Source organism: Nuphar pumila, chromosome 6 (assembly GCF_984573655.1).
Source record: "Nuphar pumila chromosome 6, dmNupPumi1.hap1.1, whole genome shotgun sequence".
NCBI classification, from domain to species: Eukaryota; Viridiplantae; Streptophyta; class Magnoliopsida; order Nymphaeales; family Nymphaeaceae; genus Nuphar; species Nuphar pumila.
Window position 1 is genome coordinate 53,045,128 of NC_143254.1, and position 72,089 is coordinate 53,117,216.

Below are 72,089 nucleotides of genomic sequence, written 5' to 3' on the forward strand. Positions count from 1 at the left end.
TTGATCTATTTAGATGTCCAGAAAGACCTTGACTTTTAATGAATGAAAGAATTTATCCTTTCCAGATCAAGAAATTGGAATTGGTAAGTTTTTTTAGAAATGAGTTGACCAAGAAAGTTGGATGAGAGAAAAGATTGAGAAGAAGAATCCAAGACTTAGAACAAGAAAAATATTATTGGCGTGTGCAATTAGTATATAAATTTTACAGATCAGGATGCAACAAATTTTCACAGATCACAATGCAACAAATAATATTTTTTTTTAAAACTAGTAAAGGGATGAGTATTCATTGTGAACGTGAAGAGTCAGATCTGATACTCAGATTATCAGATCTAATCTGATTTCATCAAAGAAACTAAGATTCCTTCCTTTATATATATTGCACACATCTGATGTACAGATATGGGGCAACCGATAAAAACTCAAATGGGAATATCGTTGGAAATAGGGAAATCATGAAAACTAATTTGGCACAAATCCAAATCAGCAAATCCAAATCAGTTCCAGAGATCAACTGATTTGATGAACAAGAATATCGTGAAAACTGATTTGGCCCAGACCCAAATCAGTTTCAGCAATCAAATTTGGCGCAAAAGCAAGAACCAGTTGCAGAAAGGAGATTTGAGAGGAAGAAAGATCTTTCAGAAACGATGAGTAATGATGAACAGAGGAAGACAAGGCACATTTGAGTAAGAACCAGTTGCAAAAAGGAGATTTGAGAGAAAATACGAAAAGAAAAGAACTAATATGGATGTACCTGTGTAGAAAAAAAATTCAGCCCTCGGATCAGACGTGCTCTGATACCATATTAGTTTTCTCCAAAACCTACAATAAAAAAACTAAAAAGAGGAAGAGAGAGTGAGGCTGCAACGAGTCACGGTTTTTCATAAAGAAAAACTGTGACCTCTTCCTTTAATATATAGGCAAAACCTAATACATGGTCTTTACAATGACCCTGATAAGTTACGGGTATTTACAAGTCCATTATATGCTGGACATGATACACACAAATAGTTTGGATCCGGATCCAAACTTAAATACAAAACAAGAATATTATATTTGCCCTGTCTAATATAATATACATTATATGATGTTTTTATAATGTATTTAACATATAATTTTATTAATATATGTATAATCATATATTTATATATGATATATATATATATAATATATATATATAATATTTATATTATATTTCATATAATATATGTTATTATATATATAATATATTATATATGAATATATATATGCATGACTTGCCCATGACTCGACTGACTCACCCCATGACTTGGTTGACTCGTCCATGACTCGACATGATTTTGTTCAAAATGATTTTGTACTCGTTTTTTACTTAGTCACTGGGCAATCTGAGTCGAGTCAACCGAGTCACCGGGTTGACCCGACGAATCTTTAAACAATCTTTGGATCATATTTTTTGGAGATAAAATAGGATTTTTAAGCCATTAAATTTTGATAGATTGTGAGCCATTGAATTTTAAAGGTCTTAAAAAACCTACATGTATTATATAATTACATGATCCAATATTTGTTTTATACTAAATAATAATTATAGATCATATCTATAATATCTATAGGGTCTGATCAATAAAAAAAAATCAAGAAATTTAAAAATCTAATGCTTCTATTAGGTGAGAGTAGGTGCTCCGAGAGCACCCTATCATATATATATATATATATGTGTGTGTGTGTGTGTGTGTGAAAACATGTTCACAACAAAACATGTCAAAGCTACTCACCCACCTGTGATAAAATGCATCATTTCACATGGGTTTGTCGTAGTGTCTGCAGGTTGATTGGAATAGCACCCAAAGGTTCTGGGATCATGGTGAGGTAGGGATGCTGATGATAGTTGATGTGTCACTATAGGTTACTTGAGCATGATAAAACAAATCGCGTCATGAGGTATCTCTAATACAAGACCACCATTGGAAAGATCTTGCCGTGTAGTATGTCCAAAAGCACTTGACTCGTTGGAATCTTTGCCGAAAGTTGTGAAAACGTTGTCCTGGGTAGGCACATCATGAAGTATCTCCGACCGTTGACCTGAGATCATAGTTGTAAAGATCTTGACGAGTAATATGCCCAAAGTACTTGGCTTGCCTGGATTCCATGGGAATTAGCCGGAAGTTGCAAAAACTTTCTGGTGAGTTAAGCATGTTTTTTGGTGGATAGGTTTTCATCTCTCTCTCTCTCTCTCTCTCTCTCTCTCTCTATATATATATATATATATATATATATATATATATATATATATATATCCATCTTGTCTGACCCAAAATTCGGCTTACACGTGATCAGCGGTGAAAAACAATTTGTGCAAAATAACGTTTTTAGGGGTGATTCAAAATCGTCACTAAAGCTCAAGAAAAAAAAGATGTCCGACTATAGTCCGACGAAAGGGGATATATATATATATATATATATATATATATATATATATATATATATATATATATATAAACCTGAAAAAAGGCGCTCCCTTCCATCTTTGAATCGGGTGGGGGCGTTTGTTATGCTCCCACTCACGGGAGGCCACTTTCCCGCTAAAGGGCCGCTCAGGCAAAAAAGTGCTTCTCCATATGGGGAGGTGTGACCCCACTTTGATGGAAAAAAGCTCTTTTGCGTTCATTGTGGGCCTCTCCACATACTTCTCATAGGGCCGTTTGTTTCAGCTCCTCAAAAAAGAGGCCCTCTTTCCTACAAAAACTAGCGTCTTTCATACATAGGAAAGGGCATGAAACGAATGCCTGATCATGAAACTCGTTTCGACGCCTTGGCGCCTCTGCCTTTTCCCGGGTGGCGATGGCGGAAGCCCATGATCAGAAGAGGCTTCCGCTGCAAGCCAACTTTCCAGATTAGGGATTAGGAGGAGGGGCCCCAATCTCGTTGTCTACAACTAGTTCAAAATAGACTAGCTTGTTTCTTTCGGATATCCAACAGAATCAACCGCTCAAAATTGAATTGGACGAATCAAACAATGAATTACCTGAATTTGTAGCGAAAGAGAATAGGAATCCCTAGGTTTGTGTAGACAGATGGAAAAAACAGAGGTATAAGCATTAATTTAGTAATCCTTGGCCTTCAATGGATGATGCACCTCTAGGTATAGTTTTGAAATATGTTAGGTGTTTCTTTTTATAGGGATGCAGTATGGACTCTTGCAATGGTGCATACTGAATTCACCTTTATGTTGTAATGTCTATTTATGTACTGACTCTCTCAGGGTTGAACAGTTTTAAGTTAACACTACGTGTATTTGTATGCATCTATTCATCTATATATATAATATAGATAAAAATAAACTTAATTAGGGTTAACTGAATCTACTTTTGGATAGAAATGGAACTCAGTGTGGTTGACTTCACCTAACACAAAGGAAGCTGTGTCCAAGTGTCGCACCCGCCTGGGTGCAAGTGTGATGCGGGTGCGGTGCCCTATTAGAGGAGTCTGTGTGACATAGCATAGGGTCGGAATTTACATGAATTTGAGTATTCCTTTTTAACAGTCATGGTGGGGAATAGCCCCAATAGGATTCGAACCTGAGACCCCTTGGTTAAGATGAAATGTAGGTGCGGGAACTATATGTATATATATATAGAGAGAGAGAGAGAGATAAATTTTAATAGTTTTAAGTTAACACTACGTGTATCTGTGTGCATATATATATATATATATATATATATATATATATATATATATATATATATATATATATATATATATAAATGAACTTGATTAGGGTTAACTGAATCTACTTTTGGATAGAAATGGACCTGTGTGGTTGACTTCACCTAACACAAAAGAAGTTGTGTCCAAGTGTCGCACCTGCCTGGGTGCAGGTGCGATGCGGGTGTGGTGCCCTATTAGAAGAGTCTGTGTGACATAGCATAAGGCCATAATTTCATCTCAGGGAGAACGAACATCACATGAATTTGAGTATTCCTTTTTAACAGTCATGGTGGGAAATAGCCCCAATAGGATTCGAACCGGAGACTGGTTAAGATGGCACAGCTTAAGCAGCCATCTTATTCAACCATGCATGTTTGGTAACTTAAAACCTTATTTTAAAGAAATAACTCAAAAACTTCACAATATGCATATGCAACAACAACGATGAAAAACAAGATGCACCAGAAGAAAACCAAGATTTAATATATATCTAAATCAAAGAAATGAATTCTTATGACAAACCATATAAACATGTGCAATGAAACAAAGTAGTTCCCATATACTTTGTAGTAGCTAACAAGATTAAGAAAAAAAAAGATAGAGTTTCTTATGCTATAACCCAACAAAAAAAATGGAGATTCTCAATGAACAATCATATGAACCTGTTTGAGGGCAACTGCTATGCCAGCAATAGTATGATTATGTGGACCACCTTGAAGTCCAGGAAAGACTGATGCATTGATTTTCTGTTCAAAATCATACAACACCTTCATGAAAAGAATTACATGAAAACAAAAAATGAGCTCTACAAGACATGATTAAACCATTATGGTCACTTATCAAAAGGTATAAGGTTAAAATACAATTAGGGATGAACACCTGGAGCCGAGTTTTGAAAATTGTTTCAAAAGCCTTTTTGAAAGAAGGGGCTACAGTGGGATTTGAACTCACACCACTTCCAGGAAAGACCAACAACCTATCGATTAAGGTAAGACCTTTCTTTATAACTATATTATGAACAAAATAATACATATATAAAATCTAATTTCTTTATATACCTATGTGAGCCGAGCTTAATTGGGCTTACCGAGCTTATTCATGCTAGACTGGCTGTTCAAGCACGGCTCGTTTATGTGTACCGAGCCTGGTGAGCCCGAGCTAACTCGACTCGTTGTGCATCCCTAAATACAATTGTAGAAACTACATAAAGGCAAAAAACAAGCAAAGCCAGATGTATCGTTCACCTCCTGTCCTTGTTTATTAACCTCTTTAACTCCCTTCCTGAAAAAAATCATGGCACCACGTGGCCCACGAAGTCACTTGTGTGTTGTTGTGGTCACTATATCTGCATAGTCAAAGGGAGATGGGATAACACTGTAATGAAATAAGCGGAAGAAACCAAGAATGCTAAAGCATTCACTATGTCCCACACCGACAAGTGCAACAAGCACAAGAGAGAAAATCCACTAAGGGATATACAAAGGGCCTTATAAAAAGGCTACACACATGAAAAATAATATCACTATTATTGAAGAGGAGCTCTCAAGAGCAATACACCATACATGGGGGGTTCTCCCTATTTATAAGAAAAGGAGACCAAAGGGGCTCCCAATAGAGTTGTTGGGAGCCCCCAATGACTCCATTGTGGGGCCCCTTTTCGGTATCCAAAAAATACAAAAATAAAAATAAAAATAAAAATAAAAATAAAAAATGGTGAAATAAAAGAAACAAAATAAGTACCCCTATGGGGTACTTTGTGAAATGACCATAATACCCCTATCGGGTATTATGGTATTATTACATATGTTTTAACACCCCCCCTCAAACTTTACGGGGGAATGACCGAAAGTTTGCCAAGGAGGAACAAGAAGCGAGGAGCAGGCAGGGCTTTGGTGAAGAAATCAGCAAGTTGATATTCTGAAGTGACATATGGCAGTGTTACTGTCCCACGAAGATATTCATCACGTACATAATGACAGTCCATTTCAATATGTTTCGTCCTCTCATGGAAAGTGTGGTTGCTGGCAATGTAGATGGCACTTTTGTTATCGCAACAAAGCTTTGAAGCCCCGGTAATTTCGACTCCCATATCTTGAAGAAGACTTCGAAGCCACACCAGCTCCATTGTAGTAGTTGCCATAGCCCTGTATTCTGCTTCAGTAGAAGACAATGAGACTTTCTGCTGTTTCTTGCACCTCCAAGCAATTAGCGAATCTCCTAGGAACACACAAAAACCAGTAGTTGAGATTCGATCATTTGGGTTTCCTCCCCAGTCAGCATCAGTATAAGCTAGTAAATCTAAGGAAGAGAGTGAGGATAGGAATAGCCCTTTAGTCAAAGTATTTTTAATATATCGAATGATCCAGAGCACAACACTCATATGCACAGATGTAGGAGCATGCTGAAATTGGCTTGCAGAGTGCACAGCATGAGCAATATCGGGCCTGGTGATAGTCAGATAGGTGAGGGAGCCTATGAGTTGCCTGTAGGGCGTAGGATCATCCAGCAGAACTCCATCCTCCAGTCGTAGTTTAGCATTGATAACCTCGGGAGTTTCCACCTTTTTATCATCTGAAATCCCAGATTTGGAACATATGTCTGCAGCAAGCTTCATCTGTGACAATATATACCCTCGAGGAGAGTATGCAACTTCTATACCAAGAAAGTACCTGAGAAAACCCAGATCAGACATATCAAAATTATGTTTTAACATATTTTTAACTTTAAGAATACCGCTTTCATCATTGCCAGTGATGATCATATCATCAACATAAAGCAGAAGGATGATGATACTATTACCTGCATGTTTAACAAAAAGAGTAGTGTCAGTATAACAGGAGCGAAATCCCAATTGTAACATGATAGCACTAAATCTATCATACCAAGCCTTAGGGGCTTGTTTAAGACCATATAAGGCTTTTAATAACCGAAGGGTTTGACCTTGGTTAACACTGATTCCCGGCGGAGGGTCCATATATACTTCTTCATTCAACTGACCATTAAGAAAGGCATTTTTAACATCTAATTGGAATATAGGTCATTTCTTAGATGATGCTACCGCAATTAAAGTTCTAACGCTTGTCATGCGAGCCATGAGAGCAAAAGTTTCCTCATAATCGATGCCATATTCTTGTGAGTATCCCTTAGCAACTAATCTAGCTTTATAACGCTCTAGGGAACCATCACTTTTTGTTTTGACTTTGTAGACCCATCGACATCCTATAGCTTTCTTATTTGGAGGAAGGTGAACTATTTCCCAAGTTTTAGCTTTATTTAAAGCATCTAGTTCAACTTTCATTGCTTCAACCCAATGAGGTATACTTTTTGCTTGATTATAATGGGAGGGTTCATAGAAAGAATGCAAGGCTATTAGACAAGCTCTATATTTAGGTGAAAGAGTTTCATATGAGACAAACCTATTAGGTGGAATTGATTCTCTAGAAGAACGCCTAAGGGAGGTTTCTTCTAGGGGTTCATTAAGCCGCAAGAATTTCTCTAAAGCACTAATAGGTTGGGCTTCCTCACGCCGAGTGTATACTTGAAGATTGTCACCATTAGTTGGTGATACATCATTATCATGAGAATCATGAGTATTTTCTAAAATTTCCGGATGACTAAAAGAGTCATCATTTGAATCTTCTAAAAGATCATTGATAAACATATAATCAATTTCATTTGATTTTTCCAATATGTCAAATCCATTTTCATCTTCTAAAAAGGTTACATCTTTGGAGACAAATAACTTATTGTTTTTATGATCAAAGCATCTATAGCCTTTTTGATTTTCACCATATCCTAAAAAAACACATTCTATTGCTTTAGGTGACAATTTATCTCTTTTATGTAAAAGAACAAAGCATTTACACCCAAAAATCCGAAGACGATTGTAGTCGGGTGTCATATTAAAAAGTTTTTCATAAGGAGAGATATTATTCAATTTTGAAGATGGCATCCTATTGATTAAATAGGTGGAGGTTAACACGGATTCGGCCCAAAAATTTTTAGGAATATTTTTAGAAATGAGTAAGGATCTAGTGGTTTCCAAAATATGCCTATGTTTTCTTTCCGCTAGACCGTTTTGTTGAGGAGTTCTTGGGCAAGATTTTTGATGACAAATGCCATGTTGTTTTAGATATGATTGAAAATCATTTGATAAGTACTCTCCACCCGAATCAGATCTAAGAATGGATATTTGACTTTGAAATTGATTTTGAATTTTTGCATGGAATTCTTTAAAGAAGTTAAAAACTTCCGATTTAAAGTTAAGAAAATAAATCCATACATATCTAGTATAATCATCAATAAAAGTAACATAATATGAATAACCACCTTTAGATAGAACCGGAGATGGCCCCCAAACATCGGAATGCACCAATTCAAAAGGTCTTGTTGTCATAAAGGATCTAATAGGAAAAGGAGTAGACTTCATTTTGCCAAAAATGCAATCTTTGCAATTGATATCTTTTTCTTTACAAAACTTGTGTCCAAAAGGAAAAGGATACATTTTAGAGTAACTTGGATGTCCAAGCCTTTTATGCCAAGTTTCAATATTTTTGTCTTGGACATAAGTACAAAATGAGGTATTTGGAAGCATTAAATTATCCATAAAATAAAGGTCTCTCTTCCTATGGCCTTGCCCAATCCACTTCCCGGACCGGAGATCCTGCACAAAGCACCCTTGGGATGAGAAAGATATTTCACATCCATGGTCGGCTATTTGAGAAATGGAAAAGAGGTTAAGATTTAATTTTGGAACTATTCTAACTTTTGGAACAAGGAAATTTTGAACATTTTTAGAATCAAGAGTTCCAACACCATTTATTTTGAGAAAAGTTCCATCGGCCGTAGAGACACAAGACATTTTTGAATTGGTGTGCACATTGGTTAATGCATTTTCATGAGGGGTCATGTGAAAAGAAGCTCTGGAATCTAAAATCCAAGAGTACGTACCGGGAGGTGATGATGAGGCAATGGCGGCACCGGAGGTGGAAGAAGTGACCTTTAAAATTTGTTGAAGAGCCAAGAAGATTTGTCCAAGAGTATCTTTGAGATCCCCGTTCTTGCCGTCATCTTCTTTGGTGGTGGATTCTTCAACGGAAGCCACCTTTGGCTTGAATGCTCCATTAAGCTTTGGGCAAACGGGTTTAATATGTCCCGGCTCATAACAATGGTGACATATAATCATTTTTCTTCCACCACTCCCTTGCTTACCAAAATGAGGTGGTTTGTATGTTTTAACATGATTGCCGGGTTTAGATACGGCAAGAACTTCCTCTATGCTTTTACCCATGCTATGCCTAGTCTCTTCTTGAGTAATCTCGGCAATAGCTTCTTCTAAGGGAGGAAACGTGGATCTATGGAGAAGTGAGGATCTCACTTGTTCAAATTCGGGACGAAGTCCAAATAAAAATTGAAACAATCTATCTTGTTCCATTTGTTTTTATCTTAGAACCACATCCTCCATAGATACCCATTTAGGCTCTAAAAGAGCCAATTCATCCCACAAAGGATTTAAAGCACTATAGTAATCTTGTATGCTCATGTCTCCTTGTTTTGTGGTTCTTACTTTTTCTTGCAAGAAATAAGCTCTTGCAAGATCCTTTTGGGTAAACATACCCTTCATAAAAAACCAAGCTTCATTTGCCCGGCGGAATTTTGCAATATTTGCACATACCTTAAGTTCGACATTATTCATAAACCATGCTAGGATTTTTGCATGGTTGCTCTCCCAATCTTCCATTTGATGATTATAATCTTCAATGGCCTTGAGACGAGCATCGCCTTCAAGTGCTTTCTCTTGATCTCCTTCCATCTTTGTGAGCTTAAGTTGGGGTTCCGGAACGGTTCCTATTACATAACCCCAAAGCTTCTTGCCTTTGAGATTATTCTCCATTGCGGATGCCCACATCATGTAATTTTTTCCATTGAGTTTGAATGATAGATCGATCTTGACTTCCATAGCTACACAATGAAGATGTGAGAAAGAAAAGAAGTAGAGAGAGACAAAGATTTTACCTTTAGTAGATCTTATGGCTCTGATACCATGTAATGAAATAAGCGGAAGAAACCAAGAATGCTAAAGCATTCACTATGTCCCACACGGACAAGTGCAACAAGCACAAGAGAGAAAATCCACTAAGGGATATACAAAGGGCCTTATAAAAAGGCTACACACATGAAAAATAATATCACTATTATTGAAGAGGAGCTCTCAAGAGCAATACACCATACATGGGGGGTTCCCCCTATTTATAAGAAAAGGAGACCAAAGGGGCTCCCAATAGAGTCGTTGGGAGCCCCCAACGGTCACATATGTGACCGTTGGGGGCCCCAACGACTCCATTGTGGGGCCCCTTTTCGGTATCCAAAAAATACAAAAATAAAAATAAAAAGAAAAATAAAAAATGGTGAAATAAAAGAAACAAAATAAGTACCCCTATGGGGTACTTTGTGAAATGACCATAATACCCCTATCGGGTATTATGGTATTATTACATATGTTTTAACAAACACCTCCAGTGACCAGACCACTGATGTGTGCCATGTCAGCCAGTAGAATAGCCTTTTGCTTGTCGCAGACCTGAAGATTTAATGTGGATAAATTTTTACAAACTTAAAATTATGTACTTGAAAAAATTTGATATTAATAATGGCTGCATTGATGAGGTTTAAGATACAGAAAAAAGTATCTTTACCTTTCGAATGCGTTCATAATCATAAAGGCGTGTATAGGCACTTGCACCAACAACTATAAGTTTTGGCCTGAAAAGCACTGCACTTTTTTCAATCTGAGAAAAAAAAAGAATATTCAGGTATTCAATAATGCATATTTTCTTCAGTGAAACTTCCAATGAAGTGACTAATCAATATAGAATTCAAAAAATATTCAATCCACAATGAGATTAGATATACATAATCACTCTGATTCAAATGTCACAGGGAATAGCCGTGAGCCAACTGCCAAAACATGGATATGAAGTGGCACTATCACTCATTAGAACTTCTAAAAGAGAGAACCATAATCAGGTACCTGGTCATAATCAATGAGGCCAGTAGCCTCGTTCAGACGATAGGGTATTGTTTCAAAAAATATGAAGACAGCAGATATCTTCTTTGTATCGGTCTGGAAAGGTAACAAATGTATCATGATGTGCAACATAAATGGAAATCAAATTTATAAGTAGTTCAACATGAATATATGCCAAAATTTATTATAAATATTCAAAGAAAAAGTCATTTAAAAAACTTAAAACATTCTATGTCATAGTAATTCATCTTCCAGATAACCTTATCCACCTGCCATATGGAAAGCATACAAATAACGAAGAGTAAAATCCATTTCTTACTACTTTCATGCAGAACACGCACAATATGTTGTACCAGTAGCTCCTCCATGCTGGAACTTCAGAAAAATTGAAAGAAAAATTGATAGGATTGAACAATCATGGATCCAGATGAATTAGACATTCAATGCCTTGAATATATTAAATGTAAAATTCTTTCCCAGATAGTAATAAGGGACATAGCTTAGACATCCACTGCTTAATCAAATGTGAAAATATTGAAGAACAAGACTAACTGATTGTGGAAGTAAAAAAGAAAAGGAGAGCTTGCACAACAACCGTATGAAAAGAACAAACTTATGGTGAACTGGCCACCACTAAAAACAGGAGAGTAGGTTCTGCACGGCCCTGCAGCAATGTTCATAACCTCATGTCGGTGACACACATCAAACATCAATTACCACAGCCCATCGCAGACCAAAGCCAAGCAGAAGCTAATAGCTAAATTGACTTTTAAGCACAAGAAAGTTGAAACCGTAAACCATTGCTAAGCAAGAAATTATGCAAAGCCCTGTAACTTGCTCACACTTCTAATTAATAGTTTAACCACATCATCATTGTCAATGGACTTTGGGAATTGATATAGGAAGCATGGAAATCATTAAGAAAAGTTTAAATCAGGAATCATAAATCATTATTGTTTATGAAAAAATTAAAGCAGGAATAATAAATTATTGTTGTAACGTTGTTTATGTGAAGAAGGTAAACTAATCATCCAAATCATGAAGTATTATCTTCAGAAAGTGAGGAAGTGATTTCTACTGGAGACATCAGTTTTTTAAACTACTACAGAAACTTCCAGGAACTATGGGGTGCTTATAAACATAACTTTTTCTCTTACTCATTAGTTATCATTGGTTCACCTTATAACTAGTTTTTGCTCTATTGACCAGATATTTGATATGGAAGAATCTAAATATTGCATATCGCTTGAGCACCACATACACTGAGAGATGCAATAAATATGATTAAGGGGAAATTCAACACTTCACGGTGCATACAAATCGTATACACTCTGAATTATAAAGAAGAATGCTTTAAATCTAACCATCTTACACTCTCAAAGGATAAGTACGTAGTCTGCACTATATAGTGTTGAGGAATAATAATGCAAAACAACATGAACATTTTACTAATAACAAGACAAAATAATTGCAAAAGAATGGAAAAGAAAAGGCCTATAAGCTAAGCACCTGATAACCATGTAAAAGGTGTCCACCATGAGGAAGATCGAGTGCCATAACTCTTTCATGGGGTTTAAGTAATGCAGTGTAAACTTGAAAGTTGGCAGGAGATCTGGATAATGGTTGTACCAAGGTTGCCAAACTAGGAAGCGGAAGCGAGAAGTGAGGCATTTTAAAATTTATAGGAAGCGGAAGCGAAGCATCAATTTAAAAGCGAAATATTGAAAAAATGAAGCAATATGGTAATTGAATAAGAATCGAACAAGAAACAAATAAAAACTAAAATAAAATTGATCATTCTTATATTTCGTGATTTTTCAGTAAAAGAGTTAAATTTTTGTTAAAATCTAACAATGATGGTTACTAATTTAAAGAAAGTACATGGAAAGTGAGTGAAAGCGTGAGAAAAAATACATGAAAACATGAAAAGAAATATGAGAAAAGCATATAGGAAGCATAGACCATGTGTGTGGGAAGAATAGAAGAAGCGTGGGGGAATCGAGATTCCCATGAAGCGAGTTTCCGGGAAGCAAGCTTCCCACCTACCTAAGAAGCTTCCAGTAACTCTGGGTTGTACATTTACTGCATAAGAAAAAATACTATTAGATGGCAGACGTCACTGACCCAATCTGAGGTTAGACACTGGCTAATAAAGAAGACAGGAAACAGGAAATATTTTCTCAAGATAATGGAAACTAATTTGCTTCTTCCAACAGAAAATTTGCACAAAATCCTTCAACAGGACTCCGTAGTGCCAAGGAAAGAAAGAATTTTCTTATTGCATAAGTTGCATTCATAGAATGGAAGAACACTCATGTACTTGGTCCTAAAATATATGACTTGTACTCCAAATAGCTGCAGAAAAAAAAACATATTCTTTGGGCCTAAAGAAGAAAACAAGCTTAAATGATCCTTTATTCCTTCCATATGAAAACTCTAGAGCACAAGTGAAGGAAATGCGTCCTATACTTGCAAGAAACAATCCTCTGCAGGTAGAGCTTGCATGACTTGATATGTTAAGTGAAAATTCAGATCATCCCAACTGAACTAACTTGCAAATACAGTGACAAAGGCCTATTCAGCAATAAAGTGAAATAGAAGATGAACTAACCTCCCCATTTTTTTGGATCCAATCTAAATGCTTCCAAAGCACGCTTTTGACATAATGACTCTGCCATGCCGATATACCTACAAGAAGAAAAGTAATGTAAAACATCCAGACCAAACCAAAGGTGTCATATTCACATATTTAACAGAATGTTTCACTAGATATGGTCAGGGCACAAGTCATAGAGAAAAAAAAAAGAGAAGTATGATATCCCTTGATACATATCTCATTTCAAAGCAACATAAAAAGGAAAGAAAATTTTCAGGCTTCCTACTCAGTGCCACCATAATAACGTGCACCAGGATAACCTTCACTGTACTTGTTGGTCATAATAGACCCTACTGCTTGCATGACTGACACCGAAGTGAAATTCTCAGATGGAATAAGTTCAAACCCCTGAAGAGACGCCAACATAAAAGGACATCAATCATCAAGGAAAAAATATTAAATCTTGAACCCTTTCTATTTTCAGTTAGTGAAACAAATATAAACTCAAAAGTCAAAACACAGTTAAATTCTGACTAAGAAGAGAAAGAAAATAATAGAAAAAAAAGTAAGAACTCTTTCTCCAACCAAAGTGGAACTTTTTTCTCACATCAACTGCACGAGCAGCAAGATCATGAAATTGAGTTCCAAACAGAATGCCTATGACGCATTGTCATAATGGCATATGCAAAAACATTTCTCAGCCACGAATGCATGAATATATGATGAAGCATATTCTCTAGTGTAATTAAACAGGTTCTTATATTAAGGGTTTGCTTCCCAATATTCTGTTCTGTTTTATTCGAATTTGCAATTAATAAATGCATTTTTCATGTTTTATTGAATTCCTAGATAACAAAAACACATCAAATATCCTAGTTGGAAATGCAAAAAATTGTCAACAGCAACAGTGGTAAAGGAAATCTTTAGATCTTTAAATTACGAATGCATCAAGACCATCAGCAATTTCCAATAACCAGCATCAAGATATCCACCACAAGCAGTGGGCATCTTTTTTCGATGAATTATGTAGATGAAGGATTAACAATCAAAACAGTTAGCAAACTCATAGCGAGTAAAACAGAGTTAAATCAGAGACACATGGCAAATCGATGAACTCAAACAACAAATACCACAAATCAAATTGATTGGACTGTTCTTATCACAATACCCTGTAATCTCAAATATCAGGACTCAAAGGATTGGAGTGCTTACAACACACCATCATCACAACAACAAGAAACAACAAAATTGGAATCAAATAACAAGCAGCATAATGGGAAAATGACAGGCCTAGCCCACCTTCCACTGCCGTGTTTTCTCGAGCTCAATAATATCCTCAATCTCCGGATCCACCACCTCAAGCGGAGCATTGAGCTGCTTGGGCCACTGCCATGGAATTCGCACAAGAAAACCTTTAAAACAGAAAAAAAACAAATTTTCTTTTCATGGTGCAATCAACTTTCATGAAGCAATGAAGGTATGAGAAAACAACAAAAAAAAATGGAAATTAAGTCATTTCCGATCGAAATAATCAGAAAAAAGAAGCACCCACTCACCGTGACACGAGATTTTTCCTTCTCATACACTGCCTCATTGGGAAGAGACGACTGGAACAGCAACAACAAAAAATAATGTTCAACCAAACAAATATTTACGTGTTTGGTATAAACAAACAGGAAAAATGGCAAACCAGAACAAGGAAAAAAATTAAACAGAGATCTTTATAACACGAACGGATGGAGTATATGTACAAGTTTCGGACCTCTCGTTTCGAAGGAAAATTACAATAAAAAAATGGCGGGAATGAAGCAAACGATATTTGTTATGGGGAGAAAAGAGAAAAGCAATGAAGATATAACCACCATCATTGAGTTCTCTTGCGATTGTGAAATGGAGAGTTGAGACCACCAAATTGAGAAGTGTCGTATAATGGGCATGGTGGTGGTGGTGGTGGTGGTGGCGGTGGTTAGTAAGGAGGGATACCAGAGAGTAAACGAAGCCTCCATTAAAGGGTGACCGACAGTGCTTAACCGACGTAGATAGCCTACTAAGCGCGGCCATCGCCACACACTCTCTCTCTCTCTCTCTCTCTCTCTCTCTCTCTCTCTCTCTCTCTCTATATATATATATATATATATATATATATATATATATATATATATATATATATATATAAAAGCCTCCATTAAAGGGTGACCGACAGTGCTTAACCGACGTAGATAGCCTACTAAGCGCGGCCATCGCCAATCACTCAGACACTCTCTCTCTCTCTCTCTCTCTCTATATATATATATATATATATATATATATATATATATATATATATATATATTTATTTATTGGGGATGTTTCCTAATTAGCACGTTAATTAGGCAATTTCGCTATATTTTAAGAATTTATATTCTACTTCGTTAACTGCGGAGGGTGTCTTTGGCAATGTCTTAATTGGATCAATTCAGCCAGAGCAAGCAAGATCTATGCAAAGGAGGTTCTGTGAAGATGTTAAATTAGACGTGGTGAGAATATTTTATGAGTTCTATCATAACTCCAGACTGCCTTATCATTTTCATGTTGTTATTATTTTGCTTATTCTGAAAGAGGATGAGGCCACTGATATTTCACGATTCCGCCCTATTTCAGTTATGAGTGCTCTCTATCGGATGTTTGCCAAGGTTTTGGCGAATAGGCTGAAATCGGTGGCTAATCAGATTTTTTCAGATTCTCAGTTTGCCTTTATCCGTAATAAGAGGGTCCAATACTCATTCATCATGACGTCTGATATTGTTCATTCCTTGCAGCATAGCGGTTAACCTTACTTTGTCTTTAAATTAGACTTTCATAAAACTTTTGACTTTGTGCATTGGCCATTCTCATTTCAAATGTTAGCAAATTTTGGTATTGATCATCGTTTTTCTGGTTGGGTACGGGAGCTGGTCTCAAATGCCCAGGCCATATTAAATATCAATGGTGTTAGAGGGGACCGGTTCAAGCTAGGACAGGGTTTGCGACAAGGGTGCTCCCTCTCGCCTTTATTGTTCAATGTTGTTGTTGAGGGTCTTGTGGTATTGCTTAAGCGGGCTGCGGTATCGTGTTTCATTGATCTTTTGCAGGTTTTACACTTCTCGGGTCATATTCTTACTCATGCTGATGATATGATCATTTTTTGTCTTGCAAATGTTCAGCATATGCTTAGGTTCAAGTTTATCATTCAGTTCTTTCTCCCCCCTATCTGGGTTTTCTCTAAATGAGACCAAATGCTCTATTACCATGTTCAATGTTCATGCCAATATGCTTGCAGTTGAAAAAAGAATTTTTAATTGCACTATTTCTGACATGCCTATTATGTACCTGGGCTTGTCGTTACAAGTGAAGCACCTCTCTTATGTTGCTTGGGCTCCGACGCTTCAAAAAGTGAAGCACAAATTGCTTTCGTGGCAGTCGTCTTATCTCTCCATCGCTGGCTGTCTAACCTTAGTTAGACATGTTCTTTCATCTATTTTAGAATTTTTCATGTCTATGTTTGTGATGTCTGTGGGAGTAGAGAAGTAGTTGATGCGCTTGTCGATAGGTTTTCTATGGTCTGGGTGTCAACTCAAGGGTAAGCGTCACTTGATTGGTTGGGGTTCGGTGGTCTTACCTTGACGTATGGTTGGTTTAAGCATTCATGCGCCCAGACTGTGGAGCATTGTTCTTGTCGCCAAACAATGTTGGTTGGCCCACCAACAGGATAACCCTTGTGCTCGTTTGCTTCTTGCTAAATATGGGGCTCCTACTCTTATCTTGGTTCGTTTGGGAACTTGGGGTTTGGCGCTCTCGCACTTGCGTAAATCATAGTTGAGGGCTTTAGCCTGCTTTAGAGACTATTTTGAGGACTCTGAAAATTTTGGTCAGTGGTTGCAGTGGGCGCTGGCGCCAAGCAGAGAGTTCCTCACAAAAAAAAGTCTATAGATCGTTGCTCCCCCCGGAGGCTGATTAGTTGCCCGAGGATGTGCTTTGGGTGAAGGGTCCTTCTCCCCGTTCTTGAGTTCTGGCTTGGTTAATTTTGCACGATAGGATCCAGACCCGTAGTAATTTAAAGAAGTGGGGCATTCAGCTCCCGAGTTGGTGCGTGCTTTGTCAAGCTGCAGAAGAATCTACGTTTCATTTGTTTTGGTCTTGCCCAATATTTGTGGAACTCTTTAGCAGGACCTGGAGGCATCCGGAAGTGTTTGTTAAGGAGGAGTCTTTTGCGCTAAATTTGATCTTGGGCCCGATTTGTATTAGGCGCAACACGAGGTGGAGGTTCATCTAGCGAACGCGATTGGTTACTTCTTGGTGGTTTGTTTAGATGGCACGAAATGATGCTCATTTTTGTCAATTTCCGGTTAACATTCAAAACTTGGTGCATAAAATCTTGGTAGATGTTTATGCTATCTTTGTTAGGAAAACCACGAGCAAGAGACAACCAAAAGGAAACAAAGAACAAAAATGATCAAACAAAACACAAGAACACAGATTTATGTGGAAAAACCTCTCCTCAAATCCGAGAGAGAGTAAAAAACCACGGCCGCCCAGAGAGAAATATTATTACTCTTAACTGGCAGTTACTAGCTGGGGAAAGAAAAGCGAGAATATAAACAAGGCAAGGGCGACAACCCTAACCAAATCGGGTCGGATCCACTAAAAACCGGGTCCCAAACATAAGTCCAAAAAAAAATTCTTCGGGGGGGGGGGGGGGGGGGGCGCTGCCCCCTATAACCCCCCGCACAGCGGGACCCGTGCCAGGGGGAGCCCCCGGACCTCCCTTCCTGCAGGGCAAAAAGCAGTGAATCAGGCTCCACAACTCATCAATCTTGCGTATGCATCTTAGTGATCTTTCGCTCCCTCCTGCTGACGCTACCACTCTTTTGCCGCAATCTGGGCAAGCTGCTCCGATGTGAGCCCATTTTATCTGTTTCTTTATTTGTTTTGACTTTGCTCTTGTTCAGTTCATGGGTGCAACATTTTGTTGATCTCGATCTTCATGAGTGGTAATGTTGAATTTCTTTGGTCTCTCTCTCTCTGGGTGTTTGTTTCTACTATGGCGGGTGTTGGTGGGGAAAAAAAGAGCAAAATAAACAAAATAAGAGGAAATTGTATGGTTGGTCCTCAAGGCTTTGAATACCACCAAAAGGATTGGTATTCGTTTGTTTGCAAACTACAAAATTTTCATGTGAATTTCGGAGGAAATTGTCCACAATGCCTTCCACCTCCCAACACGCTATCGGAAACGTCCATTTTTTTTATAATCCAAGGAAAAAAACGACTTCACCATCCATTGTTTCATCCCACAAGGACTTCATGGTCCTTGTGTACATTGTTGAGGGTGAGGATGCCAAATCACTCTTCTAAAAGTGATTTGGCAGATCACTTGATCTGCTCTCCCAGATGATCGGAGTCCATGTGGGCAAGGTTCTTTGTATTTGCTCATGATTAAAGCTTGAAGTTTAAAAATGATAAAGGTCATGATCTCATGGATTCTAATAAGCTGAATAAAATCAACAAGTTCTGATCTCATGATCTCATGGCTTGAAGGAAACTGTATGTCATTTATTTACACTTTTTGCATTATTATCATTTTAAAATTCATTTTTTGCAAAGCTGAATGACTATGTGATTTGAAATAAATATGGTGGAAATGTTAATAAATTTTGTCATTTCTCACTTGGCAGCAGTAAGATCTGAAATTAATAACTGTGAGGATTTTCATTTGCTTATTTCCTTCTTCACTCTAGTGAGTACATTATAATTGTGTAGCCTATCTTCTTACATAGGAAATTATCAATGGTTGCAAGAGTTATCTGCTCATTAGACTAGAGGGTACACTTTTTTAGTTTAAGTTAAATGTTTAATTTTTTTACCCTCTCACATTTGTGCTTAAAATGGGATTTTTTATTTTTTTAAAAGTCTTATTTCAAGTGAAAGCTATCTTTGAAAGAAATTAGATTTCGCCCTAATTCTAAATAAAAAGTTCATCTTTGATATGCTTAAGCCTTTGTTGCAAGTAGATCCATGAGGCATTAAAGATAACCTTTTAAAACCGTGATCAGTTTTACTTTTTACAGGAGATGTGGGTTCTTGCTCTTTAACAGGCTTTTGGATCGCCCAGGATTCAGATTTCAAAAAAGAGAGCTTCATGCCAAGTGGTGTTTGAATTGACTCAATATATGCAACACGCTTTTATAGTATTCTGATAATTGCTAAAAATTGAAGTTTTAAAGTCTCAATCAGGTGAGAATTGAAAATCCTCTGCTTTGTAAGATGATGGTTGGATCAGCCATCTAAGGTTAAGAATTCAGCCGCTTAGGAAATTTCAACTCCAGTGGTTCAAATAAATTTCAAGCCAATATTCAGACATACCATCAGTGTTGTGAAAAACATTGAGGCGTAGCAAGGTGCTCCACCAAAAACCGAGGCGAGGCGTAAGCCTCAAATATTTTTTTTAAAACTTAAAAGAAATATAAAAAATATTTAAAAATACAAATAAATAAAGAAATGCTTTATTGATGAAAAAACAACCAATAAGAAATAGAAAATCTCAAATAAGTACTAAAAAATATGAGATTAACATATAAAAGTAACTAAAAATTGATTACATAACTGAAAAATATATGAGATTAACCTATAAAAGTTAAAATATATGAGATTACTCTAAAAAATATGAGATCAACATATAAAAGTAACTAAAAAATTGATTACATAACTGAAAAATATATGAGATTAACGAACCAAAGATAAAATATACTAAGAAACCAAATACATAACTGAAAAATATGAGATTAACCAACAAAAGTTAAAATATATGAGATTATTCTAAAAAATGTGAGATTAACATATAAAAGTAACTAAAAAATTGATTACATAAATGAAAAATATATGAGATTAACCAACAAAAGTTAAAATATACTAAGAAACTGATTACATGACTGAAATAATTGAAAAATATATGGGATTAACCTACAAAAGTTAAAATATATGAGATTATTCTAAAAAATATGAGATTAACATATAAAAGTAACTAAAAACTAATTACATAACTAAAAAATATATGAGATTAACCAACAAAAGTTAAAATATACTAAGAAACTTATTACATAACTGAAATAACTGGAAAATATATAAGATTAATAAACAAAAGTTCACTACAACAAACCAGCGGATTAGCGACGACCTAAATCCATCGCTAATCCGACGCTAATCCATCACAAACCTGATTAGCGACGGATATCATCCATCGCAAATTTTTTGACGCTATTAAGCGACGACATATATCTGTCGCCAATTCCGTCGCTAAGTAGCGGTAGACTGTATCTGTCGCCCGTTCCGTCGCTAAATTTTGACGGAATAACGAATGACAAAATCCATCGCAAGTCCGTCTTCACTAAATGGCGGCTTCGATTTGGCGATGAATTTATCGCCATCGCTAATCCATCGTTGAATTCAACGCCCATACTAATTAGCGACGGATATATCCGTCGCTAATCCGTCGCAAAAAAAAGAAAAAAATTTAAAAAAATATTTGAAAATTAAATATTAAGAAAAAAATTCTCGTGATATCCTGTACAATTTATATTTCCTGTGAATAAAAAACAAAGTACACATCAAAATACATATAAAAGGAAACTAAAGCAATTAATCGATCCACTTTAAAATTCGCAAGTTCTAATTATTTACAATTCAACATTTATATTTTTGAAACAAAAAGAAGGTAGAACAAATTCAACACATAAATCTAATCATCGCCAAGATTTTGTGCGTCCTCTTGTTCAGTGTCTCTATCTGTCCCTTCAGCTCTACTACGCTGATTATCGCCATCAACCTACATGAGAAAAGAAATGTCAGTATTGATAAACAAAATATACTGAAACATAGCCTACTCTATATGTGATTCTATCATGCGCATATGTGTTCTAAGGTAGTAAAAAAACTGTATACATGATTCTATCATGCTCATATGTGTTATAAAGCAATAAAAAAACTCCATATGTAATTTTATCATGCTTATATGTGTTCTAAGGCAGTAAAAAAACTGTATATGTGATTCTACCATGCTCATATGTGCATTAAGATAGTCAAAAAGATGTATATGTGATTCTACCATGCTCATTGTGTTCTAAGGCAAGCAAAAAATTATATATGTGATTTTATCATGCTCTTGTGTACTGTAAGGCAATAAAAAAACTTTATATGTGATTCTACTATGCTCATATGTGCTTTAAGGCAGTAAAAAAATTGTATATGTGATTCTACCATGCTCATATGTGTTCTAAGGCAGACAAAAAACTTTATATGTGATTTTATCATGCTCATATGTACTCTAAAGCAGTAAAAAATTTGTATATGTTATTCTACTATGCTCATATGTGCTCTAAGGCAGTAAAAAAACTGTATATGTGATTTTATCATGCTCATATATACTCTAAGGCAGTAAAAAAATTGTATATGTGATTCTACTATGCTCATATGTGCTCTAAGGCAGTAAAAAAACTGTATATGTGATTCTATCATGCTTATATGTGTTATAAAGTAGTAAAAAAACTTTATATGTGATTTTATCATGCTCATATGTGCTCTAAGGCAGTAAAAAAACTGTATATATGATTATATCATGCTAATATGTGTTCTAAGGCAGTAAAATAACTTTATACATGATTCTATCATGCTCATATGTGTTATAAAGTAGTAAAAAAACTTTATATGTGATTCTGTCATGCTCAAATGTGCTCTAAGGCAGTAAAAAAATAGTATATGTGATTCTATCATGCTTATATGTGCTCTAAGGTAATAAAAAAACTTTATATGTGATTTTATCATGCTCATATGTGCTCTAAGGCAGTAAAAAAACTGTATATGTGATTCTATCATGCTAATATGTGTTCTAAGGCAGAAAAATAACTTTATACATGATTCTATCATGCTCATATGTGTTATAAAGCACTAAAAAAACTTCATATGTGATTCTATCATGCTCATATGTGTTCTAAGGCAGTAAAAAAACTGTATACCTGTCGGGCACCGAAGCTCATGTTGAATGCAGACGAAATTCCTCTGTCCTGAAAAAAGTTGCACAACTCATTACAGACAATGTTGAGAATGACTTCATCTAAAAAGTACTGCATTTTGTCCTCAAGACGCTGACAGACACCATCTCAAGACATAGCAGGGTCATTTGGACGTTGAGAGTTGATGCTGGCGGGAGAACTTTGTGGGCCCGGGCTGCAGGAGACAACGACTGGTGTGGTGTTCATGTGACTCCCAAACCCAAACACACGACCCTTTTTGGGTTCACCGGTTGCAGTCACCCATGCTACAGGATTAAAAGGCGGATGCTGAGTGGAGTCATCACCATATCGTTGTATCATTTGCTACTCGTATGACTCCTACAATGTAATGATTAGAATATGAATTAATAATTAAGAATTGCAATATTTGTGATAACGTAATTTATAGTAACTTGTCTATTACAATGTTTATTAATAAAATAAATACATACCGCTATCGCTCTCGCCTTCTCTGATATGAACTCTCCCGTGGTCTTACGTTTATGTGTTTCAACAAACACATCCTTGTATGACACAATGCCTCCTTTTTCTACTTCTTGCAAAGTGAAATGATAAAAAATTTAGTTAACAGGTTTGCAACAATACTTATAAAACTGACAATATATATATATATATATATATATATATATATATATATATATATATATTGATGAGTTACTATTTTCTTCTGGTGGCTCCCAAAAGTCCTAGATTCACCTGTGTGTAGATGGGCCTCGGGCATTTTTGCTCGATTTTGTGCAGCCTTCACTGAGCGGTTTCGAAATGCATCCTCTGCCCACTTGTCGCACATTCCCTCCCAATAATCTCTCCTGATACTAATAGGGCCATGGCCCTTCCACTGTAATGGATCATCTATTCCACCAGATGTTTTTTTGGCTGCAGTCTTCATATTGTGCAGCATGTCTGCAAATTGATTGTGAGCTACCTTCTGTCACACCTTCCTTGCATCATGTTCTTCCACCGTAGTCACGAAGCGATTCGAAACCTATATATATTTTCAGAAAGTTAGTAGACATGACTATAACAAAAAATTAAATATGAAACACATTATCTATGATAAACAACTATATACCATGAATGAGGACCACAATCTGTCTATTACCTCTTTTGGATACTCTTTCTATTGAGCGACCGGTCCTGGTAGATGTTGAAGTAGTGAATTCATAATATCGCGTACTACTTCTTGTGGCTCAAACCTCGTGCTGCACATGAATTGGTACACAGTAAATATCAATATACAATATTTATAAGATATGCAATAAGTGAAAACAAAATACTTACGGTCGATTATCGATATACACTATTCGAATGAGTCTTCTTGTGCCAGACTAAGAAGACTCTGCATCCTGTGGCTCAAACCTCGTGCTGCACATGAATTGGTACACAGTAAATATCAATATACAATATTTATAAGATATGCAATAAGTGAAAACAAAATACTTACGGTCGATTATCGATATACACTATTCGAATGAGTCTTCTTGTGCCAGACTGAGAAGACTCTGCATCCTGTGTTGACTCCTGACTTGTATGATCAACTGGTGTAGGTGGGTCATGTACAGGCGCAACATCATCTGTAAAAAAATATGTTAGAAATTCTCAGAATGCATATTTCAACTAATCAAGTATTCAATTAGTTAAATGATATACCTATCAAAGGAGCCCGTAAAGATGAAGGCTGAGACTGACTACCACTGGGTGATCGACCACTGTAACCTCCACGAACTATATTCTAACAAATAAAAAATGTTAAAATATACATTCAAATTGTTTCAAATCAATCACATCAAGTATTTCAATACATCCAAATAATTCAAATCAAGTATTTCAATACATTCAAATTATTCACATCAAGTATTGCAATAATATATTCAAAACATTCAAATCATTCACATCATGTATTGTAATAATACATTCAAATCATTTAAATCTAGTATTGCAATAATACATTCAAATATAGGTTTGTATTACAAGATTTTGCTCACTAGTTAGATAATTCTTCCTCATCACTTGTTTGACTTTCATATTCTTCTTCTTCATCATCTTCTTCATGATCTTCTTCTTCTTCATCTTCTTCTTCATTGTTTGCCCATTCACTTGGTATATCATTTGGATCACATTCTTCTATGAATGTTTCATCGACCAATGGCGATATGACATGCATATCATGCGCAACATCGTGACCATAAGAGAAGTCATAGATATCATCTGATTGATAGTAATCACTATCTTCAGTTAACTTGTCTTCTTGTAACTGATCATACTCAGGGTATAGTTTGGACTTAACCTTGCAAACTGCCCACCATTCATTTCTATCTGACTTTTTTGTACTCGGATATGAAGTATAATAAATATGTTGAGCTTGTGAGGCTAATATGAATGATTCATATGTTCCAAACCTTGATTTGTGATTCACTTCCACAATGCCTGAGGCTTTGTCGACTCTTGTTGCAGTTGGATCAAACCAATGATACTTGAATAAAGTTATCCTATTATTTATGCCTAAGTAAGTCAACTCCATTATTTCCTCTATAACACCGTAGTAATCATGTTCATTTTCATTGTAGTTGCTACCCTTGACACACATGCCACTATTCATCATTGATTTGTTTATACCATAGTCTTTTGTATGAAATCGATAACCATTTACGATGTACCCGTTGTAACATTGCACAACTTTGGTTGGACCATTTTGTAAATCACATATTCCTTGATCTTTAACATCACCATGGCGGACCTACACACAAACATAAACAATGATTGTGATCACGACCAATTAAGTAACTTAGTGTTGTTTACAAGTACACAATTTATGTGAGCGTCCTTACCAACTCTTTCAACCACTCCACAAACTTAGTTTCACGTTCTTTTTATACTTCTGCATAAGTGAGATGTGAAACTTCTCTTCGCAACTCTATATCAAATCGTCTGCAAACCACAAATACTTATATTACCGAACCATGTATGCATGTATAGCACATAAAAGGATTTAGAATTGTGTTGCGTCTACATATACTTCCTTGATGTATGGGTCATTCACTGAGCAATTAAAAAGAATATAGACAAGTGTTGCGTCTTGCTCTCAATCTGTCAAGAGTCTTGATCGACAACTACCAAATACATGCCCAAGTGGTTGAAATATCGATAGTTTGTCAGCTATAGTTACTTGTTCTCCATCATCGTTACGAGACGGACATGTGTAACGTGTTGGAATGTGAGGTTCAAAGTACATATATGAGAAATTTGAAATCTCTTCTAAAGTGTATGCCTCATAAATAGAGCCTTCTACTCTTGCTTTATTACGAACCTTTTTTTTTTTAGGTCAAACATACATCTGTAAAAAATATACATTTCAAATTTGAAATATCTGTCATTGAAGACACAAATATAAGAAAACATATACCTTTCAAATAGGTACATTCACCGATATTGCACAGGACCACCAACCCTTAGTTCATATGGCAAATGTATGATCAAATGTTCTATAACATCGAAAAATGCTGGCGAAAAAATCTTTTCTAGCAGACAAACAATAGTGATGACAGAGTCCTCGAGATTCTTTACATCAGATACTACGACTTCCGATGCGCACAATATTCTAAAAAATCCGCTTAATATAGGTTTGTCTAACATATCATGGAATGCTAGGGGTATCAATCGTTGCATAAAGATATGACAATCATGGCTCTTCAACCCATATAACTGTCCATCGTCAATCTTCACAGCACGAGCAATGTTAGAGACATATCCATCTGGAAATCTCAATTGCCTCAACCATTGACATACCTGCTTTATTTGATCAGGTCCATGCACGTACCTTGTCTTTGGTTTCAGTACTTTGCCATTATACTCTTTGAGTTCCAATTCTGGTCTTTTACATATTACTTTTAAATCCATACGGGCCTTCAGATTATCCTATATTTTCCCTTTAACATTCATTAATGTATTGAACACATTATCAAACACATTTTCTCCATATGCATCACATCCAAATTATGTCGTATCAATAGGGTCGGCCAATATGGTAGTTCCCAAAAAATAGATTTCTTTGTTCAATTGTGATCTTTCCCAAATCCAAGAAAGGGCTTTGAACTACGGGCATCTGTTAATACATCTGAAAAGTACTGCAATCTTCTTAAAATCTCTATGCTAGACAATCTTGTGGTTGGACCTTCTATTTTAGTTGTGTCTGCTCAAAACACATTCCTTTGTTGTCGTAACGGATGGTCGCTGGATAGAAATCAACAATGACACTCAAACCAGCAAGGCTTCCTTCCATGTGTCAATCTAAAAGTTTTTTTATCCTCCATGTAGTACGAACATGCCAACCTCCCATGTGTGCTCCAACCAGATAACATACCATATGCAGGGAAGTCACTGATTGTCCATAGAACAACGACCTTCATATTGAAATTTTGTTTTTTTTTGGCATCATACGTGGTAACACCGTCATCCCATAGTACTTTTAGTTCATCAATCAATGACCTTAAATATACATCAAGATTTTGGCCAGGTGAGGTCGGACCAGGGATCAATAGAGACAAGAAAAGATTTGTACGCTTCATACACAAGCTTGGTGGAAGGTTGTATGGAGTTACAAATACTAGCCATCATGAGTGTGGAGTTGATCTACCCCCAAATGGATTAAATTCATCTGTATATAGACCGGGTCTAACATTTCTCACCTTCATTGTGAAGTTCTGATGAGTACGATCAAAGTGCTTCCAAGCTTCGGCGTCAACAGGATGCATGATCTTGTCTTCATCATGTCGAACTTTATTTGCATGCCATATCATGTGTTTAGCTGTCCTTAAAGACATATACAATCATTGCAATTTAGAAGTGATAGGAAAGTAGCGGAGCAACTTGTATGCGACTTCTTTTGATCTCATGCTACCATTGCCTCTTGTCTTTAGCTTAAACCGAGGATGCCCACATGACGGGCATGATATGCTATTTTCCTGATCCTTGAAATACAACATGCAGTGATTTGGACAAGCATCTATCTTTTTATACCCCATACCTAGAGCGTTGACCATAACTTTCACATGATAGAAATTTTGTGGCAATTTCTCATCTTTGGACAACATACTCTTCACAATCATGCACAAACGGTCAAAACATGATTGCCTCAAATTATACTCGGACTTCAAATTCATTAGTTGAAGAACTGCAAACAAGATAGTGTGACTCTTGCAACCGTTTCAAAGTGGTTCATCAGCATTTCTAAGTAAATCATAAAATCTGCTAGTTGCATCGTTTGGTGATTCTTCATCTACTGTACTTCTTATATCACTAGAACCCATAGCAGAACCGAGTTCTGTTCCTGCGGCATCAAATATCAAATCCATATATGGATTATTGTGCACCACATTCACCCGTGCATTAAAATTGTTTCTAAATTCTTCTCCATGAAACGTCCAATTCTGATAATCACTCACAAAACACTTCCTGTATAGGTGATGTCTAACGCCATGAGGTTCTACAAATCGATTATTCTTACAAATCTTGCAGGGACACCTAATCCAACCTGTGGGATCCACTGTACCGACACTTGCAGTTGTAAATTCAATAAAACTTTCAACACCGTCCATATATTCATGCGATAACTCATTGTCAACTACCCTACGTTACATCCATTCACGGTTTGCAGTCATTTTGTCGTATGATGTTACAAAATGTATCCTAACCAGTTAAAAGAGAACCATCAAAATGCTATGATGAAGAAAATATCAAATTTGTCATGCAATATATGATGTCATATAATCACAAGAATTATGATGCATGCATTGATAACTTAATATTTTCATGTGCAAAACTATTCATAACACGATGCATTAATTTGAAGCATACTATCATTATACAATTTCACATGGAAGTCATAATTAAATTGAAATTAACTACATCCAAGCATGGATATAATCACATCAAATATTGCAATACATGGAAATCATTCATATAAAAAAAATATCAAACATGTACCTGCAACAAACACACTTCAATATCTCGCTAACCACTACCATGTCTAGCATGAAATCCGTACTCAAAAAATAAGAACACTTCTATTCTCGTACATTAAAATCATGCTCAGCATGATCTCCAAACTCTAATAAAGCAGTCCTAGATATCAACAACTAAGTGAGTGTGTGAACAGTAAAGTGTTGCATCCAATAAATTAAATAACATGTGAAGCGCTTGCATCACTTACTCACCACGGGTATTTACCTGATTTGCATTGTTTTTGTCAATTACTTACCACGGGTGGCAGAGCACAAGCGAGATACGTTGATAAATCTGCAAGAGATATTGTGTTAAAATGAAATCACATTATGTTAAAATGAAGACACTTTAGAGGCAATGATCGTCTCCCGAAGCGGCAGGCACAGGGTGATGACATGATTTAGGAACCCGACGAGCGTCGAGTTCCTGAACCACGACCCGTCGCCCCCTGCCAGAAAAAAAACAGAGGTCGGAGGGGCGACCACCTGCCGCAAAAAAAAAAGAGGCAGGGTCGCCCCCCCTCCCCCTACCAGAGGATCACAAGGGCGACCCCCTACCCGAATAAAAAAATGAGGCAGGTGGCGACCCCTTGCCCGAATAAAAAAATGAGGCAGAGGGCGACCCCCTACCCGAAAAAAAAAAGACAAGGGGTCGCCCCCCAGTCGAAAAAAAGGGGCAGGGGGCGACCCCCTGCCAGAAAAAAAATAGGTAGGGGGTCGCCCCACATGCCGAAAAAAAGGGGCAAGGGGCGACCCTCTGCCGGAAAAAAAAAATAAACAACAAAAAAAAGGGGCAAGAGGGCGACCCCCTACCCCTTTTTACAACGAGGCAAGGGGGTTGCCCTTCTGCCGGAAAACAGAAAACGCGGCAGGGGGTCGCCCCCTGCCTCGATTATTTTTTTCGGCAAAGGGGCGCCCTCTTGTCGGAAAACAAAATATGTGGCAGGGAGGCACCCCCCTGCCGGAAAACAAAAAATGCGGCAGGGGGGACGCCCCCCTGCCGGAAAACACAACACGTGGGAGGGGGTCGACCCCCCTGCCGGAAAACACAACACGCAATAGGGGGTCGGCCCCCCTACCGAAAAATACTAACGAGGCAGGGGCGACCCCCTGTCGGAAAACAAAAAATGCGGCAGGGGGGTCGCCCCCCTGCCGAAAAACACAACACGCGGCAGGGGCTCAGCTCCCCTGCCGGAAAACAGAACACGCGACAGGGGGTCGGCCCCCCTGCCAGAAAATACTAACGAGGCAGAGGGGGCGACCCCCTGCCAGAAAAACTAAAAGGGGCATCCGCCCCTTTTATCAGAAAAAAAATGTGTCTTTTATCGAAAAAACCTGGGAGATGCTAGTTGGGGGCCGACGCACCAGGGTCAATGGGTAGGGCGGCAGGCCGACAGGCTGGGGAGAGACGGGCGAGATATGGGGCGGCAGGAGGGAGAGGGCGGCCGACGGGAACAACGGAACAGAAAAGAGAAAGAGGGCTCTGATTAGGGATTTACGCGACATTTAGCGACAGATTTTGCGACGGCCTAAATCCGTCGTAAATTAATATAACTACGTAGCGACAAAACTATTCCGTCGCTAAATCCGTCATGAGATAGCGATGACACACTTTTCCTTGCCAAATCCGCCGCTAAAATACGTGGTTATTACGACCAAACATTCTGTTGCTAAGTCGTCGCTAATTGGCAACAGATTGTGCGACAGAAGCTATTCTGTCGATATTTTTGTAAATATTACGGTTCTTAGCGACGGATTTGTTTCTCTTGTTAATTCATCAATAATTAGCGATGGAAAAATTCCATCGCTAATATTTGTCGCTAATCCCCTATTTTTTTGTAGTGGTTAAAATATATGAGATTATTCTAAAAAATATGAGATTAACATATAAAAGTAACTAAAAAATTGATTACATAACTAAAAAATATATGAGATTAACCAACAAAAATTAAAATATATTAATAAACTAATTGCATAACTGAAATAATTGAAAAATATACAAGATTAACCAACAAAAGTTAAAATATAGTAATATACTAAGAAATTGATTACATAACTGAAATAACTGAAAAATATATGAGATTAACCAACAAAAATCTTGTTGATCATGTCTCAGAAATCTTGTTGTAATTTTTTTTTTGCGCCTCAGGCTTGCGCCTTGAGGCACAGAAGGCCGCACCTCAAGGCGAGGCATGCCTTTTGTGCCTCAAGGCGCATTTTTCATAACATTGTATACCATTATTGACAAGGTAGTGGATAGGCATCCCGGGTTGCAAATAAGAAAGGCCCTGCTTGGAAACTAGGAGCTGGGATAGGAGTTAATGCATTTGGCAAAAACTTGGTCAAACTTTGGAAACTAGTAGCTGGGATGAATGTTTATGCATTTGGGATGGGAAGTGAAGTCCTCTCACATTTGTATTTACACGAATGGAATCCACAACTACCACCTCCATGAGGTGATAGCTGCCAAATCCAGGATTTGGCATTTCTCACTTCCTCAAATGGCACTTCCTATCCCAGCTACCAGTTTCCAAACAGGGCTCTAGGCATGGTGTTGCTTTTCTATTCCCCCTATCACATCCTATGGCAACCACATGTATTACCTTGAAAGAGGGAGGGGCAAGCCATCTGATCTCTGTTTGGGAACTATGTGTTGGCGAGAACAAGGAACTTGGAAATTTCAAAATATCCAAATTCTTGAAGCAGGTATTTTGCCTACTCTGTTTTGCAAAAGAGTATGAAGGTTTACCACTTCCACAACTTCCTAAATGTTCTCAACACCTTTATGGAAGGAATTTGATCAACTTTAGCTCATCTTCAAATCACACCATCACAATCCTAAAAATAGAAGCTTTAAATAGAAAATTCATGGTTAAGCAAACATGAAAAATGTTTCTCCACAGAAAATCAATTCTAAGATGAATTGCTCTTCTCAACTTTCCTATGAAAGTAGTTAACAACATGATATGGAAGAGGATGCTCACTCCCCATCCTTTCCCTTTATCCAAACACCAACAAGAAATGTCTTCTTTCAATCTGGCCAAGTTGTAGAAGTGCAAATAAGGAAATGTGAAAGGTATGAAATGGAAGGGTATTATTGAAAATTGTGGAACTTTGGATAGGTGGATTTCATTTGTCACATTGCACCCCATATCTCTAAAAACCAAATTGCATTTGTGCCTTTGAGGAGTGGCTCTTGGTTGGTTGATTTAGGGTGAACCAGTCACTCTCCGAGCCCCACTCACTCATCTTGGATGTTAGCATAGCTCACCGGTACAATGCATGAACTCAATCGGCTAACTTGGGCCACTGAACTTAATTCGGGCCCCCACCTGAATCCCACCCAAGAAACAGGCATCCAGTTGGTAGATGTCAATCCAACCATTACATGAGAGAGTGTCATTTCTTGGTTTAATGGTAAAGTTCTCAAACTTAAATGGTTTGGATTTAGATGGACGTGGTCAATACCATATTCAAGACTAATCCAATGTTGGCTAAATAGATTCAAATTTAGAGGCCGCGTAGACTCAGAAACATAAGGAAGATAATAATGGGCTTAAGAAGGACACCCACATCATTTCATTCGACCAGTGATCATGTGGTAGTTTGGAATCAGACCAGCGAGTCTAGACCAGCATCGCAACTGAGAGGTTGCGAGTTCGAATCTCATAGGGTTACCACCAGCTTGCCTATCAAAATAAATAAATGTGAGAGGCATTTATTTGAATCCCTGCCTCTGTTCCCTTGTGACTTACATTATAAAGTTGTGTTTAGTGTTTGTTTTGCTTTCGTTGAATCCGATGTAAGTTGCTCAGTTCAGGTTAATCAATACCCCAAAAGAGCAACTCGTATACTTGAATTGTAAGAGGCCTACAAGCTAAATTGTGAATGAATTAAATACGTTGAGCTTTCTTTTGTTCACCCTTGTTGTGATTGATTTTTGTGATTGCAATTCTTCTCCCTCCATTCTCTTTTGCTCTCTTGCACTCTAATTACAAGTTTTCGCGACTAGCAAGAGAGTGATAAGTAGGCTTGCAATGGTAAGGAAGGACCGTCGCGCTGCGCTGGCCTATTGAAAGAAATATGCCTGTGATAAGTGGTACTAGAGCCCATTTTTATGTTGGAGAAAGGACTCTGGAGTCGATGTCAATAGATACCGACAAGCTACGATTTGTGAACAAGACATTGTGCCGCTCTATCAAAACTTGCGTAACACCAAAGGCAAGAAAGTTGTTGAAGCTGAGGAGATGGGTTCACCTCAGGGCTAAAAAAAGATAGTTGCAACTGTCAACAGGCTGGTGGAAGATGTGACTTCGCACGAAAAAGCAATTTCACGCGCAGTTGAATCATTCAGTGGACTGAATGATGTGGTGGTGAGCCTGCAAGAGTAAGTGATCTTATTGGTGAAACAGGTCACTTCGTTGACGATAACAGTGGCTGACTTGCAAACTTAAGTAGGGGAGCTTCAGTTGAAGAACCGCACATTGCAACAGACAATGACCCTAAATGGGAGAAATGGTGCTAGGCCATCAAGGATTGATGTGCCAAGACCAACAAAGTTCAATGGTTCTCGCGATAGTAAGGTCATTGAGAACTACTTGTTCCAAGTAGAAGACTACTTAAATATTCAGAATGTGATGCTTAAAGATCTCAGAATCAAGGTTGCAACTGTCGTATTGGATGAAGATGCTATCGCTTGGTGGAGGCAGAAGCGCAATGACATGGATAGGGGTTAATGCGTGATAGACACCTTTGATAACTTCAAAATAGAACTGCGCAACTACTTCATGTCGAGGAATGCGCAAAGACAGGCTAACAGAATGGTGTCAAATCTTAAACATATTGGTTCATTGCAAGACTATGTCAGAACGTTCTAGAAGCTTATGCTTGAGGTGCCTAACATGCCAGATGAGAACAAGCTCAACTGATTTATTGTGGGACTTCAACCATGTGCACAGTTTGAAGTGAAAAGGAGCAACCCCAGTACTTTGGAAGATGCATATGTGATGACCGAGTGCTTAGTTGACACTCAGCGTAAGCTTTTTACCCCATCAACCAAGGTCGAGAAGAAGCCTGACCACAGAGGCAAGAAGATTGAGCGATGCGACAACAAAGGTGAGGTGTCAACATCCCACCAATTTGATAAGCAGAACTTCAAGAAGTATAACAACAACAACAAGGGAGCAATTGTTACTTGTTAGTTCTGTGGGGATAGGCATATCGCAAGACAATGCCCAAAGCGACTTGTGAAGGATGACAGGCAAGCTAATGTGGTGCAAGAAGAATGCAGTGATACTGAGACCATGCAACTAAGGATGGGGGCCATGCAATCGATTAACGCAGATAGAAGTTGCATAGCTGAAAACATGCAGGTCAGTAAAAAACTCATGTACCTAGAGATCATTACGAATGGAAAGTCTACTTCATCAATGGTAGACTCTGGGAACACACACAATTTTATCTCGAGGGAAGAGGTGGAGCGGTTGAGTTTGAAGTCCGGGCCAAAGCAAAAGACCATTAAAATAGTGAACTATGAGGCTAATCTCATCCTTGGTGAAGCAAGGGATGTGGCTATCCAAATTGGGAGTTGGGTTGGCAAGGCCAACTTCTCTATGGTGCCCCTGGATGATTTTAAGATGATTTTGGGTATGGAGTTTTTGTGCAGCCAGAATGTGATGATGTTGTCAAAGTTTAACTCGTTGATGATTATGAGGTCAAACCTATCACATAAAGTTCAGTGCCTTACTCAGAAAGACAATACTTTAGTGTTGTCAGAAATTCTGTTGAAGAAGGGTGTCAAGCATGGAGAACAGACATTCTTAGTTACCATGAATGCAGAAGAAGGGAATGTGCAAGCAACATTGTTGTCGACCCTAGCCCTACTATTGTTAGAGTTTCGGGGGGTGATGCCTTCAAAATTATCGAAGCATTTTTCACCAAGACGCGAGGTTGACTATAAGATTGAGTTGACCTCAGGAGCAAAGCCTCTCGCAATGGTTCCATACCGCATAGGGCTAGCTGAGTTAAAAGAGCTATGCAGGCAGCTGGATGAGATGTTGGATGCAGGCATTGTTCGTCTATCGAAATCCCCATTTGGCAGACAAATCCTATTTTAAATGAAACATGATGGCTCCAAGCGATTGTGCATAGATTGTTGTGCGCTAAACAAAGTCACAATAAAGAACAAGTACATGTTGCCACTAATAGCGGACTTGTTCGATCAATTGGGCAGTGCCCAAGTCTTTTTAAAGCTAGACTTGAGATCGTGTTACTGGTAGGTGATGATTGCTGATGGCAATGAGCCAAAGATAACCTGTGTCACCCGCTATGATACCTACAAATTCTTAGTAATGTGATTCAGGTTTACGAATGCTCCAACCACAATTACGACCCTAATGAATTAGATTTTCTACCATTATTTAGACAAGTTCGTGGTAGACTACTTAGATGACATCGTAATCTATAGCAACAACATAGAGAAATATGTCAGGCACTTGCGAACAGTGTTTCAGGTGCTAAAGGTGAATGACCTCTGTATTAAATGAGAGAAGTGTCTCTTCGGTCAGGAGGAGATCAACTTCTTTAGCCACGTTATGGGGCATGGTGTGTTACGCATGGATGAGCAAAAGATAATAGTCATCTAGGAATGAGTTCTACCAAGTAAAGTATCAGAGTTATGGTCATTCCTTGGTTTGACAAACTACTATCGATGATTCATTGAAGGTTACTACCTCATTGTTGCACCCCTCACAAATTTGTTAAAGAAGAATCAGGTATAACTCTAGATAGGAGCATGCTAAGATGCCTTCGATGACTTGAAGAAAGCCTTAGTGAGGGAGCCAATGTTGTGACTGTCTTATCACTCGAGAGCCTTTGAGGTCCACACAAACACCTCAGACTTTGCCATCGATAGAATTATTATGCAGGATGGTCATCTGATAGCATATGAGAGGCGCTACACGGTACATGAATGCGAGATGACAACCATTATGTATTATCCTAGGACTTGGCGGCACTACCTTCTGGATGCCCAGTTCATCGTTAAGGTAGACAATGTTGCCACAATCTATTTTTAGACATAAAAAAAGATGACGTCTAAGTAAGCTCGGTGGCAGATGTTTTTGGCTGAGTTTGACTTTGCATTAGAGTACAAGGTTGAGAAAACCAATGTTGTGGCAGACGTCATGAGTCACAGGGCTGAAGTGGCTATTGCGTGTGCGGACCTTCTGAAGTGCATTTGGAGGGCACTTTGTTAAGCCACATCTATAAAGGTCTAACAGTGTAACACCTTGTTTCTATGGCGCAGGCAGAAAAGACTCGACGATTTTGGCTACAGGACTGCCTCCTCGTGACAAAAGGGAGACACATCTTCGTGCCGCGGTGAGGAAGCCTCCGTTGAGAGTTGCTTAAGGAGTGCTATAATACATTATGAGTCAGCCATCCTGATCAGGAGCGGACCTTAGCACTCCTTGAGCGCGGCTACTATTGACCGTAGATAAGGGATGATGTGGAGGGGTATGTGCGAACATGCCCCATCTGCCAGCAAGATAAGGAGACCAATCAGAAGACTGTCAGCCTCCTTGAGCCTCTACTGATTCCAGAACATCCTTGGAAAAACATCTTCATGGACTTCATTGTTAGTCTGCCGAAGGTAGATGGCACCAACTCCATCATTGTGGTGGTTGATCGTTTCTTAAAGTATGTCAGCTTCATCCCAGCTTCTAAGGAGTGCCCTGCAGAGAAGACTGCAAAGTTGTTTGTAAAGCACGTGGTGAAGCATTGGGGTATACCAAAGAGCATTGTGAGTGATCACAATGCTCGCTTCACGGGCAAGTTTTGGTATAAAGTATTTCAGCTACTAGGCTTTGATTTGTTGTTTTCAACAAGCTTCTATCCGCAGATCGATGGGCAAACATAGCACATCAATGAGATACTCGAGCAGTACCTTAGGCACTTTATTAGTGCCAATCAAAAAAATTGGGTGAAGCTCATTAACATAACACAATTTTGTTATAATCTGCAGAAGAGTGAGTCTTCAGGACACAAGCCGTTTGAAGTAGCCACAAAGCAACAGCCGCTGACCCCGCACACTCTTGCCGCATAAGAAAAGAGAAGGTCATTCTTCGCCTATCAGTTTTTCGAGACTTACACAAGCATAATGAGTTGGCGAAAACATTTCTACATAAGGCGGCAAAGAGAATGAAGAAGTGGACGGACAAGCATCGTCGGCCCACTGGGTTCCAAGTTGGGGACCAAGTGTTGGTGAAGCATTATCCTGGTCGCACAGGCATCTTCCACGGGCGACACTGTGGACTAATCAGAAAGTATGAAGGACTATTCACCATCACAAAGAAGGTGGGCAAACTGGCGTACAAGCTGGAGTTGACCCCAGATTTCAAGGTGCACCCGTTGTTCCGCGTGTGCAACCTCAAACAATTTCATACAGATGACGAAGATCCAAAATGTAGCATGCCACAATGCGCTCTCATCATGCAGAGGGCCCCGACAACACAATGGGCCGATAATCACCTCAGTCAGATTCTTCGCCACAAGATCAATTACTTGGGCGAAGCGAAGAAATACCTAGTGCAGTGAGAGGAAACAACGAAACCTACGTGGGAGCCAACTTTCTGGATGAATAGTCGTTACTTAGCTAAAGTCAGGGCTTACCATGAAACAGATGCGTTAAGGACGACGCATGATTTGAAAGGGGGAGCATGTTCCCTTGTGACTTACATTGTAAAGTTGTGTCTAAAGTCTGTTTTACTTTCATTGAGTCTGATGTAAGCTACCCAGTTCAGGTTAATCAATACCCCGAAGGGGTTGCCCATATACTTAAACTGTAAAAGGCCTACGAGCTAAATTATGAATGAATTAAATGCGTTGAGCTTTCTTTTGTTCACCCTCATTGTGATTGCTTCTTGTGATTGTAATTCTTCTCCCTACATTTTCGCTTGCTCTCTTGCATTCTGATTATAAACTTTTCTGATGGATAAGCGAGCGATAAGTAGGCTTGTGGCGGTAAGGAAGAACCATTGCATCGCGCTGACCTATTGAAGGAAATAGGCTTGTGACAGCCTCATCTCCTAAGCGTAATCCAAACATTAAGGTTCAAATAGAGCTCCGATGTTAAGCAAGTCACGTATGGGTTCAGCTTCAACAACCTCTCTCTCTCTCTCTCTCTCTATATATATATATATATATATATATATATATATATATATAGCATGATAACATATGCATCACAAATTTATTTGCGTTATGATCATTCCTCACTATCATCAGTTCCATAATCTTTAATATCAACAACTGGCTAATGCAGACTATCCGTTTACGACTAGATAATCTAGAGAGTAGCATTAACAATTTAACATCTTCAATACTATCAACAATTCTCCAGCAGCATTGCAATATGATGCTGTTTATTTTGTCAAGAGAATTTTCAAATAACCCTTAAAACTCTTTTGGTCTAATTCATGTGCACACCAAAAGTTTGAGAGCTTGCAATTTCCCAAAGTTTTGGACTGAATTAAATAACACCCAATTTAGTTTCTTTAAATAAATTCTGTTATACCATTGAGGGGTCGCTCACATGGCCAGCAGGGTGGTTGTCAAGGTGCTGAGATGAAGGCACCGGATCAAACTCCACTGGTGCAAGGGTGTGTCCGTAGTTTTTAGAGGCTGGCCACTTAAGGTAGGGTGGCCTTGGGGCCTCACCTGGGGTTTTCGTCTCTTCAGCAAGGGTTTCTTGTCATAAAAAAATAAATAAATTCTGTTATATATTTATTAAAATGACCATCAGCAGGCTGATTCAATTGACCCACAATATGTTGTGTGTTCCAAAAAAATTACAGATATGCTTTCATGCTACCCATATACCTTTCTCATATGAGAAGACCTAGTTTTTAGAAAAAAAATCCTTTGCCTTCATTTAATCGGCCGGTCGGCTGGCCTCTGAGATTTGAGGCCACCGCTTAGGGCCTCAAATGAAAAAAAAATATAACCCTTATATTTCACATGCTGAGGGCCTCCAATAAAACATGGCAATGAAAAAAAATATGGAGAAATATGGGCCTCCAATGAAATATGCCTAGGGCCTCCACTTCTCTTGAGCCTCCCCTGCACTTAATGCATGGGTCATGATCTTGTTAAGCAAGACAACGTTTGTTAGACTCTTTGTAATTAAGATAAGCGAGGAAAGAAATGTCCTTCTTTGTAAGGGAGAAATGCAAGAGTCATTTGGAAGGCTAATGCTATAAGAAGATGAAAGGGAAATACAATCCGATAAAGATACTAGCAAGGCAATCTGATAAAGATACTAGCAAGGATGCCATGTGATCACTAGCATCTGTATCAACTATTCAAGTAAAAGAAATAAATTTAAAAATGAATCAGACAAGCTTGATAAGTTTACTTCACATAAAGGAGTTTGATCCTTAAGAAGTTCTAGAAGTTGCTAATGTTGCTCCATTGTGGTAGGTGCAGAGGACGGAGTCGATGGAGCAGGTGAAATGGTGGTGGCAGTGGTTGGGAAGTGGGTGAGCGGTCAGAAGGATTGTGAAGGCGATTACCAGGTGAACAGCCACGAAGAAGGTAGCACAGGTCTTTAGTGTGCTCCACTCAATGATAATGATCACAGGTAGGATGATTTCTGCATGGCACTTTGGGCCTGAAACCATGAGTATCACGGTGAGGAGTTGGAAGAATACCTTGTGAGAACAGCATAGCGGCACGATCCAGATGATCATGCGAGCTGAGGCAAGCTTCTTGTTGAGATTCTTCTTGTAAAACCAATTTGTAGGTCTTGGCGACAGTTGGCAAGGGATCCATTAACAAGATCCGACCCCGAATGGTATTATATGAGTCATTCAAACCCATTAGAAACCGAATGACGCACTTCTGTTGTTGTTGTTGTTCCGATATCACTGTCATAGCACCACAGGAGCACACTGGTGGATATGTATAGGAGAAAAGCTCATCCCAAAGAGCCTTAAGTTTTGAGAAATATGCAGCAACTGATAATGAGAGACGGACCGCTGGATATGACAAATGTGGGGAGCAAGACTCTTAGTAAACCGATCCTTTAGGTCTTACTATACTTCTTGAGTAGAAGTGGCATAAATGATGTTGTCAGCGAGTTTCGTCGAGACAAAGTTAAGCCATGATAAGACTGTGTTGTTGCATTGTACCCGGGTGTTATAAGAAGAAGATGACGCAACTGGTTGAGGAAGAGTGTCATCAATAAAGCTGAGTTTATTTTTTGCACTTAAGGCCATAGTCATGGCTCGACTCCATGTAAGGTAGTTCTGCCCATTAAAAGGCTTGGAGAGAATGATGGTTCCTGGGTTTTCAGAATGGTGAAGGAAGAAGGGGGTGGACGAGTATGATGGGAGATCAGACGATGAGCTACCAGTTGTATTGGTAGCTGCTCGGCAGCCATGACAAATAAGATGAGAAGAAAAACAACAGGCCAGAAACGGTCACTGATACCATGTAAAGAAGGTAAGACCCACGGAGGAAAAGCTGAGTTGACTATCTTTTTATTTGATGATTTACATTATTTATTTATACAAATAAGAATCCCTGATATGAAGGGATCTCCAGCTATGCAGATTTACAGTTGCCAAGTACATCTCCTACAGAGACGATTCCTTATCGTAATTACAAACAGTCTAAAAAACATTATCTTGAGAGGCCGTCAACAGGTCCGATCAAGATTGGGTCAGGGCCGACCTTAAAACGTCCATATTTGACCAGTCATATAATTAACAAATGGGTTTGGGTTTGGATATGGATATTTGTTGGGTCAATCATTGAGAAAACCATATATGACTTTTCAAGTTCCCAAACTTAGCCTTGATTGTGCTATCAACAGGTCAGATCTGTACTGGGTTGATTGGCTGGATGGAATTTAAACTTCTTTATATAAATTTTTCAAAAAATTGCCGTGTTAGTGTTTTGTTTTCTAAAGGGAGCATTAAATGCATAAAGTACAGGCAGCTCACCTGTTACAGTAACAAAATGATAACTTTGTTTTTCATAACAGAAGTGAGGGAATTAGGGCCCTCGCCCTTTTACAAACAGAACCCAAACATGCATCTAACCACCCATATACCATTGGGGTTTGAACTTGCAATGCACCCCACCCTCATTGATAGGGACAAAATAGTAAGTTCAAAACATAAGTTAGTATTAACCCAAGGACAACTCAATGTCAGTTTTAATTTTCCTTTTGTTAAAGCTCAAATTTCCAAAAAAATATATATATATAATTTTCTCAAGTAAACCTTTAGAAACTTCATTGAAGCTCAATTCCGTATTGCCTACGTTCAATGTGCCAAATTGTTGGAGATACTCATTTTCATAGTAGCCAAACTCGTCCTCAACAACTCCTCGGGGTTCACCTTCCTCGGCAATTCATGATTAATCGGGAAAGAAATCTGTTAACCTCAGCATGCAAATTCCTCGTCAAGTCATGATTTATCGGCAAAAACATAAAAATCATGATTTGTCAGCAAAAACATAAAAATCATGATTAATCGGTAAACCAATAATTTTTATATTAATTAATTATAAATAATGAATAATTAAAAATAAATAAAATTTTATCTAGCTAGTCATGCGCTTAAAATTGATAGCATGATAATATCCTAATTATATGTTAAAATTTTGTCAAAATGTGCTAAACTTACATACAGCAATCAGCCTATAAAATCAATGATAATAACAATGCTGAAATTAATGAAGTTTAAACAGAATATATAGCTATTTTACATTATTGTTAAACATATTAAATGAATATTATCTTTTAAAAAAGATAAATATACATAAAATACTTTCGTTGTTGACTATATCTATTTTAATTTTTTTTATGTAGATATAATCTCTTTTTATTGACATTAAAATTTTCAATTTTATTACTATCTCATAAAATAATATACTTTTTAATTCACATTACTTTTTTAATTAAAAACAAGTTGACACTACCAGGAACTCTCTCTCTCTCTCTCTCTCTCTCTCTCTCTCTCTCTCTCTCTGTGTGTGTGGTCCTTGATGAGTTTTCTGTTTTGTGTTCGGTTTTTTCTGTTTTGTGTGTAAATGGTGTTTTCATGTAGTGCTGTTGTATTTGTGCTTGTGGGACTCAACGCTTTGTTGAGTTTCATTTTTAAGTAGTGTTGATCGTTTTTCGTGTCTCTCTCTCTCTCTCTCATCCACCATCATGAATGCACCTCTTCCAACTTCGAATGAAGAGCAAACCTTCCTTTGGACAGGCGATATATCGGCTTTAATATCGCCGAGTTGGCAACCCGCTGAGTTTCAGCATCACCAACTCATCTCTTGAGCAGATCGCAATTCATCCACGATTTGGTCGTTGGTCGATGAATAGCAGATCTCAGCTACACTGATCATTTCATTAGTTGCAGCTGCCATGCAAATCTGAATGTAACTAAACCTGTTAATAAACGAACAAGTCATCATCCAATTACAAATTTGGTGTTAGCATGCTGGAAGATTTTATCAACAAATAGAAGTGATCTGCAGCCTCTGCTATGCCAAGAACCGCAGCCTTCAGTCAGATCACCAAAGTAAAATTAGAAACAGCTTTAGCAATTTCAGTTACTGATGTAAATTCATCGGCTTCGACTATGCAATGGCTCCTAGAAGTTCTCTACAGAAGGTGCCACCAACCATGCAGTACATCATCGCAATTTCAGTTACTGTTGTCCATTCATCCACTTCGACAATGGCTCCAGAAGTTCTCTACAGAAGGCTCCGCCGACCATGCAGTACGTCTGTAATCAGTACATTATGTTCCAATCATCCAGAAGAAAATGACCAGAATGTACTTGGGAGCTGGTGTAGGTCAGTGCATCCAAACAGAATAAATCTTGTTTGATGGAAAAGATAAGTTCTGAAAGACCGCTACAATACAATATCGCTCACTTTTTCTCTCTCCATATATATATATATATATATATATATATATAATGTTGCATGTTAATGTGCATGAGGAATTGCCCAGAGGTTATGAACACAGAACTGCCTCATGGCAAGAAAAATTCATTGAATGAGACAACCAAGTGAACACTCCGGCAGATCTCATGATAACTAACTGTGCATAGTTTCTGAGTATCAACTATCACTCCGGCAATCTCATGATAACTAACTGTGCATAGTTTCTGAGTATCAACTATCAACATCATTTTCATTTTGAAGATCCCAAGGGTTTGCCCACTTGGCCTTGGGCTTGGATACAGGGAGCTTTCCCCCTATCCCAAGTTTGTGTCCCCGTGTGGGCACTCCCTTCTGCAAGGCAAAGCATGGTGGCTCTTCTTGGGGGTATAGGGGAGTACACCGCAGTTTTACATTAGGAATGCAAACGGTTCGGATTTTGGATCAGTAAATACATTGGGGAGTCAGATCCGGAACAGCCAAAATTTACAAAGGCCCCATCCTGAATTTGAACCGCTTGCAACCCTAATTTTACACCACAGGATGGCCCATGGCGACCATAGGTATGGCAGACTAAAGACAAGCACGATGAAGTCTCTGGTTCCAGAGGCAGTTTTTCCGTTCCCCACGGAAAAAAAACCATTTTCATTTTGCTTAAACATGTTCTTTCTTCCTTGATTTTCAATATTGCATAATTATGTACAGTAGTATTCCTGATGGAAATTAAGAATGCATAATTCAGTAATGATCAGGCTCAAGCAATTTGTTAACAATTTTGTGTGTATACATGCATGTTCACATGCACATACAACAAATGTTGTTTGAAGAGTGTGAAAGTCATGGTAGTATATATGTATATATGTGTGCAAGTGCAATGCATTATGTACTCATACACATACTGGCATGTTTCTGGTTTTCCAGATAATCACTCATTATAAATTTTGATTTGCATGCATTATGTACACATCACGTACTGGCATGTTTCTGGTTTTCCAGATAATCACTCATTAAAATTTTTTATTTGAGCTGTCATCAACATCTCAAATATTGATACCAACATTTTTGTGTTTGTGTTTACAACTGATATATTTCTGGTTTCCAAATAATAATTTCCACTATAAATATAAAGCTTCAACTATTATAAGTTATAATATCAGTATTTGGCCACCATGGGACTTGTATGTGTCTCACTTTGTGTTACTTATACAACTTGAATGCAAATGTAGCTTTTGACAGATTTTGGTTGATCATTGTATCTTGGCGCTCTGTCACATGATAACCACATCAAACACCAACATGCATCACATAAAGAGCAGGACCACAAATGTGTGTATGAGAGAGAGAGAGAGAGAGAGAGAGACCTTAGAAAAGCATCACAGACGAACGTAGCCTCCTCCCTGAAACCCACCAGCAGGAATGCTTCTCCTTGAGAAGGATTTCAAATTCATAGACAAGCTCGTTATCAATGTTCTCCGTCGTCTCCAAACAGAGATGTGGGAATAGATATATGGTGTACTGAAGCACAATAGTAGAAGCAGAACTAACACAAAGCACAGTAACAAAACATTGTGAAACCCATCTTTTATAGTGGGGTCTCTCTGCAACGTCCATGGTAGCCCGCCAACATTCATCCCAAAGACTGCAGTATATCAAAAGATAAGTATTAAGAGAGTGGATATTAGCTCTAGCCTTCTGAATAATTTTACTTGATGCTAGTACCTTAGAGTTCTTTGAGACAATTATGACATACCTCCAGTAACAACTGATAAAGGAAGAAATATAAGTGAGAGAAAAGAAAGATAGTAAAGCTTCCGGTTGATTTGTTCTGCTTGCCAACTATCTAGACTAGCTTGAATAGCTGTAACACGATTGGTTATAAAGCCCACATTTTCTTTTAGCCTCCTGAGTCGGCCAATCAGTTCTTCAAGGGCTCCAACATCTTCACTATCACCAACTCTTTGTAGCACACTTCTCTCTCACACGAGGAAAAACTTGCTCCCCGTGAGCAATCACCTATTTTATTACCATGGACGTTAGTCAACTACTCAGAACAAGGTTAAGATAGAACAAAAAACATTTTAAGGAATACCTGTAAGAGTCGCTGCAAATTTAAGTGCATTTTAGGAAATCTTTTGTCATCCAGCATCTGTTTCTTCAGTGCATAGCCACCTTCAGCAAAGATATTCATCCCATATCAATAGTAACAGATAATATTAATTAGAAAGAATGAGAAACTGAAGAAAATAAATAGAAAGATATGTCTCAACTAGGAGAAATGAACTCCCAGAGCTTTGATTCCTACTTCACTTTTTTCCCATTCAAGGAGAAGGTTTGATAATATGTGGTTTTCCCCCTTCTTATGTTGGGGATTCTTGTAAGTCACCATGATTTTCATGCATTAACTTTCATGTGGGTGCTTTCAAACTGATGGTAGGTCTTTGGACTTATATGAGGGGTGCAAATCATATAAGAAGTTGATCATTTATCTTAAAAATTTAGGAAAAAAAAATCACCACTTTATCTTATAAGTCAAACTTGATGCAAGAGTTCAACTCTTTCTCATTTTTTCCTTTAAAAATGCCCATGTTTGTGACATTTCTTTTTTAAAGTACCATGTTTGTGATAATTAATGCATCAAATAATCATGTCAATTTAAATTTGTTATCATGTGAAAATTTATGGTGAGTTTGTTATACACAAAAAGCCATGGAGGTTAACAGCTCCTTATATATGTATGTATGCATGTATCAATGTACTTTCATAGATCTTGATTTTGAGCATGCATATATGCATGTAAAAGAGAGAAGGGAGTAAGCACAGACTATGAAAAAGTGAAGCATAGGGATGCAAAAGCAACAGGTTTGGTCAGATATCCAATCCAAATCCAACACAATATTTTTGGATACAGATCCTTCAAATAAGATCCAATCGTGCAATGCCCATCAGATGCATATGAGAAGTAGAATTATTTAGACCCGTCTTTATCATACAGTTAGCCTTAAGCTTCACAAGTACCATAAGCAAAAACCCATGCTATATGATCCAGTGGGCAGTGGCTAGATCTGCAATGAAAATAGTCCAGGAAAGAGGACAATTCCTCGAAAGACCAAGATTTATCTACTTAAAAACGAGATACTCCATCATGTACTGTGGTGCTCTTTTGTTCTGGGGGCATGTTCACTCCATACAGTGCTCTGTCTACAACCAGAAGTATGCTTCTTATATAAATTCTCTGTAAAGGTGCCGCATAGGAACTCGTTCAGCTGATTAATATCCAACCTCATAGCAACTGTTGGATATTGTAGTAGATGGAACAGTCTCATCACAAACTAAATAGGCACTGTATCCCTCACTAGCACATAATGAATCCAGTGACTATCATTCAATAAAGGCATACCCCAAGCATGCATACAATGTAAATTAAGGGCATGTTTGAACTTTAAAAGCACTTTGAAATTGTGTCAGATTCTCATGAGGATTCAATCATTTTGTTAAAATATAAGTAAATGATGAGACCTAAACACAAGAACTGGTCAGTTCTGATGCAGTATGACATAGACTATCTATGGGGCAAGTGATTGATGCAGTAAGAAGTTAGCATTGTGGTTTGTTCATACTGAGATATCAGTAACTGTGGACCTACATTAGGCTCACTAGCTCAACCTTTGTCACAAACTACACTATAGCAATATCAAGCACCCCAATGCTGATTCATTGCTTCCATGGAACTAACAGAACCAATACAATTTGTACAAAAAACCATAGCAAAGTTCCATAAATAATCATGTTCAGCGTACTAACAAAATATTTAGGACCGCCAACCAAGGGGCTGAGGTTAACTGAACTTGAGACTAAGCCAGCTCCTAAATCTAAATATATTCAAGAGTTATTAATTGCTTCATTTTTCCCAATTTGGATAAGCTGTTTGCAACACTGGTCGAAGGCTTAACAAGATCTTTATAGGAAATATTTCTGAGATAGTTTGCTGCCTGTCAAACTTTAAGTTAAACTGACCATTAACCCTGTGATCCTCTTTGCAATTGTCCAAGTCCATCCTAGGCTTCAAAAATTATGATAAAGTCATAATTCACAGTCAAAGATAAACATTGCAGTCCTGAGGATGCAAACCTGAGTTTCAACTTTCAAAAGTTCAGTAGATCTGGACAGCATTAAAATCTTCACATTAATATGGAAAGTAATAACATGTCGCATTCAACGAAAGAGGATGGATCACAAAAAGTATAATCTGCATCATTAACATTAACAGAAACAGAACGCATACATGCATTAGCTCAAAATGGTTTGCATGAAAGCTTTCTCAAGAAACTTTCTCTTCCCATAGAGAAGAAACAGACTTTTAATCATATTATCAAATTCTTTGATACAGACTTGCACAAGACTCCTTTTGCTTTTGTTGTTGTTTCTTCCGACCAAAAAAAGAAAAAGAAAAAACTAGCAACGTTCTGCCTAGGATGGCAGATTCTTCCAAGTTCTCCCATAAAAGACCTATCAACAGATAGCCAAGAAAAGGGATAATGATCTATCCACCATATTTAGGCATATCTTTTCCACTTTGGAATTTGATGAGGTAAAATTTAGACACAAAGTTATTAAAAAATAAATTTTAACGCCAAGGGAAATTCATGCTGCATGACTCATAGAAACAGCCAAAAAGTCACCGACAGGATTTTTGGTTCTAAATTCTAAACAAATCAATGAATGAGATCCCTGTGACTTCCAAGGGACAACTGCACGGGACCAACTACCAGATAGGCATGTGTTGCATTCCGGACTCAAGTGCATCGATAGATAACAATAACAGAAGAAACCTCGCAGCTGGTAACAATCAACAATTGCCCAAAGAAAGTAGCCAAAGATTTACATGCTCGAAAGAGGTAATTGCGAGATCTAATTCCAGTTCAAATGGCAACGAGGAACTCACCTTTATCCAATTCGAGCTCGACGGCGTTCAATTCCAACTCGAGCGTAGTCACTATATCCTGCAACTGATCCATGTGGGTGTCAACAATATGAACAATAAGGTTCGATACCGTCGTTGGCACCGGATTATCGGCCTCTTCGGAGTGGTTCATCGTCAACAGAAACTCGAGAACGTGCTCCTTGATCACAGTCACACTGGACTCTGATTCGAGCCCGTTCTCCGGAATCACAGTGGGGCTCGATCCGGCCTTCATCTCATCATAAATCAAATTGGGGTTCTCCACTCTGGGAATCTCATACAAGAGCGACTTCTCCATCCGCTTGAATCCCAATCTAGGAACACGGCCAAGGGAAACGGTAATGACCGAATTCTCCGTTACCCTTGCGGCGAGCCGGTGCGTGAACTTGCTGGTCGCCGGTCCGGAGGAATTAACGCGAAAAACTAGAGCGCCGTCTACGTATCCGCAGAAGGGTCCATTGCTAACCAGTGCGAGGATATCTTGGAGCTTCAGCGGCGGGCATAGAACGTCGATCAGATACTGTGCGGACAATGCGAGTTTCTGGTTCCCCTTGGGGAGTTCTACATGGTACCAACAGAACTCCTTTCCCCGGCCTCCGACGAGATCCCACTCCTTGGTAAAGCAGTTGCCCAACCCATCGAAATGGTAGGCCTTCTGCCTCACCGCGCCGGGAAAGTTGGTGCGGCGGATACGCGCTTCCCTAATAGAGGAGGAGACGAAAGAAGCCTCTCTCCCCATCTCCTCTGTATCTCCATTCGTGACGGGCTCCATCGACAAGTGAAACTCGAGTCCCCGAATGAGGAAAAACTCGAATGCTGCTCTCTCTTCGATTCAATTCGAAAATCTATCGACACCGGATTATTTCCTGGAAATGCTGCTCTCTCTTTGATTCGGTTCGAAAATCTATCTACAACCAAATGTTTCCCGGAAATGCTACTCTCTCTCTCTCTTTGATTCAATTCCAGAATCTATCAACGACCCATTATTTCGCAAGCGCCAAATTTTCGTTTCTTCTCATTGAACCCGTAAAACACTCAGCATTCACGACTCAACCACCAAAAATCAATCCTTTTCGCAACACCAACGTCCAAAATCTCTATAATTCCGAGAGAACAATCCGCACATCTCCCTCCTCTAAAAAAAAAAAAGGAAAACCCACGTCGAATGGATTAAAAACAACGACACGCACCATTCAACGAACCGCAAAACCCATATTTTCACCCATCGCGAAGCACAAAAAGTACACGGATTTTTGTCTTCTTTCGAGGCAGAGGTTATGGGGGAGAGATACAATAAACAAAACGATGACAGACTACAAAAAGATTCACAGTCGACGTGAAGAGTTTTGAATATAATTTCTTCGAAACGTTGACACCGTTTTGATCGAAAACCGGACGCCAACTCTGCCACCCGCGGTTTCCGAGTTGTTTCCTCAGCGAGGAAGAGACTCAACTTCAAACCATGCTCATCCAATTGCCCTTCAGTTACAGAAAATTATGGAACGACTGAACCATGCCTGAGTCCTGACGTATGGCAAAAGAAAGCAACGAATTTAGTTTTGTTTTTTTTTTCTTTTTGGTTATATTATGATCTTTATCCCGTACCAAACCATGGTCCGGGTATGGTGATAAATAAGAAGACCTGGTTCTTATTAATATATGGATCCGGGTATAATTTGTAAAATTTTATAACAGGCCAGAGCCTGACCTGAGTTTCGATTAAGACCCATAAATTTTCAATGAAAAATGATAAAAGGCATTATTTTACCGGGTATGGCCGGAGTCTGATTCATGTATTTTTTTATAGAATCCGGGTATGGTTTTTTTTTTATAATAGGTCTGATTATATCTGGGTCCGGACTTGGTACCATCATCATAAATCTGGTTTGAGTTTGGTTTCACCTGAGTGTGAACCAAACCGTCAACAACTTATTTTTAGAGAGAAAAGGAAAATATATTTATTTATGCTTTTAAAAAACAGATACATACTTAGGACAACAAGTAGTTTAGGAGCCGGCAATGAGCCGGCCTTGCCCACCATGGGTCAGGTTTGGGTCAATGTTTAAGAAGATTGAATCACCTTAAAGACTTTTATAGCCTTGCACAATATCTCAGTACTGCTGAAAAAAAGAAGTCCTACAACCCACCGGGGCCTGGTGCTTTGTTGCCATGAGCTTGGAATAATCTGATCTCCTCATAAGTCACCGGGTATAGAAGAGCTTGATTCTCACTCTCTTTCACTCTCGAGCTGGTCTCCATCTCCATATAGCATATCACTGCAGTTCGGGTTTGCCGTATTATAGTTGGGATGCAATGAATGAAAATCCCGGCTCGTTATATACATGGGGCTGGGCTTGGATAGAGTCTGAGCTACTTAATTTTTTTTTTTAGTAGTTGGTTGCATACTAACTTGGTAACTATTACTATTTACCTAATTCATTGATTATATGATAAATAAAAAATAATTATACGAATGCATTCATCTTTCATTTAATTTATTGCTTTTGGTTTTATAGAAATTAATTTGTGAACTCTATTAAAAAAAATAACCAAAAAATGTTGGCATTTATAATACTTTTAAAGTTTGGCATGCATTTTTTAATAAGCCAAAAGCTAAGCATGCTTTGTAGATTTTTCTAAAATCTTTGATTGCTTGGGAATTTTTAAATGACACGTCCAGATTTCTCTCTCCATGGAACACATGTATAGAGAGATGCAAACATGTTAAACACAATTTTCAGTTTTTTTGTTTTATTTTTAAATTCTAATTGTATAGATGTGTTTAGATACTTGATTTTATACAGATCAGTTATTTGAGTATTTGATTCTCACACATGGGTGGGATTTTATAAGGATAAAAAAAATCAACTGTCTAAAATCTTTGTAAATTTTCAAAGGTTCAAACATCACTTGAAAATCACATGATGTTGATTCTTGCTAAATCGACCATGCCAAACATATCTATGGGGTTGAAAGCATGAAAAAAAACATTGAAAGGTAAATTTCTCCATCCACAAAAGTCTGAAACATACGAGTTGGAAATCTGTTTTTCCAACCCTTCTTGGTGGACGAATAAATGTGTGATCGATTTAGATTTTGGTGTCAAGTTTTTCACCTTTTGGGCGTCCATTATTGGTATACCTTCCCTGCTTCAAAAGTACATTATAATTGCACTTTTTTTTCCTTGTCCTTGAAGTTCTGTGGGCTTACCTTTGTATATGTCCTGGATCATTTATGTCTCTTCCGATTTCTTTTCTTTTCTTTTCTCTGTTTTTTTTCTTTTTGCCAGCCATGGTGATGCTGGGTCTAAAATTGATGTACCATTATGCTAGTGTGTTCACATTTTTGTCTCTTGGATCCATGGAAAAAATGAACCAATCGTCTTCTGGTTCAGGTTGGTCTTGTGAAGGCCCCAAAAGACAGTTGACTTTCATCCATAGAAAAGTATACTTTCTGGGGTGTACTCTTCTGAGAAAGGTTGGCCTTGGAGCTGTTCATTTCAAGTAGGGGTGTCAACGGGCCTGGTTTACTAGGATTCACATGGACCCGGTTATACTTTGTGAAATTTTATGCCAGACCCGACCCGACCCAAGTTCTGATTAAGATCCACAATTTTTCAATGTAAAAATGATAAAAAGTATGTTGTTACTGGTTATGGCCGGCATTTGATTCATGTAGTTATTATCAGTTCTGGGTATGGGTTTTCTTATAGTAGACCCGATTAGATCTGGGTTCAGACCTGATACCATACCTGAAAATCTGGTCCAAGTCTGGTTCTACCTGGGTTTGAACCAAACCCGACCCATTGACACCCCTAATTTCAACCCAGGTCTTCTACATGAATAGGTGTTGAATTATTTGTGCAGATGGATGGGGATTAGTCTGGTCTTTTATCCAAAACCAACATTTTATTCTGGATCATTAAATTTGGAGCGAAAGGCTATTCAGATTTTGATTTGAATTTACACATTTAGATCTTCAGATTCAGATCAGTATCTTATTTCAGATCTATGCTTGGGTTAATATATAATCCGATACATTTAAACAATTTGCATGTAAAAGCCTTGCTTTTTATCCTCTTTTACCGGATCCAGTATCACCATATATATTCTGGATCAGGATTCAATCTTACATCATCTAATCTACTTCAAAGTAGAACTCGAATTTGGAACAACTGCACAAAATTCAGATTTAGATACGGATCAGATAAGATCCAGCCCATATCTATGCAGCCCTGTTATCTATATAACAATCCAGTACGAAGATTAGCTTGTCATTCAATGGTCACACCCCAAATGGCTGCTTGAACCAACCGTAACTCCTAAGTCTTTGACATGCATTGCACCCATTCCAAAGCCCACCAAGCACTATATTTTATGAAAATTGATTTTACTACCTCTGATAATAATGCTATTTCACGTAATAGATGCATGATATTGCAATATTTCTTGCAAACTCACCCACCCAAATTTTTTCATAATTTGGTGTCGTTTTTTACGATTTTACCTTTTAGCTAAACCAGTGTTTTAACCAAACTCGTCATTTAGGGTGTGTTTGTATGTCGCATAAAAGTGGGTTTTTTTTCGCATAAATTCATCGACAGACATGCATTTTCGTGGGGCCCACAGTGACAACACAAATTGTGGAATTGTGCATTTTCATAGAAAACCTTTGACGTGTATGCCATTTTACATGCTAGAGATGTTTTTTTTGCAAAAATGGTTACGGTGGCGGGATCCAAATCCATTTTTGCAGCACTCTAATCCATGGAAGGGGATACCGCGACACCCCAATATTTTGTGACATGCAAACACTCCCCTTAAAGGAAAACTCCACTTTTTCAGCAAAATTGAAAATTGCATATACAATAAAATAGTGAAACTCAATTTAGTTGCAATATAGACATCTTCTTTTTGCAACTATTTTTCTTCCACTCCACTCCATCACTGCCGTCACCATAATCATTATCGTTATTTCTCCACCATTATCACCACCACCACCACTACCACCATCGCTATTGTCATCACCACCACTATCATCATTGACACAACCTCCATCAACTATCATCATCTTTATCTATCATCATTGTAACGCCCCGGATTTTCAAAAACAAAGCTAAGTTAAAATTTTCATGAATTTCTTTTTTTTTTTTTTGCAGCGGAACTTATAAATGTTTTTAGCAGCAAAATCAGACGATAATGAGTCGTTAGTTTTAGAAAACTCCGAGCATGTTGCAGGTATGTGGCCAAGCAACTCATTGACCACCGAAGTGTTCCATTTTATCGAAAACCATATGTTTATTACAACATCACTGCTTGGAAAAACAGTATAGGTTCAATAAAAGGAAGCAGTACAACTTTGTCTAGAGAAACCCTAGAACTTGATGCCGCCTTGCTTCGCATATCGCTACGCATGTACAATACCTGAAATCTCCATCAAACGGGATCAGAACCACTGATGGTCTGGTAAGCATGCAATCACATATCCATTCAACTCAAGTACATATGATGACCACTCAGGGTCGCAGTTCGCAAAAACGATGCTCAAGCCTCCAAGACTTAGCGTATATCGTAAGAGCCTCCTTAGGGCTATGAGTTGAACATCCGCAGAAGTCTTCATGACTTAGAGCAAGTCTCTTCAGGGTTGTGGTTCGAATAACCGCTTAAGTCTCCATGACTTAGCCTTGACATCTTCCGGGTCTCAAAGGGATGTCTAGCTCAAGTTTTCATACTTGGCACATTTGTATCCCACGCATCTAAGGACAGCACCTCGAGCTTCGCTTAGTCGTGCAGATACAACACGGGTTTTTACCCAGTCGGTCCAGTCGTATACCGATCATAACACCTTCACAAAGGTTATGTAGGACTGACTCAACAACATCCATACACTCATACATTCAAGCATCGCTGAACCTAGAGCTAATGCATTGTTTCGATAATTAACCTCTTCCACCCTTGGTACGCAGGCGAAGCAATTGTCCGGGAATCAACTCGACGTTCTGGGGGTTGATTATTTTATGTATTTTAGATACCCCAGAGGCCTGTTGACCCTATCCATAGTAGGGCAGTGTGTTTTAACTGGGAGAACCCTACTAGGCCCATATTCGGATGCATCCTCTACTTGCAGTAGTTGGGTTCAATCCTCAGATTTTAAGGATAACCACGACCCCAAAACCCATGAGTGACTGAGGCCATCGTGGACTCTATCAGGTCCAAAGTAAAATACGTGTCACTCAAGGCTGTACCATCACTGTCATTCCACAGTGAGCATAATTCCTGAAGGGGTCTGCTAGTCTTACAATTACTTGGACAAATATTTGCATGTCATTTAGGCAAGCCCGTGTCTCAGCACTACGGAAGTATGTACCCGACCCCATTCAGTCCGCCCCAACATAATTATTAACTGAGGAGGGTACACCTAACACAATTTTCAACCGCGGGGTATGTGCAACCTTAAGTCTTATTCATATGCATGCAGAACACCGCTCTTGGCACTATGGCTACCACGAGCATCACACCTCTTTGGGTGGAGACAACACACTCTGGCTCTTCGGCCCTTACGAGTCTGGTTGCGTAATCGTTCTCAATGAGCATGCATATGACTCGATCTAAATAGATCGGCTACTCGGCGTATTTTTACGCAATAAGTCCAAACCTAGCCAAGGCGCAACCTCTACTCTGGCTAAGCGACCCTTACAAGCAGGCACAGGGATACAAGTCGTTCTGGCATCGTTTCATCAATGGACATCATTATGTCGTTCAACTGGTTCTGGCAGTTCTTCTGCCAACCATTTCGTCAGCACCTCCCCTGCTCTATTGGCAGCGGTGCAACGAACCCTTCTACGTTGTAGAAGGCATTCCATGAACTGGGTAGCACTCTGCTGTATGACAGAGTATCCTGCTACGTTCTTTCCGAGCCATTCTTGTCTTCTTCAGAAAGTTTAGCAGCACTTCCTATCTTTAACAGAGAAAGCGTGCGTTTCTTTTATCCATTTCAGCGGCATCTCTCCTCTTTGGCGGAAAATCGCTACGCTTAACTCGGGAAATGGATGTGCACTGTTGTGCATACTTTGCATTCATCAAGGTTGCAGGAACCCTGTGCCATAGCCAAACCCTACGTAATTGACTTAGTCTTTACGTAAAGAGCATTTTGCCAAAAAGCGAAGCCTTTCCAATAGGGGCTTCATTCGTCAAGCAGAATCTTGAACGAGGAGCCGTAAGGGAATCACATTGGCGATTTGGAGTTGATCTCCATTTGAACGCTCATTTACGCGCCATATATTTATTATAAGCGGAAGCCTGTGTTTTATACAGCGGCGGCGTAAGGAAATGCATATACTATTGTTCAGGGTGTGTAACTGAACGAAATATTCTACATATATATTTGCAGAAAGCAGGAGCTTTGGTGTCATTCAACACGACGGCGTAAGTAAATGCATAATCGGAAGTGCAGTAATCAGAAATTACAGAAAGCATGAGCCTTGGCATCATACAACGCGACGGCAAAGGTAAATTACATAGCCTATGAGATATAGGACGCGTCGGCAAAATCAACAGATATAAACCTAGATCCACATCCAACGATAGTTTCGAGGCGAGCGGGTGAACACCGAAGTGTTCTGAAGGGCTCAACCAAGAACTAAGTCGAGATACCATTTTAAAAATGGATATACTGCGCATTTGAACATATATAGCCGACGATAGTTACGAGGCGAGCAGGTGAACACCGAAGTGTCCAAAGGGGGCTCAACCAAGAACTAATGCAAGATACTACTTCAGAAAGTATATGCTATATATAAACAATCAAATACTTGAGAGAGATGGATCAACGAAGTGAACTTACTTCGATTTGAGGAAGAAACGACTCAGAGGTGCTTCGATGCTTTGAACGGGGCTCGATTTTGAAAAGGATCAACTCTGGACTTCAGACGAGAAAGGACCTGAACTTTAACTTTGAACCAAACCAGGTTCAAGTCAACTGGGTTTGAGCTAGGTCAGGTGGGTTAGGACTAGGCCAGGCAGGCTAAGACCAGATTAGGCAGGCTCAGACCAGGTCAGGTGGACTCAGGTGGGTTAAGCTAGGTAGGGGAGGTTCTAGAGAGAGAAAGAGGAGGAGAGAGAGAGGGGCTGACGATTTTCTAAAGGAGGGGGGGCTCCTCTATTTATAGGGGAGGTTGCTTAGGGGGCTAAGCAAACCCATTTACCCAAATGCCCCTGGCTTTTCTGAGAATTCCTTCTATGGAAGGTGCTGGAACATGCTGGAAGGCTCTGGAAGGTCCTGGAAGGTACTGGAAGGTGCTGAAACATTCTAGAATATTTTAAAATGTTTTTCTAAGAAATATTTCTATGGGTCCCACCAATATTTTCGTGGGTCTCACAAAAATTTCGGGTTTTCGGTGATTTTTTTTTTCCAAAAATTCTGAGTACGTCATTCTCTTCGTATTGACGTTACTAAGAAAGTTGGCTCGAGAAAATCCTTTGATTTCGTTCAAGTAGGAAGTTATGGCTTCCAGAGTGTTTGAGCATATATTCGCAAAGCGATGAATATCCTAAGTATAACTGGCTCGCAGGAATCAGTTCGATTTGCTTTACGGCAAAAACGCTATTTTTCACTGGAAAATGCCTCATGAATTTTATTCAGAAATTTTCTGAAAAATTGCGGGTCTTACATCATTACCCCCTTAAAGGAATTTTGTCTGCGAAATTCAGTTAAGAGTACAACGTGAATAGCTGAGGATACTTATCCCGCATATCTGATTCGGGCTCCCAAGTGCAATCATCGATTCCATGATGTTGCCATCTCACTTTAACAAGTGGAATGACCTTCGTTCTTAGCACTTGCTCTCGTCGGTCCATGATCTCCATTGACCTTTCTTCTACTGTCATATCTTCTCGTATGTCAATATCTTCATGTTAAATGACGTGAGAAGGATCATGAACATACTTCCTAAGCATTGATACGTGAAATACATTATGTATTTGCGGATATTGTGGTGGCAATGCTACTCGGTAGGCAGTCTCTCCGATCCGGTTTAAAATTTCGAAGGGACCAACGAATCTGGGGCTGAGCTTCCCCTTCTTTCCAAAACAAAACACACTCTTGGTTGGAGAGACCTTGATAAAAACCTTATCTCCAACCGCAAAAGTGAGCTCTCTACGTCGTTGATCTGCGTAGCTCTTCTGTCGGCTCTGAGCAGTCAGTAGCTTCTTTCTGATCATGTTGTCCTGCTCAGTGTAGTGCTGCAACACAATGGGCAAGTCCAAGGTTCGCTCACCCACTTCACCTCAATGGATTGGTGATCGACAGGGTCGCCCGTACAAGGCTTCATACGGTGCCATCCCAATGCTAGCGTGATGACTATTGTTATAAGCAAATTAAGCCAACGCTAGATGGGAATCTCAATCACCCTTCCATTTTAGCATACAGGCTATCAGCATATCTTCAAGAGTCTGTATGGTTCGTTCTGATTGCCCATCTGTTTGGGGATGAAATGTTGTACTGAACTTGAGTTTCATCCTCAGGGCTTTCTGAAGCTGCTCCCAGAAGTGAGAGGTAAACTTTGGGTCACGATCAGATATGATCGATATCGACACTCCATGGAGTCTGACAATTTCTCGAACGTAAATTTCTGCCAATCGTTTCGTTGAATACCGAGTGTTGATTGGCAGAAAGTGAGCAGACTTGGTGAGCCTGTCCACAATCACCCAAATTGAGTCATGTTGTCTCTTGGATCGAGGCAGTCCAACGATGAAATCCATCGTAATGCCTTCCCATTTCCATTCTGGAATCTCGATCCGTTGCATTTTTCCACCAGGTCGTTGATGTTTGATTTTAACTTGCTAGCATATCAAACATTTTGAGACAAACGTAGCCACATCATGTTTCATACCCCTCCACCAGTACTTTCTCTGTAAGTCCCAGAACATTTTTGTACCTCCAGGGTGGATAGTGTACTTACTACTATGATCCTCCAGGAGTACTTCCTGTCTTAGCTTATGGTTATTTGGAACCCAAATCCTTTCTTCCATCCATATTCCTCCATCTTCTTTTAAATGGAAGAAAGTATCATCCTTTTCAACACGAGCTTTTAATCCAAGTACTGGGGGTCCTTGAACTGTTCGGCTACGATGCAATCGAGGATCTCGATATGGATCGTCAGTCATGACAATCGAATCTTTCCTGGATCAACCAGGAATGGCTTCCAGCTGACGAAATCCTCCATCAGCTTCCATTGTCCTGTGAGGCTGGCAAGAGTGCCAACAGTCTTTCGACTAAGGGCATCCGCTATGACATTCGCCTTTCCAAGGTGATAGGAAAGCGTAAATTCATAGTCTTTGAGGAATTCCAACCATCGCCGTTGCCGCATATTAAGTTCTTTTTGAGAAAAAAATGTATTTTAGGCTTTTATGGTCCGATATGACCTCAAATTTCTCTCCATATAGGTAGTGTCGCCAGATTTCAAGTGCGAACACTACCGCGCAAGCTCAAGATCGTGGGTTGGATAGTTCTTCTCATGAACTCTCAACTATCGTGACGCATAGGCGATTACTTTGCCATGTTGCATCAACACGCAACCCAGACCCGTTCCTGAGTCATCGGTATAAGCCACGAAGCCTCCTTGACTAGAAGGTAAAGGTAAGAACAGGGGCAGTGGTAAGCTTCTGTTTAAGAACCTCAAAGCACTCCTTACACTGGTCAGTCAATTCGAACTTGACTCCCTTTTTTAATAATTTCATCATCGGTACGGCGATTCGGAAGAAGTCTTATATGAACTTCCGATAATATCCGGCAAGTCCAAGGAAGCTACAAACCTCAGTGATATTTTCTGATTGCTTCCAGTCCATCACAACTTCCACCTTCGCAGGATCTACTGCGATTCCATCTTTTGAGATCACATGGCCAAAAAACATCACTTTGTCTAGCCAGAATTCACATTTTGAAAACTCAGCATAGAGTTGGTTATCTTGAAGGGTTTTCAGGACGATCCTCAAGTGCTCCACGTGTTGTTCCTTGTTCTCTGAGTATACGAGAATGTCATCGATGAATAAAATGACAAAGCTATCCAAATATAGTCTGAATATCCGGTTCATTAGATCCATAAAGGCAGCAGGTGCATTAGTGAGTCTGAAGGGCATTACTACGAACTCATAATGGTCATATCTCGTTCTGAAGGCAGTCTTAGGTATATCTTCTTCTTTAACTCTGAGCTGATGATACTCAGACCTAAGGTCGATCTTGGAGAATACTCTGGCAATTCTGAGTTGATCGAATAAGTCCTCAATCTGAGGCAACAGGTACTTATTTTTAACTGTTGCCTGGTTAAGCATCCGATAATCGATGCATAACCGAAAGAATCCATCCTTCTTCTTCACAAACAGCACTGGGGCTCCCCACGGTGATACACTCAGACGGATGAACCCTTGTTCCATCAGTTCTTCCAACTGACATTTCAGCTCACTGAGTTCAGCTGGCGCCATTCGATACGGGGCTTTGGATATCGGCGATGTTCCGGGTAAGGATTGAATTCCAAATTCAATCTCACGAAGTGGCGGAAGTCCTAGCAATTTCTCAGGAAACACATCGGGAAACTCCCGCACCACTTTCAAACTCTCAAAGGGCTGGTCATTGAATTTTTCCACCGATAACCTCAATAGGAAGGCCGCATAACCCTTTCTAAGGTATTTTTGTACTTTAAGTGCTGATATGAGCCTTTTTTGTGGAACTGGTTTGGATAATCGGTATTCCATCTTAGGCAATCCGGGTCGAGATAAAATCACTCTGCCCTCGCGGCACAGAATCTTGGCATTATTCTGAGCCAACCAATTCATTCCCATAATGACATCGTACTGTATCATATCGATCAGGATGGCATCAGTAGGCAAGTGTTGTCCTGCTATCTCAATATCGAAGTTTTTCACGCACTAGATACATTTAGTGCGTGAACCCAATAGGTTATATACCTCGATCATTTTATCAATCGGTTGCACCGAAGCGTGGAGTTGTTCGCTGAAATCATCAGAGATAAAGGTATGAGTAGCACCACAATCAAATAAGACGTAAGTTGCATGTCCATTAACAGGTACGGTGCCTTCAATCAGGTCACCATTTTCGACTTGTTCAGTTATTACAACATATACACGACCTGCAATAGGCCTTTGTTCTACTCTAGGTGGCGGTCGTTGGAACTGCGAACGTTGTGGTGCTTGTTGAGAGGGTCCGACAGACCCGACATTACTCCTCTGTTCATCTGCATCCTTTTTGGTGCAATCCCTTATAAAGCGACCCATCTTGCCACAATAAAGACAATCACCAATGTCACGAGGACATGGCTTTCCGGGGTGGTTCACACGACACTTTGGGCAGCTGAAGTTGGACTGCTGACCATTCGAAGTCGTGTTTTGTCTTGGCCTCATGATTTGTTGAGTGTTGTTCCCTCTTTGGAACTTCTTCTTTTGAAAGGGTTGTCGTGAACCCTGGTCACTTGGGAACGTCCTTTTACGATTCCCACCATTCACTATGGGCTTCCTTGCTACGATCACTTTAGATCGCGCCCAATCCTCTTGGATTTTTGAAGCTGCTGCTACTGCAGCCTGAAAAGTCGAAGGCATGCTCGTTATTACTCGAGATCGCAGCCCTTCACGCAGACCATTCACATATTTGTCGGTCCTTTCCTGGTCTGTTTCAAAGAATCGAGAGCAGTAGCGCTCTAGATTCTGAAATTTGGTGGTATAGTCCATCAGACTCATACCGCTCTGTTCCAACTCCAGAAACTCAATCTTTTTCTTGTTTCTGGAATGCAATAGGAAATAGTTATCCATGAAAGTTCTCCGAAAGTCAGTCCAAGGAATGACTTCAATTTGTGAGAATTGGATAAGCTTAGTGGTATCCCACCACTTCCGTGCATTGTCCTTTAATCGATACGTGCCAAAGTTAGTCTTTTTCTCTTCTGGTACTCCCAGTACCAAGAAGGCACGTTCTGTCTCTTCGATCAAACTCTCCGCAAGCTCCGGATCGGCTCTGCCAACGAAAACCGGTGGGTCAAGCTTGAGGAACTTCTCATAAGTCACTCCTCCCAGGTTCTCGTTTCGTGGTCCGACTGGTTCTGGCCTCATTTCACAGATGGCTGTAACCAAGTTGTTGAGCATCTTCAGAAGGAATCTTTGCGTATGAGACTCCTCGCTCGGCATGGTTCTCCTCGTGGTAGGAGCCATTTATCTCTTCACACACAAACACTTTTTTTAGTTTCTCGATGTATATGAGAAAGTAAAAGCTTTATTTACTTATATACATTCATTTACACAAGCATCGCCTTAAACAAAATGTCATGCCGTACTGGCAGACTCAGGCGTTGAGAAACTATATACATGAGTCTATTGACTCCAAAACATTACGAGTCTCTTTAGGACCTGAATTTCTTTGATGAAGACGAACTTATAAAAGTCCATCTATTGCCACATGGCCATGGATTTCTGTGATGCCGGATGATAGATTGGCGAGTGATTGACTTCAGCAAGGAAGTTCAATTCAAAGTCTCTCAGCTTTGGTGATCCATCAGAAGTTGTTGGGGTACAGTTGCTCCCAACACTAGAGTGATGCGGTCCACTGACACGTGAAGTCTTATCCTTAAGACCCTTTGCTGCCCGCCGACCTATATCGGAGGTATATTTCCTTAAGCATTCGTTGGCGGAATGCCCATCCTCGCCACAAAACTGACAGTCTTGGATTTCAAACGGGCATATCCACTCATCGTGCATGAACTTGCAATGATAACAATAACCGCGCGAGTCATGAGTTGCCATCTATATAAAGATACACCCAGATCAGAACAAAAAGTATAAAATATACTTACAGTGCGATATCGTGAACATGACAGATCTTGAACCAGGTTTCTCAAACACATGCTCTGATACCAATTTTGTAACGCCCCGGATTTCCAAAAACAAAGCTAAGTTAAAATTTTCATGAATTTCTTTTTTTTTTCTTTACAGCGGAACTTAGAAAAACTTTTAGCAGCGGAATCAGACGATAATGAGTCGTCAGTTTTAGAAAACTCCGAGCACGTTGTAGGTTTATAGCCAAGCAACTTATTGACCACCGAAGTGTTCCATTTTATCAAAAACCACATGTTTGTTACAACATCACTGCTTGGAAAAGCAGTATAGGTTCAATAAAAGGAAGCAATACAACTTTGTCTAGAGAAACTCTAGAACTTGATGCCGCCTTGCTCCGCATATCGCTACGCATGTACAACACCTGAAATCCCCATTAAACGGGGTCAGAACCACTGATGGTCTGGTAAGCATGCAATCACATATCCATTCAACTCAAGTACATATGATGACCACTCAGGGCCGCAGTTCGCAATAACAACGCTCAAGCCTCCAAGACTTAACGTATATCGCAAGAGCCTCCTTAGGGCTATGAGTTGAACATCCGCTCAAGTCTTCATAACTTAGAGCAAGCCTTTTCAGGGCTGTGGTTCGAATAACCGCTTAAGTCTCCATGACTTAGCCTTGACCTCTTCCGGGTATCAAAAAAATGTCTAGCTCAAGTTTTCATACTTGGCACATCCGTATCCCACACATCTAAGGACAACTCCTCGAGCTTCGCTTAGTCGTGCGGATACAACACAGGTTTTTATCCAGTCGGTCCAGTCGTATACCGATCATGACACCTTCACAAAGTTTATGCAGGACTGACTCAACAACGTCCATACACTCATACATTCAAGCATCGCTGAACCTAGAGCTAATGCATTGTTTCGATAATTAACCTCTTCCACCCTTGGTACGCAGGCGAAGCAATTGTCCGAGCATCAACTCGATGTTCTGGGGGTTGATTATTCTATGTATTTTAGATACCCCAGAGGCCTGTTGACCCTATCCATAGTAGGGCAGTGTGTTTTAACTGGGAGAACCCTAATAGGCCCATATTCGGATACATCCTCTACTTGCAGTAGTTGAGTTCAATCATCAGATTTTAAGGATAACCACGACCCCAAAACCCAAGAGTGACTGAGGCCATCGTGGACTCTATCAGGTCCAAAGTAAAATACGTGTCACTTAAGGCTGTACCATCACTGTCATTCCACAGTGAGCATAATTCCTGAAGGGGTCTGCTAGTCTTACAATTACTTGGACAGATATTTGCATGCCATTTAGGCAAGCCCGTGCCTCAGCACTACGGAAGTATGTACCCGACCCCATTCAGTCCGCCCCAACACAGTCATTAACTAACGGGGGTACACCTAACACGATTTTCAACCGTGGGGTATGTGCGACCTTAAGTCTTATTTATATGCATGCGGAACACCGCTCTTAACACTACGACTACCACAAGCATCACACCTCTTTGGGTGAAAACAACACACTCTGGCTCTTCGGCCCTTACGAGTTTGGTTGCGTAACCGTTCTCAATGAGCATGCATTTGACTCAATCTAAATAGATTGACTACTTGACGTATTTTTACGCAACGAGTCCAAACCTAGCCAAGGCGCAACCTCTAGTCTGGCTCAGCGGCCCTTACGAGCAAGGTGCTCTCGCAGACACAGAGATACGAGCCGTTCTGACATCGTTCCATCAACGGACATCATTATGTCGTTCAACTGGTTCCGACAGCTTTTCTGCCAATCATTTCGTCAGCACCTCCCCTGCTCTATTGGCAGCGGTGCGATGAACCCTTCTACATTATAGAATGCATTACATGAACTGGGTATCACTCTGCTGTATGACAGAGTATTCTGCTACGTTCTTTCTGAGCCATTCTTGGCTTCTTCAGAAAGTTTAGCAGCACTTTCTATCTTTAACAGAGAAAGCATGCGTTTCTTTTATCCATTTCAGTGGCATCTCCCCTCTTTGGTGGGAAATCGCTACGCTTAACTCGAGAAATGGATGTGCACCGTTGTGCGTACTTTGCATCCATCAAGGTTGCAGGAACCCTGGGCCATAGCCAGGCCCTACGTAATTGACTTAGTCTTTACGTAAAGAGCATTTTGCCAAAAAGCGAAGCCTTTCCAATAGGGGCTTCATTCGTCAAGCAGTATCTTGAACGAGGAGCGGTAAGAGAATCACATTGGCGATTTGAAGTTGATCTCCATTTGAACGCTATTTATGCGCCATATATTTATTATAAGCAGAAGCCTGTGTTTTATACAGCGGCGGCGTAAGAAAATGCATATACTATTGTTCAGGGTGTGTAACTGAACGAAATATTCTACATATATATTTGCAGAAAGCAGGAGCCTTGGTGTCATTCAACACGACGGCGTAAGTAAAGGCATAATCGATAGTGCAGTAATCGGAAATTGCAGAAAGCATGAGCCTTGGCATCATACGACGCGATGACAAAGGTAAATTAAATAGCTTGTGCGATATAGGACGTGTCAGCAGAATCAGCAGATATACACCTAGATCTGCATCCAACGATAGTTTCGAGGCGAGCGGGTGAACACCAAAGTGTTCTTAAGGGCTCAACCAAAAACTAAGGCGAGATACCATTTTAAAAATGCATATACTGCATATTTGAACATATATATCCGACGATAGTTACGAGGCGAGCAGGTGAACACCGAAGTGTCCAAAGGGGGCTCAACCAAGAACTAATGCAAGATACTACTTTAGAAAGTATATGCTATATACAAATAATCAAATACTTGAAAGAGATGGATCAACGAAGCGAACTTACTTCGATTTGAGGAAGAAACGACTCTGGGGTGCTTCGATGCTTCGAACGAGGCTCAATTTCGAAAAGGATCAACTCTGGACTTCGGACGAAAAAGGACTTGGACTTTGTCTTTGAACCAAACCAGGTTCAAGTCAAGTCAACTGGGTTTGAGCTAGGTCAGGTGAGTTCAGACCTAGATCAGGTGGGTTCAGACCTAAATCAGGTGGGTTTGGACCAGGTCAGGCAGGCTCAGACCAGGTCAGGTGGGCTCAAGTGGGCTAAGCTAGGTAGGGGAGGTTCTAGAGAGAGAAAGAGGAGGAGAGAGAGAGGGGTTGGCGATTTTCTAAAGGAGGGGGGGCTCCTCTATTTATAGAGGAGGTTACTTAGGGGCTAAGCAAACCCATTTACCCAAATGCCCCTGGCTTTTCTAAGAATTCTTTCTATGGAAGGTGCTGGAACATGCTGGAAGGCTCTGGAAGGTGCTGGAACATTCTAGAATATTCTAAAATATTTTTCTGAGAAATATTTCGGTGGGTCCCACCAATATTTCTGTGGGTCTCGCAAAAATTTCGGGTTTTCGATGATTTTTTTTTGCGAAAAATTCTGAGTACGCCATTCTCTTCGTATTGACGTAACTAAGAAAGTTGGCTCGAGGAAATCCTTTGATTTCGTTCAAGTAGGAAGTTATGGCTTCTAGACTGTTTAAGCATATATTCACAAAGCAACGAATATCCTAAGTATAACTGGCTTGCAGGAATCGGTTCGATTCGCTTTATGGCGAAAACGATATTTTTCACTGGAAAATGCCTAATGAATTTTATTCAAAAATTTTCTGAAAAATTGCGGGTCTTACCATCATCATCACCATTCACCTTCAACATTACCACCATCATTAGGTTTCTTTAGTCCTATAACAACTAAGTTCACTACAACGATAAGGGCCAATAACAATGACTCTTTTCAATGATACAAAATCTTGCCGCTATTGACAAAGCAATAATGACGAGATATTTGTCTCACCTAATTGATAGGTAATCACATAGATGTAAATATGTCACCATTATTACTCTACCATGGTCTTGAATTTCATCGCTATTAGCTCAGCAATAATAGCAAGCTAGATATCTCCTGAAATGCCTTGCCCATGTACACAACTCATTGTTATAGGTTTTACTATATAACAACAACAATGGAGATGACCTTTAAAACATTTTATGGCTATATTTAACAGTCAGCGGATCAGTAATGATGACAGTTATGTTGCCATTATAGAGTTTATAAAAGGGGCCTGATGGGCCCTTTTCATATTTCTCTCTCTATGATCTCTCGTTCTCTATTTAATCTCTCTATAACCCTCTACCCATCGAACCACCACTGGTTTCCTCCACCAGATGCCGAATTTTGGCCACCCTCCACCGAGTTCGCCAGCCATCCCCTCCCACTGGTCTGCTCCCTCCCTCACCCTCCACCTATCGAACTGTCGTTGTCCATCTCTTCCCTCAACTGAATCTCTCTCGCTCTCTATCTCTCTCTCTAACCCGCCACCTGTTAGAACATTGTCGGCCATCCCCTCCCTCCAGTCTGCTCCCTCACTCACCGGAATCTCCCTCTCTCTCTCTTTAATCTCTCTCTAACCCTCCACTTGCTGAAATCCATTTTTAGGTATTTTTGTGTTTCTTTTTCAATCAACATTAAACATGATTCCATGATTTTATGCTTTATTTTAGTTAAAATTTTAAGGTTAGATTTTTTAATTATTATATCTATGAGTGATATTTGTTAGAATTTAGTAATTTAATTTTTTTTAATAAATATTGAGCTATGATTTTAGTTTTTTTTTGTTTTTCTTAATTACTATTAAACATGAATTCATGAATAATGAATGCTTGATTTTACTTAGAATATTAAGGGTTTTTATCAGTTATCATAAATGCATAATTTATGTTGCTTGTAGGAATTAAAGTTTGTTGTTTTTTTTATTATCATTAAGCATGTAATGGATGTTTGATTTTTATTAGAATATAAAGAGATTTTTAATTACCATAAATGCATGATTTTTTTAGGATTTAAGGTATTGATTTGGATTCTTACAAATAACATGAGTGTTTAATTAGAGTTTTAGGTTTTTTTTTGTTATTTTTTCTTTTTATATACCATTAAGCAAGATTTCATTAATGAATGCATGATTTTGGTTATTAATTATCAAACCTCTAAATCTTTTATTTTTTTTAGAATTTAAGTTTTTTATTTGGTTTCTCAAATTCATGAATATATAATTAGTTATTTTGTATTTTTTAATCAACATTAAACATGATTTCATGCATTTATGGTAATCGAGGGATTTGGGTATGGTTAGATGTATGAAAGATGAAACATAAAGGGTTTTAGTCAAAGATGAGGAGATTAAGGAGAGATGAAAAGATTATTTTGATAAGTTATTTAATGAAAGTCATGCTTAGGATCTTGGAGACATCTTCATTCCTTTTTATGAGATGAATCGTGACTTCATGCGCAAGATTCAAAAGAAAGAAATTGCAGAGGCTTTGAAGAAAATGAAATAAAAAAGGGTAGTTGGCCCAGATGGTATACCTATCGAGGCTTGGAAATGCTTGGGAGAGAAAGGTTTAGAATGGTTGACAAATATTTTTAACAAGATTTGGTGGACAAATAAGATGCCTAATGAGTGGAGGAAGAGTACTTTGGTGCCTCTATATAAGAATAACGGTGATATACAAGATTGCTCAAACTATCGTAGTATAAAACTCATGAGTCATACTATGAAACTTCGGGAGAGGGTGATTGAGTCTAGGTTGAGGAAGGTTGTCATGATATCGGAGAATCAATTTGGTTTTATGCCTTGAAGATCAACTATGGAAGCTATACATCTTCTTAAACAACTTATTGAGAGAAATAGAGAGAGGAACAAAGATTTGCATATGATTTTTATTGATTTGGAGAAGGCATACGATAGAGTACCTAGGGACGTTCTCTGGTGGACAATCATGAAGAAAGGTGTTTCTCTCAAGTACATTAGTATAATTAAAGATATATATGAAGGAGTAGTAACCAATGTCCGCACTTGTGGAGGGGTGACAACCAATTTTCCTATAACGATTGGGTTACATCAAGGATCTGCTTTAAGCCATTTCCTATTTGCTATAGTGATGGATGAGCTTACGAGATCAATTCAAGAAAATGTGACGTGGTGTATGCTGTTTGCTAATGATATTGTTTTGATTGATGAGTCTAGAGATGGGGTTAATGATAAGTTAGAATTATGGAGACCAACATTGGAAGCAAGATGTTTTAAGTTGAGTAAGAGTAAGACAAAATACATGAAATGTCAGTTTAGTAAGCAACGAAGTAGTGATGGGAGTGTAGTAAAGCTTGGTGAGCAAGAAATACCGGTGGATGATTGTTTCAAATATTTGGGATCTATCATTCAAAAGTATGGAGAAATTGATGGATATGTAAATCATAGGATAAAGGTTGGGTGAATGAAATGGAAGAGTGCAACTGGAGTATTGTGCGATCGTAGAATGCCATTGCGGTTGAAGGAAAAGTTTTATAGGACGACTATTAGGCCCGCTTTACTATATGGTACGGAATGTTGGGCTGCCAAGAGACAACATATTCAAAAAATAAGTGTAGTTGAGATGCATATGCTGAGATGGATGTGTGGAAATACAATAAACGATAAGATTCAAAACGAGGAGATACGTAAGAAGGTAGGCGTTGCACCCATTGAAAATAAGATGAGAGAGAATCATTTACGGTGGTTTAGACATATTTGGCGAAGGCCTAATGATGCTCCAGTTAGAAGGATGGAGAAATGGGAAAATATATTAGTTAAAAGAGGTCGGGGTAGGCCTAGGAAGACATGGATGGAGGTGATAGGAAAGGATATGAATGCTTTGAACCTCACCGAGGACATGGCATTGGATAGAAATGATTGGAGGAGAAGGATTCATGTGAAAGACCCAGAATGATTTTCTTTTTTGGTTCATATCGTCGATCCCAATTGTTTTGGGATGAAGGCGTAGTTGTTGTTGTATTAAACATGATTTCATGAATGCATGTTTGGTGTTAATTAAAATTTTAGAGGTTTTGTATTTCTTTTTCAAAGTATTCACACATATCTTCATTTACTATCTGCAATTGAGGATGAGCATATAGATTAAGAAACTCTAGCTAAATAATAGATGTTGGTTGCTGAAACTTGGAATGGAGGATAAGCAACCTATTTGATCACTAAGGTTGGAGAGTGTGGATCTCCTTTGTCTCTCTCTCTCTCTCTCTCTCTCTCTATCTATCTATCTATATATATATATATAGCCACTAGAATATGTTGACTGGAAATATGTGAACCGAAGTGTGAACTACGCATTCTGACACCTTTGCCTTGGGGAAGATGTAGGGGTATGGGGGGTTTGTATTTGAAGCGTATTTGTTTTTAAAAAATTTAAACTCTCTTTGTTTACTTATTTATGTGAATATTTGAAGTGTATATATTTATTACAGGCTTAGAGAGGATGTAAAGGGTTTGTATTTGAAGTGTGTTTGATTTTAAAAATTTTAAACTCTCTTTGTTTACTTACCTATGTGAATATTAGAAGTGTATATGTTTGTTGTATGCTTGGAGAGGATGTTGGGGGTGTAGAGGTATGTATTTGAAGTATATTTATTTTTTTGAATTTTTAAACTCTCTTTGTTTACTTGTTTATATAAATATTAAAAGTGTATATGTTTGTTGTAGACTTAGAGAGAATATAGGGGTGTAGGGTGTTTGTATTTGAAGTGTTATTGTTTTTAGAATTTCTAAACTCGCTTTATTTGCTTGTTTATGTGAATATTAGAATGTAAAAATAAAAAATAAAAACTAATTTTTGGTTTGTCGTTTACAAGTTTATAGACTATAACAGTGAGATCCATGTCTCCCCGTTATAGCCGATTACGGCAAGAGAATCTCACTGTTATAACTTACAGGTAGCCTATAACAGATCTCATTGTTATATCCTATCTCGCTATTAAAACATCATCGTTAAAGATAGTCATGTCATTATTGGTGTTCTCAATTTCAACCAGATTCTTTGTTGGTGTTGGTTCACCCTTTAACGATGAGCTATTTATGTCACTATTATTATTTAACAAAGGTCATTTTTTTCGGCAACTAATCGGCGAGAAATCTCACCATTATAAGCCAATAGCGGCAAGAGATAGGGTAATAGAGGCGAGATATGTCATCACTATTAACCTGCATCCTTGTAATGGTTTCACTAAAATCGTATAAGTGAATCTCAATTTCGGTAAAACTTTTAATGGTTATACAATTTTAGCAAAACTGAGATTCACTTATATAGTTTTAGCAAAACTCAATTATAATAAAAAGGTGAAACTTGATTGCGATAGAATAGTGCAACTTAGTTATGAAACCTAATTGCTATATGACTAATGAAACCTAGTGGTGGTGGTGGTAATGATGGTGATCGCTGTAATGGTGGTGGTGGAAGTGGTGATGGTAATGACAATGGTGATAACAATGGCTATAAATGGTGGTGATGATAATGGTGGAGAAGTGATGATAGTGGTGGTAGTGATGGAGATGATGGGGGTATTGATGGTGGTAATGATAACAATGGCAGGTCATGGTGGTGGCAATGGCGGTGGTAATAGTGATGATGGTAATGGCATTGGTAGTGGTGATGGTGGCAATGAAAATGCTGATTGATGGTAGTGGTGGTGGTGATAATGATAGAGAAGGGGTGGTAGTAGTAATAGAGCAAAATTTTAACCCAAAAATATATGATTTTTTATGCAAGGCTTCATCGATGGCATTGTTACAATCAGACTAAACACTAAGGTTCTAACTAAAACTAAGTTCAAAAAATAGACTAAAAGATAAGAACCCTTTATCAAGAAAGACTGAAATACAACCGAGAATATTTATCTTAGTTTTGGTTAGAATTTTGGGCAGGTTACAGGTATTTCAACTCATACTAGAAAAAATTTCCATATTAAACTTGGGTTTGGTCCAAACCGTGAATTGATTCCAACACAAGAATATGAATCCAAAATCCAATAATAACATTACAATTTATGAGCCAATTTAAATCATTCATAAATTGATTTGTAAATAATTGTCGAACTGTTTAACATTTTTTGGTAAATCATGAACTATTGCCAAAACAAATTTCTGAATCTAAAATTGTTGGTTCTTGGCACCACACATACCATTATGCCATTGTTTTAACTCTTTACTTATTATATGTATATTTATGAGATAGGTGTCAGACTCATCAAGTCCCAGTAGAAACACGATAACATTGTATAGATATACATAGATAAGCATATATAAATGATACATCTTTCATAACATAATCAATGCAACATCGTATCTTACTGCATTTTAATGGACAAATATAACTATTAAATTCATGCATTCAGTTGTGCAATTTGTGCAATATGTTATAAAACATAAACATATTCATGATTAAATATTTGAATTATTAAGACATAAATCAAACAAATCTCAATAATAGAGAATGTTAAGGTACATAAATCCATTCAGATATTCTTGCAATCACATGATACATGAACCAATACATAATCTATGATGTAACTTGTATCTTCCATATTACCACTTACTTTTGAATGCATGAATATATTATTTGCAATCAATTTAAGTTTCCTTATGAATTCCTCTGTCGATACTGTCACAAGTAATACCAAAGTACAAGACAATACAAGAAGTATTTCACTCACACATAATTTATATTTTTTTAACTTGGTATGCACATATTCCTCAAGCAACATCGGGCATCACCACCCAAGGCAAAGCCATCATCACCCCCACCATCCTCGAAATCACCACCTTGGCTGGATATCATCAAAGAATCACCTTCCAAGATAGCCAATGTTAGAGAATCACTACTCTAACAGCATCGTTAAAGAATCATCACTCTAATGGCATCATTATCCAGTTTAAACATGCACATCACCATACATCATTATAATAATTTAAATAATACAATAACATGATTTTCACAAAAATAATGCACTAGCACACAACATCAATAAGCTTGTATGTTGTTCACCATGTCACATATCATATTTGTGCGCATGCATTTCATATCATATAGTACATTATAACATCATATAACATTATGTTGTATATCATTATAACATCATGTTGCGCATTATCATATCATGTTTTCCATTATAGCATTATAACAGAAATTTACAACATAGTATTTAAGAGATTATTTGCAAGTGTTAACATAGTTACTCAGCCTCAATAGACCCACTTACTATACATTAGTAGGTCATGGGTCCATCTGGTTCACCTCTAGAACCAAGTGATGTTTATCTGATTCACACTTAAAACCATGACATGCTTTTAAACACAAGATCTCAATTCAAAACTGTTAAGACAAAATTTCTCAGTCGCTATAAATTATGCCATAAATCATACACATAGATTTTGGTTCTAAGATTTTTATTGTAGTTTCTCGCATATGTTATATGTATATAAGAAAAAACTCAAACTTAAATTCATTTTAGAACAAAAAATACAATTTTGGAGAATACCAACTATTTTTTGTTCATAGAACAATCTTATTCGGTTCAGTCTTTCTAATGAAAAATGAACAATGCATCAAACAAAACAAAATAAATTATATAAATTTTACTATAGGTGGCCTGATGTGTCTGACACAACTTTTCCAAAACTCAGACTTAAATTCATTTTCATAAATAATTTAAAATTTTGTGATACAGACTATTTCTATTATTTAACTGTCTGCTTTTAGAAAATTATAGGTTTTGGACCGAACTTTCATGATTTTTAATTTTCAAACTTTAAAGATCAGCCTACAAGATTTTTATCAAGTATTCGTCAATATAAAAACTAACTAAAAAACTCAATCATAAATCCTAAATATTTTAAAAGGTATGATTTTTACAAAAGTGTGCAATCTACATGGATTTTTTGTCAGGACAAGAATTATGTGTCGACTTGCAAAGAGGATATCTTTCAAATTGTAGATCTTATGAGCCTGAATTTTGTTTGAGATTGCTTCCATATGTCTAAAACATCTCCATAATTGTACAGGATTTAAG

General features: G+C 38.5%; 1 pseudogene; it reads right to left on the minus strand.

Annotated features, from left to right (window-relative positions):
- Positions 1-4,334: 4,334 nt before the first annotated feature.
- On the minus strand, positions 4,335-15,377 carry LOC149834860 (serine hydroxymethyltransferase, mitochondrial-like; annotated as a pseudogene).
- Positions 15,378-72,089: the final 56,712 nt, after the last annotated feature.